Source organism: Salvia splendens, chromosome 8 (genome assembly GCF_004379255.2).
Source record: "Salvia splendens isolate huo1 chromosome 8, SspV2, whole genome shotgun sequence".
Taxonomy (NCBI): Eukaryota; Viridiplantae; Streptophyta; class Magnoliopsida; order Lamiales; family Lamiaceae; genus Salvia; species Salvia splendens.
This window is the reverse complement of record NC_056039.1, coordinates 16,777,252-16,838,199: the sequence shown is the minus strand read 5'-3', so window position 1 is coordinate 16,838,199 and position 60,948 is coordinate 16,777,252. Positions and strand designations below refer to the sequence as shown.

The following is a 60,948-nucleotide window of genomic DNA, read 5'->3' as shown; positions in this document are numbered from 1 at the left end:
TTGGTCTCCAGTTCCAATATATTTAAGCTCTATTTACTTGTTAGTAGTTGCCTCCCGTAGAAAATGATATTTGATGGCAATGAGTTTAGTTGTGTTATGATGTACAGGATTCTTTGCCATAGCTATTGCAGACTTATTGTCGCAATATATCTCAGTAGGATTTTCTTGATGTTCACCCATGTATCCGAGAATACGTCTTAGCTAAATAGCTTGGCTTGTTGTTAATGCTGCTGCGACATATTCAGCTTCTGCCGAGGATTGTGCTACACAATCTTGCTTTTTTGATGACCATGAGAATATGCCCGATCCAAGTGAGAATGTATAACCAGATGTACTTTTCATATCATCTGTTGATCCTCCCCAATCACTATCTGTGTAGCCGATCAGTTTTGAAAAAGACTCTGGTGTGTACCAGATTCCATAATCTTGTGTGCCCTGTAAATATCTCAATATTTTTGCAGCTCCATAGTGAACTTGGCTTGGATCTTGAATAAATCTTGATAGTAGACTTGTCGGATACATAATATCTAGTCTTGAAGCTGTTAGATATAGTAGACTCCCAATGATACTTCTATAGATAGCTGCATTGGCTTTCGGAGTGCCATCTTCTTTGCTGAATTTCTCATTTGTGACAAGGGGAGTAGCCACGGGTTTACAACCGTCCATCTTGAAGCGTTTAAGAAAATTTTCTGTATATTTCTCCTGTGTGATAAATATTCCCTTCTCATCTTGATTTACCTCAATGCCGAGGAAGTAGTGCATTTGCCCAAGGTCGGTCATTTCGAAACTTTTCATCATAGCCTCTTTGAACTCTTTGGTCATTTCTTCATTGTTTCCTGTACAGATAAGATCGTCTACATATAGAGAAACAATGAGTCTGTTGTTGATACCTCGGGTCTTGATGTAGAGTGTAGGCTCATTTTCACTTCTTTCGAATCCTTGACTTATGAAATAGTCATCAATTCGGCTATACCAGGCTCTAGGAGCTTGCTTCAATCCATATAGTGCTTTCTTTAGTCGTAGGACTTTGTTTTCTTGACCTTCAATCTGAAATCCTTGAGGTTGCTCGACGTATATTTCTTCTTGAAGGTAGCTATTGAGGAATGCTTACTTGACGTCTAGTTGATATATTCTCCATTCCTTTTGAGCTGCTAGTGCTATAAGCGCCCTTATAGTATCCATGCGAGCAACTGGAGCAAAAGTCTCGTTATAGTCGATTCGCGGCAATTGTGAATAACCCTTTGCAACCAGTCTTGCCTTGTGTTTCTGAACTGAGCAATCAAGGTTAAGTTTTGTCTTATAGACCCACTTAACACCAATGACTTCTTTGTTACGAGGTAGATCTGCTGATTCCCATGTTTCATTTTTCTCGATCATCTTGATTTCTTCCTCCATGGCTTTAACCCATTCTTTTTGCTGGACGACAGCTTCAAAACTTTCTGGTTCTGTGGTTATGAGGTTGCATGTCTCATAGATTTGTCTGAGCGACCTTACTTTTCTTGGAGTCGAATCTGGAGAGGATTCTTCCCTGTTTATCGGCGGTGATGTCGTTGGCATACTAGGACTTAGAGACTGTGGAGGAATCTGGATATCTTCTTCTTCTTCTTGAGCTTCGTTAGAGTAGCGCGGCCGTGGAACCATTATATTCTGTCTTTCAACTTTCTCTTCTTTCCAATTCCACGTTGCGCTTTCATCAAATTCTACGTCTCGGCTGACAATTATCTTTCCTGTTTCAAGGTGATAGATCTTGTATCCCTTTGATCGAGTGCTATAGCCGAGAAATATACCTTTCTGTGTTTTTTCCTCCAGTTTGTGCCTTTTCTCTTTTGGGATGTGAGCATAGCAGATACTCCCGAAAACTCTTAGATGTTGTGCCGATGGCTTTCGTCCGCTTCATACTTCAATTGGAGTACTTCAATTGGAGTTTTATTTAGCACAACTTTTGTTGGGCATCTATTGAGTAGATAAACTGCAGTATAAACAGCTTCCACCCAGAATTCTTTCGGCATATCTTTTTCTGCTAGCATTGTCCTTGCCATCTCCATAATTGTTCTATTTTTTCCTGTAACACCCCGACTTTTTCTACCTTTTTGTTCTCAAAATGACGTCGTTTACTCCTCTGAAAATTTTTTCGCCTTTATTTATTTGTAGAGAAGCATTTTATTTTTTTGAGCCATACAATTATTCTTTTCTAGCTCAATTTGAAACCCAATTGTTATAAGCCCAAAATACATTTTATTTCTTTCTTTTGAGCCCAATTTTGGAAAAGCCCAACATAAGACCATACACGATATGCTTCAGATCAAATCTCCCCAAATCTTTTGTTCAAATCTGTTTCCTGAGATATAGGATGCGATCAGCAACAATGTCAACCATGTTTATATATAACCACCCCACATGTCTCCCACTTTTCATAAATCCAAGAGAGAGATCCGAGAAGCTTTCAAGTCTCAATTGAGAAAGCGACGGTGAATAGCGGCGGCGCCGATTGCCACTGAGGTAGGAGGGAGAAGGCGAACGACGACGAGCCGACGGAGAAAGAGAACAACAACAGCAGCAGTCGCGGCTGCTCATGACGGACAGCAGCTATGATGGCGGAGAATTGCATGAGGCAGCGGTGGCGCAAATTGTGTGAGAGAGGTAGGAAGGAATTTGAGTTATCTGATTTTAGTTTTGAAATTTTTGGGTGTGTTCATTGTTTGAGATTTATAGTAGAGAGAGAGTTGAGGGAGAGAGAGTTGAGGGAGAGAGAGTCGACGGTTTTAGAGAAGGGGAGTTTTGGATTCTTATTTGTTTCATTTAATTTTTGGAATGGGAGTATACGTGTAGGTGTGTAATTTTGGAAAAGGGAGTATGCAACTTTAATTATTATAATTTTTAGAGTGTCCACAATGGGGGAGCCGCGGCACGCGGCTCGGTGCGCGGCCCCCCATTGCAGAGGCCGAGAGCCGGGGCCCTTGGGCGAGAGACGTGGCTGAGCCGCGGCCGCGGCCTTCACGCGGCTGAGCCGTGTGAGCCGCGGCCCTCCATTGCATCGAGCCGCGTTTCGCGGCTGGGCCGCGACAAATAAATTTTTTTTTTTTTAATTTCGAAAATTTGTTATAAATATACACTCTCATTTCCATTTTTTCACTTCATTCTACACTTCCAATCCCTTCATTTTACACTCTCAAACACTACAAAAATACGCTAGTCAAAAAATACGACGAAAATTTATCTATAATTCGTAACTTTATTAAATTATGTTAGATCTCAAATTATTAGTTTACAAAAATTTAATATAGTTAAATTAAAAAATAACATTAAAAAAGAAAATAAATTAAATTTTTTTTAAAGGGCCACATTTGGTGGCCCTTGTTATTTTTGTTATAATTTTGACTTTTACCATTGTGAAGGCCACAAGAGAGCTACGAATGGTGGCCGGGCCACATTTGGTGGCCTTTGAAGGCCACCATTGTGGACACTCTTATATCCACTTGCTGTTGTTCTAAAATGGAGGGTGTGCTGTACGGTACGTGTAAACAAATGAGAGTTTGAATTCTTATTAAATTGTTGTCCCTTTTACTAGTCAAAGAAAAGGTGGAAAGGGACAGTATTACTTTGGAAAGGGAGTATGGGTACGTGTGTTTCTTTTAATTAAAAAAATAAAAAAAATAAATATAAATGGAAGTGTACTCTTTTCGTGAAGTCAGGAGCTTCACTTTTTTACTATTGGGCTTATGTTTAAATTAAAAGTGGCCGAATAAATTTTGTTGGTTGGGCTAAGAGGCCTCTATTCCTTATTTCGTGTAGGTTGGATTGGAATTGATTAAATCATCGTGAGTCTAGTACTTTCTGGGAAAGTTCATAATATTGAACGAGGAAAATAATTGGAGATATAGGATGCTTGCATCTTATTTATTTACTTGATTCATTGTGTTGATTTATGTGTTATTTAAATGCTAAAGGTGATTCCTTGCGAGCGAGACGTGATATCAAGGGAAAGGAAATAATTTCGGATTAAGAACTTGAGGTAGGCTTTCTTTTTAAATAAGGGCTATGCCCTAAGTATATTTTTATGTGAAAATGATATGAATATTTGTCATGCCGTGTTTTGTTTTATTCTATGGAACCTATCTGATGTGGCTTTTGCCATCTATGGATAATCGAATTCGGGTCTGACTAGGGAGTGAGTCCCTACTTAGGCTAGTGTACACCAATGGGGGTCGTGAGCCGTCTTTTGGGTCGGCCGGTCTAGTGACTTGGAATGTGGCCACATTCCTTGTCATCAATGGATCAGATATAGTAGACATCTATGGGAAAATGACTGCAGTCACGAGTTTTACGATGGAAATGATTTTAGTGTCTTGGGCGATTTCTAAAGTTAAAACCCCAATGTCACTCAATGGTGGCATGATAAATACTTTTTATAAAATGTTTTCGGCATGAGTCCACTGAGTGCATCAAGTACTCAGCCCTGCTTTTCTTTTTAAAAATTGCAGGTTGAGCGTGACGGGCGCGGTGGGTGTTGAGCAAGACCGTTGAAGAAATTTAAGTGTTTAGAATGTGTCATGTCTTCACACGTGGCATATTCCTTCTCTCAAATGCTTCCACTAAGTAGTTGTTTTTCTTTTGAGTTCTTGTATCGCTGAGATATTATTCATTTTTGGAGTTGTTGATTGTTGAGATACTCTGATTTTATTCGAGCCATTCCCATTTGTTTCGAGCTTTGGTCGAGTTGTGTTGTTTTCCCCTTTCTTCCCCGCTTCTTTAATCCCCCCTAGTCGCGATCAACCGTGTTTTCTATCCTTAGAAAATGCGGGCGTGACATTTCCTCTCTGAGACACCATTTTGCTCAGGTGCATATCCGACGGTGAGTTGATGATGAATTCCTTCATTGTCGCAAAACTTGTTAAACTCATTGGAGGTATATTCTGTTCCTCTATCACTTCGTAGAACTTTAATTCTTCGTCCGCTTTGATTCTCCACTAGACTCTTGAATCTCTTAAAGATAGTCAAGACTTCTGATTTCTCTTTCATAAAATAGACCCAAGTTATTCTTGTAAAGTCATCGATGAAGAGGATGAAATGCCTGTTATTTTCAAATGTCGGAGTCCTCATCAGACCACACACGTCAGTGTGTATCAGCTCCAGAACTTTCTTAGCTCTCCATGTTTTGCCTGAAGGAAATGGCTTCCTGTGTTGTTTGCCTTCCATGCACTTTCCACAAACTGCATCATTTGTTTGGATAGGTGGAAGATCTCTCATCATACTTTTCTGGTGAAGTATCTTCAACCCGTGTAGATTGAAATGCCCGAACCTTCGGTGCCATAGCCATGATGGATCTTCCTGAGCTTTTAGTGCGGCTCTATGTATTGCCAGCAGAGTGGAAAGTTCCTCTATTTCTGCATCTTTACCTCTGCTACCACTAGATCTTTATTTTTGTTATCATATATTTTGCATGAATCATCTTTAAAGATCAGTGAATATCCTTTGTCCATCATTTGACCCACACTTTATAGATTAGCATCAAGTTTAGGAACTAACAGTACATCTTTGATGAGACGTGTACCTTTGTTTGTGTTGACTGCTATAGTTCCTTTACCTTCAACATCTACAAGTTCTCCATTCCCAAGCTTAACTTGAGATTTGATTGTTCTGTCAATATCTCTGAATTACTTCTCATCTCCAGTCATATGATTGCTGCAGCCGCTATCTATAAACCAAGCATCATTCTTCACTTCTGATGCAGCGTGGCAGGCGTAAAATATATTCTCTTCGCACTCATTTTCTTCTGAAAATTAGCTTGATATTTTTTGCGAAGGCGACAACTTTTTCTTCATGGCCGAACTTCTCGCAGTTTTTGCATTGTGGTTTGTTTTTAAACCAACAATCTTTTTCTAGATGGCTCGTCTTTTTGCAGACCCCGCAGGGTGAATATTTTTTCTTTCCACCATCACTTGATTCATTTTTCTTTTTCTTTTCTTCAAAAATTTTCCTCCGGATATGAGAATTCTGAGACCGTACGTTTAGCTTAGACTGAAATGCATTTTCAGCAGGTTCATCTTGGCGCATACTCAATCTTTTCTCATAAGCTTCAAGTGAGCCTATTAATTCAGTTACCCACAACTTACTTAGGTCTTTAGTTTCTTCTGTTGTCGTAACAATTGGATCAAATTTGCCTGGGAGAGTGATTAGAATTTTTCAACAACTCTTGTGTCAGTAATAGGTTCTCCATAGGCTTTTAATTGATTTACTATCTCTCTTAGCCGAGTATAGTAATCCTTTACGGTCTCAAATTCTTTCATTCTCATATTGTCTAAATCTCTTCTAAGAGTTTGTAATTTGAGATGACGTACCTTCTCAGTCCCATGATATTCTTCCTTAAGAGTATCCCAAGCCTCCTTTGATGTTTGAGCTCCACTGATTCTTGAAAATATGGACTCTGCCATAGCCATCTGTAGTGAGTAGAGGGCCAAGTTATCTTTCTCCATCTCTTTGTTGAACTTTGCTCTATCAGCTGTAGACAAAGCCGATAAGTCTTCGGGAATAGTATATCCCTTGATGACAATATCCCATAGGCTTTGGGACATAAAATACGTCCTCATTTTAATAGCCCAATAGTTATAGTTTTCTCCTGAAAAGGTAGGGATTGGTGTTTGATGGTTACTTGAAGATGTGGCCATAGTGGGAAATTAGATATGGGATTGGAAGGAGTAGAGTAAAACTAGCTACGCCCAGTTTAATGATCCAACCGAGCTCTGATGCCACTGTTAATTTGTAGAAGTATATGAGAGAATGGAGACTTTCTTGTTTGATAGGAATATATGGCTTCTCTTATTTCACACACTGAAACTACATGATACATACATATATATATATATATATATATATATATATAGGGTAGTGTTAATCTCCTTTTCCTCTCTTGGATTTAAGTTTCTTCTTAATTGGAACCGTTAGATTTGAGGAATGGACGATCCGGATGAGAAGCTTACTAATGATCCCGTCGTTGCATTATTAAGGCCTTTTTGTGCATTATATGGGTAAATTGGTAAATGGACAGTACCAAAACCGCCCAAAAACGGAATGTGCGAATTATAAGAGGGATTTTGCTATCAGCTTCATCTACTCCCTCAATTCATCACTGCAAATTGTCTCCCTACATTCCCACCACTTTCTAAACCCTAGCTGCCACCTGAAGCAACCGGAAATCTACAGAGAGAGCGCGATTTTTGTACGTTTCGTCGTCCAAACATTATTCCCGTAGTGCGCGACCATCTCTGTTTTCAAACTCAGCTTGGTCTCGATTTGCTGAAATCATAAATTCGTTTTACTTTTTTGTTAGGGTTCTGCCTATTATTGGGTGTGAAATTATTTTCTAGTTTGCCATGCTTTAGTTGCAGATTTTGTCGACGAAATCTTAGCGGTTTTTTATATTTGTTTCGTCTCGCAGATACATTATGATGAAGAGAGGCCGACCTTCAAGATCTCAACCAACGCTGCTGAAGGTGAGGGATCTATTTCATTTGCGTGTAGAATTTCTGGTATTGATGTACATCATTTAGTATTCCATGGTCCATTCGTCGGCGGTTTTTTGGTAAAAGGGTGGTAGGTGAATGTAATTTCTTGTGCATTAATTGATTGATTGGGTACATTATTAGTCACTGTTTACACATTATTCGTCAAGTATTATCCATTATTTGACTGCTTCTGTATACGTGTGATTGGGTGAATGAATATTCCTATGTGCATTATTTGATTGAATCTATACATTATTTAACTATTATTATTCATTATTTATCAATTTATAGGTATTATTTGACTGCTTATGCACATGGGTGAATGGGTGAATGCAATATTCCTGTGTGCTTTATTTTATTGAATCTGTACATTATTTAGCTAATAGTTTACATTATTTATCAAGTATTGGGTATTACGTGACCGCTTGTTTATATGGGTGAATAGGTGAATGTCATATTCCTTTGTGCATTATTTGATTGCATGTGTACATTATTTATCTATTTTTATACATTATTTATAAAGTATTATGCATTATTTGATTGCTTGTGTATATGAACCTAGTTGATGCAATGTAATATTCTGTTGTGCATTATCTGATTGCTTCTGTACATTATTTAGCAAGTATTATACATTATTTATCAAGTACTATACATTCAATTACTGCTTGTGTACATGAGTGAATGGTGCATTAGCTAATGTACATGGAATATTGATAGTTTCCGTTATAATCATGTTCTGATGTTGTATGTTGGATAGCAGTGAAGCAGCTTAGATTGGACATCGACGAAGTGGTCGATGATGTAATTCCAGATGGAATTGTCCAGAAATTATGGAAGAGATTAGCAGAGACCGGGACAAGTACAGCTCAGGAAGAGCCTGAGCATAGGAAACCAGGGTGGTGGAAGGTCGACCATCTATACAGCCTCAGATATGGCCCTTGATAGAGAAGTGCTGAGCAAACTAAAATGTTGTATACAATCATAACAAAAACATATCAGAAAAAATTACATTACAGTACATATATTGTACATCACTGATTAAATAGATTACATTTTACAATATTATTTGTACATTACATTTATCGATTGATACTACCCCCTAACCGATATGATAAATAAACCCCAGAGTAAGGACTGATACTCGTGGACTTAGTTACGGTTGCGTTGCTTAAACCATACTACACCCTATCCCCAGGGATTGCTAAACCCTTGGGGAATAATTGAAACGTGCCCCAAACAAGCAACCAGTGCCAATCGTAAACTATTCGTAAAATTTTATAACATAAACAAACAAAATGGTTCAGAAAACATATACATTGCAGTTCACAAGTCGTCCATTATATAGTCAATAACATGCATTACCTAGTACAATTTGGTGCATTATGTGTATCGGCTTAAACTACCACCCTAGCGACGTTGATAACAAAACCATAGAAGAATGACTGATACTCGTGGACTGTAGTTACGGTTGCGTTGCTTAAACCATACTACACCCTAGCCCCAAGTTTTGCTAAACCCTTGGGGAATGATTGAAACGTGCACCAAACAAGCAACGAATGCCAATCTTAAACTATTCATGAAATTTATAACATAAACAAACAAAACGGTTCAGAAAACATATACATTGCAGTTCACAAATCGTCCATTATATAGTCAATAACATGCATTACCTAGTACAATTTGGTGCATTATGTGTTTCGGCTTAAACTACTACCCTAGCGACGCTGATAACTAAACCATACAGGACGGACTGATACTCGTGGACTTTAGTTACGGTTGTGTTGCTTAAACCATACTATACCCTAGCCCCAAGGATTGCTAAACCCTTGGGAATGAGTGAAACGTGCACCAAACAAGCAACGAATGCCAATCTTAAACTATTCATGAAATTGTATAACAGAAACAAACAAAACGGATCAGAAAACATATACATTGCAGTTCATAAATCGTCCATTTTGTAGTCAATAACATGCATTACCTAGTACAATTTGATGCATTATGTGTATCGGTTTAAACTACCACCTTAGCGACGCTGATAACTAAACCATAGAGGAAGGGCTAATACTCGTGGACTTTAGTTACTGTTGTGTAGCTTAAACCATACTACACCCTAGCCCCAATAATTGTTAAACCCTTGGGGAATGATTGAAACGTGCCTCAAACAAGCAAACAGTGCCAATCTTAAACTACTCATGAAATTGAATAACATAAACAAACAAAACGGCTCAGAAAACTTATACATTACGGTTCAAACATCGTGCATTATATAGTCAATAACATGCATTATCTAGTACAATTTGGTGCATTATGTGTATCTGCTTACTCTATGGTGCACTAAATAATTTAACTCAACAATATGGTTTCATTGCAACGTGGAATAGGGAGAGAGAAAGAGTTCGGCGATGGATTAGGGGGAGAAACACGTTTGGTGGGTGTGATTTTAGAAGATAACTGCCAAGATCTTCAAAGGAGAAAATCATGGAAGTTACCATAACAAACAATTTAGTAATTCCCTCTTTTATCCTTTTCGGTTTTTTATTGTATTTAATTTAATTGTAAAAGCCAATAATTTAGGCCCTAGGATCTTGGAAATAAATGGTGGAGATTAAGAAGGAGATTGGATTAAATAGGTGAAAAGGATTTGAATACAATCCTATATATATATATATATATATATATATATAGGGTAGTGATCTATGGTAAACACCCCTTAACCAAATAACTAGAGAACAAATCACAGCCACAAGATCAAGAAAATCAAGGGCTATTATTAATTTTCGAATTTAAGGAGAAATTAGTTCCTTCAATCAAAAATTTACTCCACAATAACAAGACGGGGGTATAATTGTCATTGCAGCCAAATTATGTCATTGAAGAAGAAGAAGAAGAGCTCACGGTGTTCAACCATGGCGAACAAAAGTCCTCAGCCCTACCAACCTAGAATCAACAATTCTTCTTCCCCTTCTTCCTATTCGTCGCACTCCGATTCCACCCAATCCAAAATTCGTCACTTTTCTACTGCTTTCACTGCACGATGATCTGTAGCTCCAGCTCCTCCCCTTTCTCCCGCACCTGAATATTTACCCACCATTTACTTACTACTTCTATCTGCTTTTTACCAAAAATTATCATCACTTTTGTGTAATGACTGTTTCCATTTTCGAATATAATGGCGTGTAACTACCGCTTGGAAAGAAATTTCATTCACCAAATTAGATACTGTGCTTAATAAATCAATTCCTTCATTTCTTTCAAAATTTAATAAAAGTCCATATGTAAGTTAAAATTCAGAATTCAATACTTTTGTTAACAACAGTGAAGTAAAATAATGGTAAGAGTGATGTGTTTTGTAAATAAGAGTGAAGTAAAATCATGCTAAGAGTGATGTGTTTTGTAAACAAGAGTGATGTGTTTTGTAAACAATAGTGAAGTAAAATCATAATAAGAGTGATGTGTTTTGTAAATAAGAGTGAAGTAAAATCAGAATAAGAGTGATGTGTTTTGTAAACAAGAGTGAAGTAAAATTATGCCAAGAGTGATGTATTTTGTAAACAAGAGTGAAGTGAAAGAGTGATGTGTTTTGTAAACAAGAGTGAAGTAAAATCAGAATAAGAGTGATGTGTTTTGTAAACAATAGCGAAGTAAAATCACAATAAGAGTGATGTGTTTTGTAAACAAGAGTGAAGTAAAAGAGTGATGTGTTTTGTAAACAAGAGTGAAGTAAAATCACAATAAGAGTTATGTGTTTTGTAAACAAGAGTGAAGTAAAATCAGAATAAGGGTGATGTGTTTTGTAAACAAGAGTGAAGTGAAATCAGAATAAGAGTGATGTGTTTTGTAAACAACAGTGAAGTGAAGTAAGATCATGCTAAGAGTGATGTATTTTGTTAACAATAGTGAAGTAAAATCATGCTAAGAGTGATATGTTTTGTAAACAACAGTGAATTAAGATCATGCTAAGAGTGATGTGTTTTGTAGATGCATTCAACATCGTTAATATAATTTTGTTATATCTTGTAGTAGTATGTTATTAGAACTGAGATGTTACTCAGTTAGTACATCACATGCACGATAGTATAAGTTGTGGGTATAATTATAATTTGTTAGTGAATGACAAGGATTCGAAGAGAATTATCGGTGGCACCCATCTAAATCTCATTCCCGACGTCGGACGCTGCCGACGTGTCCGCTCTACACATATTCCTCTGCCACATTTTCATCCTAATCCCTATTTGTAGCACCACCTCCTCCACCGCTCCATCCCATCCCCCTCTACAAATTGAAGGGGAGATTATGTTTTTACCGGAATTGAACGCAACTTTATTCCGAAATTCTCGCCCAATTTTTCCGTTTTGATTCTACAATTCAATTTAGAAGGAGATATCGATGGAGATTTGGAAGGAGAAGGAAACCGCGTAATTTCTTCTTTAAATTTCATAATGTAATTTCCAGAAATACCCTTGGTCTATTTTATATTATTAAAATAAATAATATTTGTTCCATTAAGATGTGTGGCTGAGATTTGTTCTCTAGTTATACACTTAAAATTAGTTATATATATATATATATATATATATATATATATATATATATATATATATATATATATATATAGGGTTTTGATCTATGCAAAATTGGATTTAAATACAGAAACGCAGAACAATATCATAATTATGGCACTTTTAGGTCATAATTAGGTAATTTGTAGGTCATGCTAACAAAGCATGACCTAAAACGATCTTAGTATGACATTAAATCCAAATATTATAATATGACCTAAAATTGTTTAATTATGACCTTCCGTGTTTTTGGTTAATTATTGACCATTAGATCATCTAATCCTAGGGCTGAGATTTGGTCTGCATTTCTGGATTTAAACACATACTTATTTTGATCATCTCCCTATATATATATATATATATATATATATATATATAGGGTTGTATTATATACCAAACTAGTTTTAAACACTAAACGCCAAACACATCATTATATAATAACGCAGAGTTCATTACAACTTTATTTGTAGTTCATTATAGGGAATTATGAGATTTAAAAACAATGACATCATCATGCATAATTTAAAAATCTGAAGTTCATTATATGTTTGTTATTAGTTCATTATAATGAACTCCATGTTATCATATAATGATGTTGTTCGGCGTTTAAGGTTTAAGAGTGGTTCGGTATTGATCACAATCCTATATATATATATATATATATGGAGATGATCAAAATAAGTATGTGTTTAAATCCAGAAATGCAGCCCAAATCTCAGCCCTAGGATTAGATGATCTAATGGTCAATAATTAACTAAAAACACGGAAGGTCATGATTAAGCAGTTTTAGGTCATATTATAAGATTTGAGTTTAATGTCATGTTAAGATCATTTTAGGTCATACTTGGTTAATATGACCTAAAAATACACTAACCATGACCTAAAAATGTCATACGCATGATATTGTTCTGCGTTTCTGTATTTAAATCTAGTTTTCATAGATCAAAACCCTATATATATATATATAGAGTTGATAATGGATAAGGTAATCCTTATCTCATCATCACTAATACCATGCTTATCTATAATTCTATTCTTATCCTTATCTATAATTCATCCTTATCTCTAATCTAGTCAACATAATTCTAGATTTATACATATGACAAAAAAAAATAAGAAATATCTATTTCTAGAATTATGTAGGATGAGGACCAATTTTCAATATTTAATGTCTCATTTTCACTTGGTGCATGTTTTTAGAAATGTGAAGGAAATAGGGTTGAAAGAGTTATTGGAACGTGAGTTCCATTTTATATATTAGAATGTGAGTGTAATGAGTTGGTGAAAAGTGTGGTCCATTACCAAAAATGGAAAAAGTAAATATAGACAGTAGCTTGTGGACGGACCAAAATAGCAAATGTGGACATTATTAATAGTATTTTTAATATTTAAAACTTTCCATGTTTAGAAACAAATCTAATTTTGGTGTACAACCCAAAAATGATAAAACTTGCGTATTTTTTTCGATGGAGTAGTACTCCCTTTGTCCGCGATTTAAAGTTTCATTTTGCCATTTCGGGATATGCGTGATTTAAAGTCCCATTTATTTTTTTCCATTCTAGGTAAATGAACCAACCATTCAACTAACTCATTACACTCATATTCTATTATAAAACAATTATATAAAAGTGAGGTCTATATTCCACTAACTTATTTTCTCATTTTTCTTTACAAAATCAAATTATTTCTTTAAACTGGTGCCAAATCAAAATAATATTATAGGTGGCGGAGGGAGTATCATTTATTATGGAGTAACATTATTTTCAAACCCAAAATCAAAACTTCCTTGATTTGTCGTCCATATTGTTACATTAATACACATTTACGCAAAAACAGTGGATATGTAAACTAAATTGCTTTTGAACACAGGGGCTCGATCCAAGATCAACGGCTAATCTTTTCTCCAACTCCATCTGCATCGGGGAGAAGAGCATCAACGGCGTGAATTGCTTCGTGCTAAAGCTGGAGGCAGAGGCTCGAACGCAGAGAGCGAGAAGCAGCAGCAACGCGGAGATCATGAGGTACACTGTGTGGGGGAGTTTCAGCCAGAGAAGTGGGCTATTGATCCAACTGGAAGACACTCACTTGCTGCAGATAAAGGCGCCTGGAGACGGACACGATGTGTTCTGGGAGACCACGATGGAGTCGGTGATCCAAGACTACAGAACCGTGGAAGGCGTCAACATAGCACACTCGGGCAGGACTTGTGTCTCCCTGTTTAGATTTGGTGAGGACTCGCGAGGCCACATGAGGACGAGAATGGAGGAGATTTGGAGCTTGGAGGAGGTGGATTTCAACATCAAAGGACTATCCATAGACTGTTTCTTGCCACCTGCTGATTTGGAGAGGGAAGATGAAGATGAAGATGAAGATGCCAAGAACAATAATGGAGGGTTGTTGCCTTCGAGGAATAGGATTCTTGGTAGTAAAGGTGGGAGGAAAATTGTGGCTATTCATGAAGAGGATAGTTTGGAAATGTTTGCAGTAGATGATGAGATGTATTGTGATTAATTTTGGTGTTGGATCGAATTTTTGTAGATATATATATATAGAGGAATGTATTAATGATTGTGCTTGTGCGAAGATGATTGTATCATCCGCATATGACAGATCGGAGACTTCCATGCCATACCTTAGCTATGAAACACACTCTATAAAAGGCTCAGGCAAATGAAACCAAATTTTCCACATTTTTAGTTATTTACATGGACTGGAGTCTAGATATGGTCTCTTATACTCCATTCGTCCCAATATATAAAACATTTGGTTTCCGGAACGGAATTTTATGCAGTGTTGTTTTGTGAGTTAGTGAAAATAGCGTAAAGTAAGAGAGAGGAAAAGTAGAGATGTGTAATTTTCATTTTAGAAAACGTTTCATTTTGAATGGGACAACCCCAAAAGGAAAATGTTTCATTTTTAATGGGACAGAGAGAGTATTTGTCTGAAGAGAGTGTTAGTCCTACACATTAAGTGTGTTAGCTTTTAGTCGTGGATAATATATTTTGGTCCATAATATATAATCAAAATACGAATTTGGTCCAAAACATTCACTTTTTGAAAAACAGATCTATATCAAATGAAAATGTCGATGAAGTAGTCCTTTTTTTTACGGTACCGTAAAAAATCTAACGGTCAACGCTAATTGCACAGTGGCATGACCGTTAGTTTTTTTACGAAACCGTCGAAAAAAACTACTCCGAGAAGAATTTCATTTGTTATGGACTTGTTCTATGAAAAGTGAATGCTTTGGAACAAATTCGTATTTTAGTCATATGTTTAGGACTAAAATTACCTTTTACTGTAAAATTAACGATCAACTACGTTTTAGTCAATTAGAGAGAAAAACTTACTAAAATAGAATACACCAATTTTGGTGGATGCTCCAAAATGAAAAAAAACAAGACTATTTTTTTTTGCGGACGGAAATTGCATAAAATTTAGAATTTATTTAATAATAAATTAAATTTTAATAATTATCTTGAAACAATTGGTATTCATTTGTACCCTATTATATGTTCTAGTTTTCTATTTTGGGATCTCCCTGCATTTAACTCAGGTTATATAATTCATCTGTCCCAATTCAAGTAGTGAAGTGTTTCATATTCAACACGTGATTTTATACAATATTCCCTCCATCCGCGAATAGGAGTCATGTTTTTTCATTTTGGTTCGTCCGTCAATAAGAGTCTCGGTTCATTTTACTATGAAGCCGCTAATAAGTCCCACATGGCACTCACATCTCATTTAAAACTAATACTCCCTCCGTCCGCAAATAGGAGCCCCATTTTAATATTTTAGTCCGTCCACAATTAGGAATCACGGATCAACTTTATGACGTGTTCGGTGTTCTTGTTATTCTAAGATATGGATGGAAATCTGTGTGTTTAATGGCGTTCGGTGTCTTTGATTTGTTTCTGGAGTGCCCGAGGAATAGGGCAAAGGCCGCACTGTTGAGGCTTGAATTGGTGGAATTCAATTCTTGGGAGGTAGGTGGTATTCAATTCCGCCTCGAATAAGTTGTCAAGAATTGGGTGCAAAGATTACTTTTTTTACCCTTTCCAATCGCATTACCCCCAAATCCAACTGCCATTTTTCACTTCCACCCTTTGATTTTTGTCGTAGAGCGGTGCCCTAACATGGTACGGTGGCTGGATCGAGCTCACTATATTTTTATCATCAACACGCCGAGGAGATCAATACAACATGTATGTCTATGTGGTTACGCGTTTGTCAAATCAAAATCGGAGTCTCAAATTTGTGCATCTACTTATTCAACCAACAATTCGCTAACAACTTGTAATTGTCTCTCTACACTGATTGAAGTAAGGTTTGTACACGGGCTGGAGAAGTAGGACGATCTCGTTGAACCAATGAGTCAATTCTCCATTCTCAGTCGTAATATGATATGTATTTTTTGTATTACACTGTTGTGGGTTTGTCCAATTTGTGATGTTTGAAAATTGTTTGCGCCCCGACGATGACCCATAAATCGACAATGATATTTGTCTTCTTATTTTGCTTGCACGCGTCAATTGACAGTCACAATTAGTCAAATTTGATATTTTTCTTTCCTATTATGGTGTGGTTTCTGTAAGCGCTTGGTTGTGTGTGGTGTTGATAAGGCTCGTTTCATGCATGTGTTATGTGATAAACTACATCCATTTCTGTAATCTAACGTACAATTGTGAGCCAGGTGTATATAAAGTCCGCCATTTTCAGAAGTTGTATTGATCAATTGGGCGGACAGACGGAGCAAGGATAATGGAGTCAAATCGGTGGATTAACGGATCAAGTCAGAACAAATGAAGGCAGCGCGAGCACCCGTATAGGAGATTGAACGCAAACTTAAAATGATCCCCAAAGGCGAAGGGCAAGGAGGACTTTTCAAAGGGACGGTTGCCCTAGGGATCAAGACCTCACGCCTTCCTATAAATGGAAATAGGAAGGAGGCAGCACTCATCAGATATTCAGCTCTCTCCTAGGGTTGAAATGGGTGCTCACAACACTCTACATTCCCGATCTTCCGTCAACACACTTGGTTCTTGGTTTTTAGTCTAGTGGTGGTTGGGTGTTGGTTTGTTTTTACATTTCAGCTTGTGTAACACCGTCCCAAGAAGGGACGAAGATACAATCTCTAATTTTCATGCTTGCTACGTTTTGTTTTAAGTTTCAACTTGTCGTTTATCAATCTGGATGTTTTTGATGCAGTACACTTGGAATTATGATTTTAGCTTTTCTCGGAATGTTCTGTTTTACATGCATGATTTCTCTGGTCTGTTTTGGTTTTTGAATTGTGAGCTTATTTTGGTCAAGTAATTTTGCGGTGGTACGATGTGCTAAATCTGAGTTGCTGATCTATGAATTCTGCTTGATTGTGGAAAAATCATGAATGGAATGTGTTAGGATGGTTAGATCTAATCATTTCGAGTGTGGTGAAGTAGATCTGAGTATATTTGCATTGATTGAGAGTATGTTCATGTTTGATTATGTTTCTGAGTTGTAGATTTGGTGGCCGATTTTGTATCTCTGCATGATTATGGCTTAGTCAGTTTGTTTACGTGCTCGCACTCGTTCTTCCTAGCATAGATCCGGAGTTACACGTTCAATTTTACAAGTTTTTTCCGTTATGCATAGTTTGTTAGTATGAAAATCTCTGCAGATCTGGTTATACTCTTTTTTTCGTGTTGATTGTACGAGGAAGATTAAGTTGTTAGTAAAGTTTTGCTTGAACGTACGTTTTTGCAGGATTTTGACACTAGTTCACTTTTACTTTGTTTGGCCATTTCAGGAAATTACCTTACAGGTTCCTCAGTTCAGGCACATTGATCAGTTCGAGTTTACTAATTCAGTCATAGTTTAGCGAGTAGATCAGTTTAGTAGTTAGTCCTTCAGTTTATTCAGTCAAGTAGCTTTAACTTAACCCACTTTGAATGCGTGGCAGCAGCCATCCCCAACTTGTCCCCAACAAATGTGGAACACATCGTCTCTGTGGGATTCGACCCTTACTTCCGTTTACTAATTCATAGTATTGTGGGTTAAGGTTTTGAAAGCTCTGAGCTCCTCCGTTTGCACACCCCACAGAACAAGAATAGGTTGAAATGAGTCAAGTTGATCAGTTAGATTTACCACTGAATCAGTTCATGGGGCACTTGCAGGCAACAGAAGACATCATTCAGCTGGATCAGTTCGGTACTTCAGCTTGATCAATCCTCAACGACCAATTTACGATTCAGTTCACGTGAAAGAATAACGACAGGAGGACAACAAAACAACAACTAGAGCATTTCAAATGGCGCCGTTGCCGGGGACGATGGCATTTTTCATACATTTGTTGCGAGACACCTTGGTGTAAATATTGTTAATAAGTTTTCTTTTCTTTCTTTTGATTTTAGTTGGAGCAAGTCGACTCAGGCCACCCAGAGTGCAGACCAACGATCCTATCTATGATGAACAATTACCAATTGGTCCAGAAGAAGTCTGAGAGTGCTCAACACTACCCGTTCCAGAGCATCAACTGCCTGACCCGCTGGTGAAAACCAAAGGGGCAACAGAGGCAGAAGAGCACCTAGATGGGCAGAGCATCTTAGGTTTTGTTTAAGAAGTTAGTATAAATCTTGTAAATAAACTTTTCTTTGTCTTTTGTTTTCCATAGTTGGAAGGCACGGAACCAGTCACCGTTCAAATCAAACCACCTCCCATTTCTCCAACTGACCTGGATGCCTGCAAAGCGGAAGGTCAAACCATCACTCTCATGGGTCATTCCGGATCGACAGCTGCCCCAAATGAAGAAAAGGCCGGTATGGTTTACAGTCAGGAGGTTGATCCGGAAATAGGTTCACTCTATGCCCATTCGGGAAGCGAATCGTCATCCGCTGTTGCCACCACCTCGAGGCAAGAAGCAGTATATGTTAAACCGGATCTGCTAGCCATTATGCCTGTATTTTTGGGAGCAAATAGTGAAAGCCCGATTAAGTTCTTGCATGAGTTTCGTAAAATCTGCAGGGTGCAGAAAAGGCCGACTGGATCAAGTGAGGATGATTTCAAGCTAAAGGCCATCACTCTCTCCTTAAAAGGGGAATCAAATGCCTGGTTTAGGAGGCTACCACCTAATAGATAATACCATCAAGACATGGTTAGATTTCAGAAGAATGTTTTTGTAACAATTTTTCCCAGCAGCAAAGACGAATGCACTTCGAAGGGAAATCAAAGAAGTTACCCAGGGGTGTGATAAGAACTTGAGTAGATATTGGTACAGATACATAGGTCTATTAAACGCATGCCCGAACCACAATATGATGGAAGTGGAGATCTACTCGAGATTCTATGAGGGGATGGATGCAAAAAAATAAAGACCTGGTCAACTCGTCAAGGGGGAAGTTTTTCCAAAGTACGAGTGACTGAAGCCAAGATCGTCATGGGAAAACTTCTCTACGCGAAAAGAACATACGATGATATACCAGTTGCTCTACTCCAAGGGAGTATGGTGAAGATTACCGCATGAGAAGATGACGATCACCTGAAGAGTCGGGTTGACAAGCTTGAGAGAGCGTTCCAATCAGTGATCGAGACAAGTCATCCGCAAATTTCCTCAATCAGAGCCCACACCCAAACTGATCAAGTGAGACATCGCCAAAATGCGGGTGAGATTTGGAATTCGAATAGAAGTTGGAATCCTGGGTGGCAAGCAGAAGCATGCCATGATGAATACCTAAACTCTGGAAGAAGAGAGAACGACATAGTCCCACCTCAATGGAGCTGGACTGGAGGATACCCACATTTCCCATGCCAGCCAGAGCCATGCGTAAATGCTACCCAGATGCCTATATGGCAAATGGGATATCAAGATTACCAGCTTTGTACCGATTCTCAAAACTATGAACCTAGTCAGCCCAGGTATCAACTTAACTTCCCCAACCATTATCCTTCTTTCCAAAATCATCTCCATCAACCATGGCCCTCCAATGCTGAAGATCACCTCCCGACATGGCCAAGTGAAGACAGGCAGACTCAGAATCCACAGTCTTACCAGAGCCAAGTTTATCCCAGTCAAGATCAATATCATTCTTATCCTCAGCAGGGCTTTGAGCTATCCTTGAACATAAATCGGCATACAAATTCTATAGAGGAAAAGATCGAAGGATTGATCATCTCTCAGCTGGGTATGAGGAGTTGCTTGAAATCCAATGATGAACTAACATTGGAAATGCAGAATGCTCATGATGAGCATAAGGCCAGCATGGACGAAATGATCAAGCAAGCTTCCTTACTAGCTAACATCATGAGAGAGATACAAGAGGACAGGGCAAGATCTCAGACGAATGAACAAAGATTAGGTGAAGATAGTACAAATGAACCCGAGGAGGAGGAACCATCGAGCACTGAACTTGAGTCGGAGATGCCACCGGAAAAGCAGGGAGAGGCAAGAGGTGTTGAAGGGACGCTGGCAGAGGAGAAGTCCCGAGCCAAAGAGGAGTTTCTCGCCATACATTCTAATGACCAAACATCACGGGGAATTCCAGAGGAGGCGAATGATGAACCTCAAGAAATGGGAGAAGAAGTCATCAAGCATTGTGGGGAACTCGACGCCACATTATTCTACCTCCAAATGAGAGAAATGAGAGAAGGAGTCATCAAGCATTGTGGTTAGAAAGAAGAGAAGAAGTACATTTACTCGATGAGAAGGTGGAGAGATTTGTGTCTGAAGTGGATGGAAAGAATGCACCAGTAGAGAGACCACCTCCAGTGATAGACAAACCGGATGAGTGCTGCGAAGAAGAAGGGCCAAGGCTGGAAAATGAAAAGCCTAGAAGAGTAGCTGCAAGACTAATCTACTTCAAGCAGCTGGAGCCGTGGCCTGAACCACTTACGGCCGGAAATCCTTCAGCCCCTGGATTACGCCCCAAGGAAAAGAAGAAAGTCCTAGGAACTTACAAGAATCATAAGAAAAAGCGGGCAATCACGATGGTGATCTACCCTCAGAAAAGTCGGTGGACAAGAGCAACTGATAGATGAAAATTTATTTCGGGCTCTCCAGTTGAGAATCTCTTTTATAACAGGTTACCGACCTCTGAATTGATCAAGTTGGAAGGAAACTCTGAATCAATTGATCCAATTAACTGTAAAGATGGTACCGGAAACCAAAAGATGGAGGTCTGTGAGGAGGGAAGGAAGCTACCGGCTGATGAGCACAAAAGTGTGACAAACGGGGCAGAAAGTACTACTCCTCCAATCTGGCAGGGATCAATATTAGTCGAACTCAAACAAGCGAGGATCAACCTGCAAGTCAATCGATCCGCCACCTCACGAGAATCGTGAAATCTTAGGGAAGTGTTCTGGTCTATCATTTTTTCTTAATGATCCATCTGAAAAGGGGTAATGGGCATCAACTCTGAGGTGTGCGCAGTGGGAGAAATTCCATTACGCACACTCAACTTTATCAAGTAGAGGGACAGTGTTGAGCGTCCTTAAAATTAACTTGCTCAACCCAATACGAATGTATGGGCTAAACACTGGATCAAGTGAATCTCAAAGGTTGCTTACGTTTGTAAAAAGTGATGAAGTAAATGATGTTTTTTGTTTCTTGTTCCTCTTTAAGTAAAATATTCCTAACAAAACAATTTTCAGAAAAGACAAAAGAATATTATTCAAGATTTTTGGATGCATCTGGGAAGAGTTTTAAATTTAACATGGGATTTTCAGATTTTTGAGTATTCCCGACCCGAACTCCAAAAAATCTTTTTATTAGTTTCCTTCATTTTATTCTAAGTGTGGATTTAGCAGAATAAGTGAGAGAGAGAAAATTACTAGAAGCAAATTTGTTTTTAACCGGAAGAGGTAAAAAGGGGGAGAATTTAGAAAATTTTGAAATTCAAAATTTGGAGCAGGGAGGCGAACGGTTGCTGACATCACTGCGACTGTTCCCTCTTCCTCCTCCATCTCTATTTAACACACTTCTCTCTCTTACTCACCTTTTCACATTTTACAAATCCTTAGCACTCTCAAACTCTCAAAGTTTCCGGCGAAGTCACTCTCCACCATCGACCATGGACAAGTCATCTGCCTCCAGCTAGTCCCAGAAATCCTCCGCCAAGCTCTGAGTGCGGAAGATACCCTCAATTCCCCGACCGGATGCCTTGACACCCCCATCAGCGCAATCGATGGGGCTGCCAACCGCCGGTGCGACTCCATCGCCGGAGATGTCCATGGGTGTGTCGTACTTGAAGATTATCAAGGACATGATGGGGAAGTTCAGCCCCACAGGAAAGATGAGTGACCTTCTCAATCATATGGCCGAATAAATCAGGAAGGAGGAAGCCAACCCTAGCCCGTTTCCACTTGAAGTCCCAACCGACCCCCCAACTCCCGTCGGCATACTTACCACGCAACCTCTCGAAGAACCAGTACCCACAACCCCATAGGAGACTCTACCAAACAAAACAAGAATCAAGAAGATGAGGTGGAGGTAGAGCAGGACGAAGAGGGGAACAACCAGGAGGAGGGGAGAGACGGTGAGGCAATCGAGGAGACCGAGGACCTGGAGGTGGATACGATGCAATAATCGGCTGAGGAGAAGTCGACTGGAAAAGATCGTGACGTAGTTAACGTGGAGGAAGTAAGATCTGACGAAGATGAGGAGACCCTCAATGAGAGGGCAGCTAGGAAGAGGCTCCGAACACAGAGGAGGCTAGAGACAGAGGAACACAAGAGCTTGCGGGAGGAGGCCGCGATCCTGGTAGCTGCTAAGAAAGAAGCCGCTCATCGGAAGAGAAAGGGGAAGCATGTGGCTACCCCTAACAGGAACATGAAGCCGATGCAGGCGTCACTGAGTGTAGTAATTCTGGAACCCGTTACCGATCTTACCAAAGAACCTTACTACCAAGAGGAGGAGAGCAAAGATGAGGGACAGAGAGAGCAAAGGATGGAGACCGGTGAAAGCGAGGAGAACGAAGGAGTCTATGAGAAGTTGGAGGTTGAACTAGACCAAAAGTTGCTGGAGCCTATGGTCTATTTCAAGGACCCGGAGTTGAGAAAGAACTGTGCAGGAAGGGTATCGGAGACAAGAAAAGCGAAGTCAGGGAGGAAACGACATTATCCTTCCCTAAGGGGGATAGAATCTGAGCAGAAATACCTCAAATATATCAGAGCTATCGGGTTCGAATGGTTGTTGGAGCACGCGCCAGTAGAAGTGCCAGTTAACTTGGTGAATGAGTTTTTCACTTCCTTCCACTTACCGACTTTGACACTGAGTCGATCTACTTTAGGGTGTTTAATCAAGAGGTGGTCATGACCCTTCAGAGAGTGGTCGTTGAGTCTGGGGCTGCTGAGTCCAGAGAAGGATACGATGTGACTGTGGGCAATACGGGAAATTGGCCAGCCCGAAGACATTGATGGTTTTGACGCTGAGGAAGCGTGGGACCTCGTAGCAGCTGGAGGTGCAGATCTATTTATGACCAGTGTGTCTAAAGGGCAGGAGATTGCTGATCCCGTCCTGAGGTTGGCACACATCTTCTTAGCCCACAACCTCCTTGGCCAAGCAAACACTGTTGGGACTACCGCAGCAGAAGACACGGAAAACAAACAGGTCCTTACGGATCTATTTAGGTTATTATGCATTCGATTCCAATTTCATGCAATTAAACTAGATATATAGATTAACGCATTAAATAAACACGTTAACATGCAATTTGATGTAGATTCGATTGTTACCTCTTGATCCATCATAGGATTGACGTTGCTAGCTGCACCACCCGGAGATCCTTGATTTATTGACCATGAATCTTCCATACTATTCTCATGTCCTAGATTATTCATCCGTGTGGGCGGATCTCGAACAATCAAATAAACGTGATATGAGATCTAGAGAAAACCAACACAAACACGAGATTGTCTTGATCTAATCCTATGAATTAGGATAGAATAAGAACAAAAACTAAAACCCTAATTCTCCCACGTGTTAGGGCATGAAAACCGAGGCAAGAGGGAGAGGGGAGCGCCGGCGACGGCGGCTAGGGTTAGGAAGGAGGGAGTTGTGTAGTGTTGTGCATGCTAGGGTTTCCCATCTCTTCACTATCTATAAGCTTGGACTTATCAGGTTAGGATGGAGATCCATGGAATGAAATAGATGTTGGGCTCACCCATTAGATAAATATCTAATTAAATCAAATGACCCATGATTTAATATATTATCAATGGAATATTATTTTGTTCCACTAAAGAATAATATTGCACTCCCATCTAAATCACCAAATTACAAATAACTTGAGTCCATTTTATTTTATAATATTTCCTGCGTTTAAGATTATCTTAATCCATCAATTTAATTCTTTTGTCTGCTACGTGACTTTGAATTAAATTAATTCTCCAAATAGTTTTTCTAGTTTGAAACTTTATTTATTATTCTTGGAAATAAATTCCAACTGCGCACATTTCTGAATAATAAATTCCTCTTTTAAATACCTCTTGGGGATTTAATCATACCACATTGGACACGCGAATTCTATGAAATAATATTCCAGTACCTTCATGTTATTCAATTACTACCACCCAAGATATCATGTTTGAGTTACGTACAAACTCTCCCATATTGATAAGTCAAAGTGGCGTTTGATTAAATAAACAATATTGATAGTAATTTCATAGACTAGAAAATGCTAAAATTTCTAAAATATATTCTTTCAGTAGATAGCAATAAAGAATAAATTTCGTATTAGATCCTTTCAATGCTTTACCACGCCGGTGTTACTAATCTCTTCTTAGCTAAGAGAGAATTATCACAAACACCGCAACCATACCAATAGGTAGCCAAAGCCTATCTAGGTTGTGAATACGTTTTTCATCTTATTAGATCTGGCCAAGTCCCCTACTGGAAATCTCATGAGGAGTCATCGAATTTCCCTATTTGACCTTCTTAGCAAGAAGCATTAGACTTGTTTATTATATTTCAATAAATAAACCATTATATTATATTATTTATTCTCATAATTAGGTACACAAGTGGACGTGACGTTTCTCGTATAAATGCACAAGCTGACTGTACAAAGGCATATACGCTCGAAGCATCTTTTAGTATACAAACCCCAACAAACACTATAATCACCACAATTGAATTGTATTTCATGTAGTGTATGATTAATGAAGTTAAGGTCCATTTGGGTTACTGGCTAGCTCATGACTGCCACAAAATAGCCCGCCACCCTATCCGTCACTTGTATGCCTGCCATATGCTGGGAGCCTATTTTCTAAGGAATGTCTCTCTGAGATTAGCCATTCCCAGATCCTCCATCCTAATGTGTGAGGAGCCCGAATGATTTGACACATCTTACTTCATCAACGCCGGGATTGTTGAGAGAGTGGGGTCTGCCTTGGTTTTCTGTGAGGCTGGACGAGCAGAGGAGGCATCTGTGGAAGTGGAAAGTGAAGGCGAGGAAGAGCCAGCGAAGACTGAGGTGAGAGCTACTCCGGAAAGGGTGAGATCGACTGCCACTGAGGAGAGGTGGAAGCAGATGATGGAGACAATGCTGCAGAAGTTCGGGGAAGCTACGGAGGTTTACAAGGGGCTACTGGAGCGAAGATACAATCTCTAATTTTCATGCTTGCTACGTTTTGTTTTAAGTTTCAACTTGTCGTTTATCAATCTGGATGTTTTTGATGTTGTACACTTGGAATTATGATTTTAGCTTTTCTAGGAATGTTCTCTTTTACATGCATGATTTTGGTTTCTGAATTGTGAGCTTATTTTGGTCAAGTAATTTTGCGGTGGTACGATGTGTTAAATCTGAGTTGCTGATCTATGAATTCTGTTTGATTGTGGAAAAATCCTGAATGGAATGTGTTAGGATGGTTAGATCTAATCGTTCCGAGTATGGTGAAGTAATTCTGAGTATATTTGCGTTGATTGAGAGTATGTTCATGTTTGATTACGTTTCTGAGTTGTAGATCTGGTGGCCGATTTTGTATCTCTGCATGATTATGGCTTAGTCAGTTTGTTTACGTGCTCGCACTCGTTCTTCCTAGCATAGATCTGGAGTTGCAAGTTCAATTTTGCAAGTTTGTTCCGTTATACATAGTTCGTTAGTATGAAAATCTCTACAGATCTGGTTAAACTCTGTTTTTCGTGTTGATTGTATGAGGAAGATGAAGTTGTTAGTAAAGTTTTGCTTTAACGTACGTTTTGCAGGATTCTGACACTGGTTCACTTTTATGCGTTGTAGGACAACAAAAATAACGACAAGAGGACAACAAAAAAACAACTCAATCATTTCAGGTGTGCTTGAAGATGAATGCACATCCTACTTGTATGCGTTGTAGGTGTTAGGGGTGGAGCATACTATTCAATTAACGTAAATTATTCTGTGAATATTTGTTTGTGATGCTCTACAAAGAACATGATAGATTATTGTAGCTTACACTTGATATGATTATGATGTGTGAATATTTTAAACATAGATATAGGCAAGAGGATCAGACCTCCTACTACTAATTATACCCAAATGTCAATGATGCTCGAGGACATAATGTTTTAGTACCGCGTCGATATAGTTGTGCTTATCCATTGTTACACTAGAGCGCGAACCCGGTGAGCAAAACATAGAGTAGTAGACCACGCTATAAAGTATAGCGTGTTGAATAAAATCCCTACTCTGCTCGAACACATAGACAGACTTGTTCATTTGACAGACGTTGATTGCATAGCTAACCTACGAATAGACCGCAACATATTTGGGCAGTTATGTCGTGTTCTTAGTGAATGGGCCGCTTTGCAGACCGGCAAGTACGTAGAGATGATTGATTTTGGTACATCACAACAAAAATAGAGTTACCAAATTTAGTTATCGGTGGTCAGGTTCAACTACGTCATACAATGTGAACAAAATTTTAGGAGTTGTCCTAAGTCTACATGATGTGGTGCTTGCCAAGCCGACTCATGTCCTCGACGAGTGCATCGAACACCAACGAAAATGGTTCAAGGTGTGTTTATATTATGATGTAATCCAATTTTGTGTTAGTCTCACTCATGTATAGTGTATAACCTATTTTTTGGTGCAGGGGCTGCCTCGGGGCACTTGACAGTAACAGTGACAAATCTCGGTATCATACCCGTAAGGGTCATATAGCAACCAACACGTTGGGCGTGTGCGACCGTAATATGCAGTTTGTGTACTTCTTACCAGGGTAGGAGGGATCGACAGGGGATTCACGCATCCTAAGAGATGCAGTAGCTCGGGAAAACGGCTTTAAGGTTCCTCAAGGTACAATTATATTTCCTTACTTCCCTAGAAGGGACTGTTTTTTTTTACTTGAAACTCATATGCAAGGCCCAACTAGCGAGTTCAATCATTATTTCAGCTTGCTATTACTTGTGTAATAAAGGGTATGCTAATAGCAATGGCTTCTTGACTCCATACAAAGGAGTACGATATTATCTTAAGGATGGGGTGTTGGTAATGCTCAACCACAAAACCCAAAAGAGTTGTCCAATTTGCGGCATAACAAAGTTAGTAATATCATTGAACGCGTATTTGCGGTCCTTAAGATGCGTTGGGGATCCTCCAGAGTGCTTCGTATTACCCTATCCAAATACAAATCCAGCTTATCATGGCTTGCTTCCTTCTTCACAATTTCATTCGACAAGGAATAGAAGTTGACCCTATTGAAGCTGAGCTCGACGGAGAGATATTGAGAGTTGCGCATGATATAGCATTTGTGGCACATGAGTTTGTTGACTGTGTCCAATCGACACCGGAGTGGACAGGACAAAGGGATGCTTTAGCTATGCACATGTGGAAAACCAGATAGATTTCAAACGAGATGTCTCTGTATTGCTTATCATTTTGAAACTATGCACTGATGTGAATTGGCTTATCTTTTTGAAACTATACACTGATGTGAATTGCATTCTATTTGGTTGAAGAAATACCATATATTGCAGTACATTGTTGGTTTATTTGTTGTTCATTGTGCTTTTATTTCGACCGATGTGAATTGCATTCCATTTGGTTTAATACACTACATTATCATGTGATCTTCACTGTGCTTTTGTTTCCGATGGTGGATGAAATCCCCGTCTGTGAGTCCGGTGCGGGCAAGATGGAATTACGCCGTGTAGGAAAGAGCGCCATGCACATTGGAAGGTATTACCTGAAGTGTCCCGCTAATGTCAAGCATCTTAGATCATTTCAGTGGTTTGACGAGTACGAACGAGATGTCAAACATTACTGCACTGGGGGTGAGCGTGGCAAAGCGTAACAAGATTTGCCCGGTGGTTCAGCAGCATTGGCTACACCTTCAGCCCCGCCACCACATGCGCGGTCTTTACCAAAGATGACCTTCCAAGTTTCCCAAAATGGCCAAGACTTATTCCTCGTAAACTTGGCGTCCTTGTCAGCCTTACAAGGAGAAGTGTAATTCAAATGAGAACGTGCAGAGGTACAAAATTGGTCAGAGAATGCCTAAAAAGTGACTACCTGAACAATAGCCTCCCATTGATCGTCGTCGCAATCGATCTTGTAGTCCCCGTCTGGGTTAAAGCCAACTCCGCTTCTTCATAGGATTGCTTTTAGGCCGGCGTAATTCTTCTTCCAAGCAAAAATCTTGGAGTTTATATGAGGAGTTCCCCTAAGGTCGGGTCGGTATTGGGGAATTCATTATGAAGACTGTCCTCTATCATCCCCAAATAGCCCGCACAAAAGTCATTATCCAACTTCCAACCCCTTGCGACAAGGTGGACCATGGTTGCGGCCAAGATTTCTTCCTCTCGAACCGTTCACATTCGATGCGACCTATCTCCCTTACGGGATATCCGACAGGGTGAACCTGATGAAATCACAAAACGCTCAATACCGACCATAGCCGCAGTCAAACATTCGACGAGGAAAATTGAAATATATGTTGGTTTATAGACGAAGACAACACATTCATCGGAAAAACAACAAATGAGCATAACCAAGTTTATGAATTCAATGTAATTGGTATACCTGAGAAGAAGGAGATCCTCAATCTTCACTGATCCCAGTTCTTTCCTCTGCGCGGAAAATTTGGGAGCTGGAACTTTTGGACGTAATTCGTCTGAACACAATGACATTCATTTTTCCCTAGTTTTTAATTGGATCAAATCTTATCCCAAATGTGACAAACCAAACAATGGAATTCAATCAAACTACGGTGAAAAAAAAAAAGAAAAAAAAAAGAAAAAAAAAAAAAATTAGAAAATTAAAACAACCCACATTTAATTATGGGTAAAACCCAACAAGAGTACCGAACTAAGTTACTATAAATGGTAACATGGTCTGACATTCAACTAATTTATTCAAATTACATTTTATTTAAAATTAATATATACAAATGAGACTCATATTCCACTAACTTTTCTTAACATTTCTTAAAATCCGTGCGAATAAGAAATGAGACTCATAATGGCGGACGGAGGGAGTATTGCAAGTGAGACCCATATTCTACTTACTTTTTTTACACTCACTTTTCTTAAATTTCTTAAAACTTGTGCAACCAAGAAATGAGACTCCTAATGGCGGACATATGAAGTATTGTTTTGTGAATTGAGTGGAGAAAGAATAAGGGATGACGAATCAAGTAGAGATAATAATGTTTTCATTTTAAGAAATGTTTCAATTAGATTAAGAGATAAAAAAGAATGGTACTCCCTCCGCCCCATAAAAATATGTGCACTTTTCATTTCCGTCTGTTCCATAAAAAATATAGGCATTTCAATTTATGGAAAGTTATCTCCAATATATTACCCAAATACATCAATTTAATTACAACTAATACCACTATAAGTCTGGTTTACAACTCAATAAACACTAATAAAAATGTGGGTTTCACTATCCACTAACACTACTTTAACTACCCTTCTCATACTCTCTTTTACTTTACCAATTGTGAATTAATTCTCATTGTATTTCAATTGCTCATATTTTTATAGAACAGAGGAAATATGTCACTTCGAGGAAGGGTAAGATCTGCATTTCACTAACTTTTTCGACAAATTTTTTTGTCACGAGTTTTAATGCACAATTGGTAAAGTAAGAGAGAAGTAGAAAGAAAAAATAATTAAAATATTATTAGTGGGGAATGAGTCCTACCTCATTAGAGGGAAAACAATTTCTAAATTTAGATAATGCATATTCTTGTGGAACGAACTAGAAAAAAATGTACTCCCTCCCTCCGTCTCTCTGTAGTAGAGTCATTTCATTTTGAGCACTCATTTTGGAAAAATTATAATAAATAGTTAAAATGAAAAGAAAGTAAAGTAATAAAGAAAATAATATAGTTAAAAGTCTTCTCTATATTATTCATTCTCTTATTTTTACATTTTCTCTATTTTAATTATTTATTATCATTTTTTTAAAAATGAGTGTTTAAAATTAAATGCATCTCCTACATAGAGACGTAAAGAGTATATTTTTGTGGGAGGGAATATATTTTTAAAATTCGCGGCCTGTCAAAATGGACCATATACATAATGTCAAAACTTAATTACCGTGCCAACGGCTATAATTTTTGAATAAAAGCCAACGGCTATAATTTTTGAATACATTCTTGTTTTCTGCGAAAAAATTAGTGGTATTAGGGTTTCTTATAAAAGTTGAATAATGGCATCGTCTCTTTTTTTTCAAATTTCTGAGGTGAAGCTGCAGACTTCTGTTTGAAGAAATGCCCGAGAGAAAATCCACGATAATCGAACAGGAAATCCCCAGCAATTCCCTTCGAAGATCCACCAGACTCCATAGAAATCAAACCGGAGTTCAGAGCCCAAAAACCCCAAATCTTGCTGAAACGAGACACAATCGTCCCGATTCATTTCCCACACCTTTTTCCAAAATCAAGAACAGAAGGGGGAGAGAGTCTGATTTAGATTCGGAGAATTCGATAAACCGGATTAGAAAGTCTGAAAGACTGCAACGCGGGGCCAATTTAGGTGTCCCGGATTTGGAGAATCCGTCTGTGAAAGGTCCGGCGAAATCGGGCGGGAGATCTAGAAGGTCTGAAAATCGGTATGAGGGAAGCATTTCGGGTAAAAGAAAAGAAGTTGTGTATCCGCGTGAGGAAGAGGTTGTGGTGAGGATGGTGACAAGGAGTTCGGTTCGGAGAAATAAAGTTGTATTCGTTGGTGGCATCAATTCGGGTGAGGATCATGTCGATAGCGTTTCTATTGTGTTGAAAGAGCGGAAGAATAATAGAGAAGAAAAGGCTGTGAAAAAGGAGAAGAGGGTTATTCGCAGGCGAAAAGCAGTTGTGAGGGATGAGGTGGAATCCGAAGAGGACGACGAGTTATCTAAACGAGATAGGAGTGGGAAAGATGTCGAAGATTATGGGGTTGTGAAGATAATTGGAGAACAAAATTTTGCAAGGAAGGCACAGGTTGGTGAGAAGAGGAAGAGAGATGGAGTCGAGGGAGAGTGCGGAAATGCTCGAGGATGGACTAAGGAACAGGAAGTTTCTCTGCAAAGAGCTTATTTCACAGCTAAGCCCACACCTCAGTTTTGGAAGAAAGTTGCAAGGATGGTAATTTTCAATTCATCTTCTCTCGTTTCCCGTTTTAGTGCATTTTGCGTTCTGTGGTCTGTGAGATGATATAATAGGCTGTGTTAAGGATTTTTGGCTTCAATTTGTCATTTTAGTCTATTTTGCAATTTTGTTTATAGATTAGGCTGTGTTAAGGATTTTTGGCTTCAATTTGTCATTTTAGTGCATTTTGAATTTCTGTATACTTGTTTGTGAGGATATATGTTAGGCTGTGTTAAGGATTCTTGGCTTCAATTTGTCATTTTAGTCTATTTTGCATTTTTGTTTATATCTTAGGCTGTGTTAATGATTTTTAGCTTCAATTTGTCATATCTTCTATTTAGAGAGTGCATAGCTTTGTAATGAGATTATTGTTGTTGCTGTTGGGAAAACACTGCATATTTAGAGTCGTGGAGTAGAATCAGGAGAAATTCAAATGGATGAAATATTAGTATAACCTTCGGACTCATATAGTTTAGGACCAGGAGATAGGAAGTTTCAACCTAATACTGATCTGTCCGCGTTTGGAGTGGAGAGAGTAAGCAAAATGTTGATGAAAAGTTCATTTCGATGATGAGCATGTGCTTGAATGTAGGCATTGAATCTTATCTGGCTTATACTATTATGGAGCTTTAGATCTTGATATAAGAGGATTTGGCTTCTTTAAGATCGATGATTGTGAATGATGAATTCCTTGATCATTTAAAACAATGTGTCTTTGTCAACGATGCTGTAACGTTCAGTGGATCATAACCTACAACTATGTGAGTTATTCAATCTGTATACAGAATAAAAATGAAATCTTGTTTAGGTTTCCGGAAATAATCTCTGCCTAGATATGCTTTCCTGACTTCCTATTTACATTGTCTAACACGGAAAACAATTAAATCTTCTGTTAAGCCAGAGCCTCTTATGAGGTGAGGAAGCTCACAATTACTTACTATAATTCTTTGTCAGGAGAAATAAAAGCTTTGGTTGTAGTTTCTCACAATTACTCCCTCCATCCCGCCATAAGCGAGCCACTTCTTTCAATGTCATAATGGTTTCATAAAGAGATGATCGGACCATTCTGACATCATGAGTTCTGCTGCAGGTTCCTGGCAAATCGGCGGAGGAATGCTTTGACAGAATTCACTCCGACCACCAAACTCCACCCCAACCACGAACACGTTCAAGGGCAAAACTAAAGGAACCATCACCCCTCTCGTTTTCTGCAAGTAGGCTACTTAGTCCCGTGGAGAGAAAAACGAAAAGGCTTGGACCCAAAAGGAGGACACTTCTAGCACAGAAGACAGCAAGAAAGATATTGCAAAACCAACAGAAGGAAGATCAAGATTACTGTGCGGATCTGTTTTCGGTTCTTGAGCCAACAACGGATCCATCCCCGTCCAATCCTCAAGCGGATACAACCTTCGCCTCACCAGAACCGAGCAAAGCAACTAGCTTCCTCACAGCTTGCAGGCCGGTGTCTTCACCATCACAGAAAAAGCATCTCTCGAGATTGAAGGGATTTCAGAAAGCAGGTTTTGTTAGTCCCCCGGTGCTGAAGCAGATTAAGAACAAGGCTTTGCACGAGAAATACATAGATCAGCTGCATTGCAGGGATGCCAAAAGGAAGGCTGAAGCATTGAGGAACTCTAGAAACATCAAGGGCCAAATTGACGAAAAGGCGAATTGTTTAAATCAGCATTTTGTCAAAGCTGCAAAAGATGCTTTGGTTTCTGATGCACAGGATGCTATCAGTAAGTTTTGCGATCTGCATAATACCACTGATGATGACGGTGATGATGATGATGATGATCGTGGTTATGATGAAGACGAATATGGGATTCGATGATCACCAGTTTTGTTTGTATGTACAATACATTGTTTAGATTGTTACATTACATGCCATAATCAAACTTGCAATGTTTTTTCAGTGAGACTGTAATGGTGTACCTGTTCTCATGTACGAGATTTGTAGGGATTTGTAGGAAAAAAGGAAGTATCAAGTGTTTGTAAATAGTTAGACCCAATTGACAATTTGTTTGTGGTGCTTATTATAACAAATCAGGAGTACTTACTTTATACTCCCTACGTCACATCGAAGATGACTCACTTTCCTTTTTGGCTTGTCCCAATCAAGATGATACATTACTAAAAATGAAAACACCTTTATTCCCTCTTTTACTTTATTCTCTCCACTTAACACACAAAATAAAGTTATATAAAATCCCGTGTCGTCCAAGGAAGGGGTCATCCTCCTGGGACGGAGGGAGTAGTTAAACACTCTAAAATCTAGTTGCGGGATTGTTCCTCAACAAATTGGTGTGGTGTGTGAGAGAGAGATGGAGCTTTGTTGAAAAAGTTCTCATCTCTAATTGCATATCGCATCGCATGCACAGGTGAGAGAAACAGATACTCACTTTGTTCTACTTTAAGTTACACGTTTTCCTTTTCCTTTTCCTTTCTGGGACGGCTCACCCTAAATGATAAATTTCTTAAAAATAAAAATAGTAGTCTCTCTGCTTTTATTTTTAAGAAATAAAAATATTATTCTTAAAAATACATAGATCAATTAACAATGTTTTGGAGCTTCAACTAGAACTCGAACTGTCTGCAATTGGACATCAAGTTTGTAATTGAAGGTTCGATGCTGTTGTTCCTACACTTGACAATATCATCTACTAAGAGACACGCAATAATAGACTTATTATTTGTGTTCTTAATTTAAACACACTTATCACACTTATTAACAGTGAACCCATTTGGCAATATCGCATGCTTTATACTTCATAGTGCACGACCATTACATTTAGAAAATCAAGATTTACATGTTTCAATCTACAATATCATAAAGTGGCATACCACTCAAACAAATAAGAGGATGAATATCTCTCTAATGAGAAAAAATTCTCTAGTCTAGACATACTACAATTTGGCATAATGAGTTAGTATGGCCAACAAATAATTATTTGATAAGTTGAACTTTAAAAAAGTTATATCCAACTATACATAACTATTGTAACTTAATGGATGTAAATCTAAATTCAATTATTACTTTAAATTATGGAAAAATTTTAAAATAATTTAAACCTAGGTTAACAGAGGTCCAGGGAAGTGTTTTTTCCAACTATGCAATGTTTTTAACCTGGGTTAAGACAATGGTAAGGTTTGTTGTCGATCCCTCGACGATTAGCCTTTTCTTGGTTTACCTCTCTCTTTGTGTTCAGTTGTTTTGGTGATGCCACCACACCTGAGTTTGTTTTTTTCGAGCGTACTAGCTCCCACTACTAAGTATGGCATGCAATTAAGTTGCTATAGTCTTGAAATAGGAAATTTAAATTAAATTAAGGGATATTAATTCCTAAAATAATAAACTTTGGCTAAATTTTGGTATTTCACGCGAATTTTAAAATTGGTTTAAAATATCACAAACTTTATATTTTGTTTGTTTATTTCCTAACCCATCCCAAATAAGATATCTTCGGCAAAAATCTTATCATGTGTGGACAACCTTGATATGTTTATGATATTTTATATTACTTTTTTAAGTTTGTGACAAGTAGGATAAAAATCTACATAGAAAACTACGTTTATTTAGTAGTGCGACGTAGGATCAACAAAATGCACGGAAGTTGGTCGAGATGGTGATTGATCTACCATGAGAAATAACAAACAATGTAAAGTTTCTGTTATTTTAGACCAATTTTAATGTTAGTGGAAAATACCAAATTTTGACCAAAGTTGATAATTTTAAAGACCAATATCCTAAAAATGAAATGAATAAGTAGTAGGTGGTTGACTATTTAGGCATGTGTTTGGGGAAAATGGTAATAAATAGTTAAAGTGGAAATAAAGTAAAGTAAGAGAGAACAATGTATAAGAAGCTTTCTTCCATCAATCACTTGAGATGAGACAGAAGGAGTACAGTGTTCCTTTGTTTAGAGTTGACCGTGTTACCTTAAAGTGAACGACGCCCACAACTGGTCTAGTAAAACAAAGAATTCGACTAATTTTGTTTCTTATACCTTTAAATATGCAAAACAACCATTAAATGTAAAAACGTAGTACCACTATGACAAAATATATGTTATTCATTGAAAAATAAAATAAGTGTTTTTACAATATCCAATAACTCGAAAGATGATTTAAAGTATACAAAACTCTAACAATAAGGCATTTCTTCAATAGGAAAAAGATTGGGCTTCAAAAGCAGTAAAATTGCGAAAACGCGCAGTCTTCGTAAATCGGTCATAACTTCATTTACAGAATTCCGATTAAGACGTACAAGATATCCACGCGAAACTCTTTCAAAGACGACGAGAATGGTATACATTATGAACTAATTGGAATTCAACTTTTTCCGGATAATAGACTCGAACTGAGGCTGCTGCATCCAGTTTCTAATTTTACTTATGCAAGACACCAACCAAGAGATATTTAGTGATGACCTAACAACCATATAACATATAATTCAAAAGACTTAGCCGCGTTTATTTATACTCTTCCCGTTCCATTAGTAACTGTATTCCTTTACAGGCTGTCATAGTTGAATCATTTTTCTTTTAGCAAAATCCAACTCACTTAATTTCCTTACTTCGTTTTCTCTTTATTATTTTCTTACCATATATCTATCTTATATTTTTTCTACTTTATTCACATTTTTTCTTCTACTTTATTCATATTTCAGTCAACTCATTATATATTTGTTCCTTAATTCTCATTCAAAAATATTTGCCTCAATATTAATGAGATGTTGATGAAGTGCCACATAAATGCTTGAAAAGTTCAATACGCTCAAACGCATGCTTTACAGTGTACCATATAGTTGTGTTCCAGATTCATTATGCTCTTAGACCATCCACTATAGGGGCGGCGCGCCGGCCGCCCCCAATCCGCCTCCGCCCTGCCGATCTATAGTGCATGGTGCGTCCGTCCTGAGGCGGACGCCATTTTTTGGGCGGAAGGCCCTCCGGCGAGAAAGGTGCGAGGACGCGCCGGTCACACCTCGCCGCGCCTATAGGTGCGCCGGCCTATAGTGCGTCGGTCATCGGCGCCGGCCGCCCCCGGAAATAATATAATATATTTTTTAATGATTTTCGAAAATTTCTTTATAAATACCACTCCTCCCCCACTCATTTTACACCCTTTTCAAACACTCTCCATTAATTCACACTCTACACTTTCACTCTAAAAAAATACACGGTGGAGACGACGAATCACCCGTCACTGACGAATTAGGATATGGCGGCTATCCTTCCCAGCCGTGAGGTTGGAGTCAAACTCCCCCTCCGTGGGGATCGAGTCCAACTCCTCCTCCATCTCAGTCGTGGAGGTCGAGTACCACGCCCCATTCTTTTCAGAGGAATTTGAGCCGCTCGGCGTTTGGAGATTACAGACCCAATCTAGACGCGCTTAACCATTCCAGCCAATCTCTTTTCAGCGATGCAGATCGAGACGCACTGGAGATGATGATGGGTCTGCTCAGTCTGGGCGTCCCGGATACGCCGCAGCACGCGTGGATACGCCCGTTCCGAAGAGAGTCGGCGGGTCCGGTGGGGCTGGTGGAAGCAATTGCGGCGGGGGCGGCGGAAGAGGCGGCAGCCGCGGTGGCAGCGGCGGCTCGGGCAGCGGTACGGGTAGCGGCGGTGGCGGTGATGGCAGCGGCGCCGGCAACCAGCGGTGGACGGGCCACACACTACACCAAAGCGGAGTCCATTGCAGTGGCGCGGGCGTGGGATGCCATCACATCGGACCCCATACTGGGCACCGATCAGACCGAGGGGAGCTTTTGGAAGCGTGTCCTGTTGGCATACAATGAGTTCAAACCTCGAGGCGCCAAATAGCGTGACGGGGAACAGCTCTGCAAAAAGTGGTCTACGATTCTGCATGCCACCAAGCGGTTCGCGGGCACATACGAGAACAACCTGCACAGTGCTGAGAGTGGCCGAAGCGAAGCCGACGTGAAGTCGCTGTCTATGACTGATGCACTATTTATTAACACTAAAAATACCTGCAAGCATACAAGGTAGATCTAGTATAGCTAAAGGTCAGTACCAGATATCGAACACAGAGAATAAGATTGCAACTGACTACCAAATACTAAGCGTCATATACTATCTAGAGACACATGATTTTTGGGTTGATTAATTAAACTAGACTGAAAGAAATAAACAAAAAAATGGAAAACATAAAAAGAAATAATACAAAGCAGGCTTAAGAATGTAGAATTTTAGGATCCAAAAACACAATCGACTTCCATGAATTACGGTCTCCAGAGCTATTAAGTCACAATTATAGATTAAACCCCCTCCCGAGGTGAGAAACTTGTAGAAGGTGATAGGATTGAAGTCCCCTTCTAACCCTTAAACCCCTAACTCTTAAAAGCATATAAGATCAAAGACATCACTCAAAACCTCAACTCTCCCAAGTTCTATTGAATTAAGGTGTGAATTATCCCTTTTTCCAAGTCAATTATTTCATCTCCCGAGTACTCTAATCAACTCTAACATGTATTCAAGAGGTAGCTAATCAATTGAACATATGAAGCACCAGATAAATCAAATAACTGCAAGAGCTAACAAGGAATATCAATCGAATATCTATACAAAAAATTCTACAAAAGATGTTCTGCTCATAGACAAGTAAAAACTACAATTAAAGTACGAGACATGAAAGAAATTGATAAAACCCAAGGTTGAATCTTCAATCTTCAGTCTTCTCTTGCCTGGATCTGCAGAACTCCGCTCCAATGGAAGATGGATGAATTTAAGGGTGGAATATGGAATGGAAGAAGTGTAGAGAGAGAAGGATTGGAGGCCATGAGATAAAGATTATGAATTAAGTTCAGATTTATTTATAGGCTGGAAAAAGGTTTATTTTTGATAAATTTCGTGCCATACAAGAAATAGGAGAGATTTGGCTTCACAATATAATAATTTCTTTTCTTCCGTGAATTTCCGCCAGATTTTGACTGCACTGCGCGATGTTTGTAAAATGGCCATAACTTTCTCCACAGAACTCCGATTTAGATGTTTAAGTATCCACGCGAAGGTCTTTCGAAGACGAAGAGACTGGTATCTAGTAGGCACTGATTGGACTTCAAAATCGCTTCCAGAATGGGCTCGAACAGAGGCTGCTGCACTTTGGCCTTTTTCACCTTTTTCTATCTTTTTCTATCATTTATCAACAAATACGTCAAAAATACCAAATGTATAACATATGCAATTTAAGAACATAATTTGCATGATTGACATTTAAAACAAGTCAAATCTAGTCCTTAAAAACATGCAAAATATGTGTTTGTCAATGACCCCAAACTTAATTATTTGTTTGTCCTCAAACAAAACAAGAGAAAAACTACTAAAGAAACACGGATGCTAAGAACTAAACTTCATAGTTGCCTCAAAAATTGTAACAAGAAATGAAGAGTTTGACAAGAATACAAATCAAATCAAGTAAAGCTTATTAGTGCAATTTCATTACTAGCTCGTTGATCACCTTGAAGTACATGCGTTCACAAGTGTTTAGAATGTATTTATCACTCACTCTCAAAGTGTATAAGGTAAAGAATATATGCTCTCAGATCATGCAACATGCAAAGTTTACCATAGGCTTGCTCGATGTCTAATCCCTCCTCTACTTTATGCGATTAAAATAAAAAATCCGAAAGGTCTTTATTTTCGGTTATAATGTAGGCTCTTTGGTAAGGTGAGGAAATATGGCTAAAAAGTGACTAATCCCAAACATAGCAAAAGTGATCAATTTCTACTACATCAAGCATAGCACTGCACCAACAATTCGAATCTCAGTAAATTCTAGACTTTGTCTAAATTTTTCTCACTTCCCAAATTCCTTTGATTTTTTTTTCTTTTGTACATTTTTTTTATATGCACAACCAATTATCTCATTCAAACCACAAATGTCTATGCACTTTTCACAAGTAAGCACACTACTTTTCTTTCTACCTTATCTCTCCAACTCTTTTCATAAGATATGAACTAACTTTCTCCAATAGTATATGAATATTCCCCCTTTATTTAGCTTCCAAAGAAAAAGGCTTTAAAGGCTCAAAATGGCTAGCTAGGGAAAAATATTTTGAGTAAGGTCAATAATTTGGATATATAAAGTAGCTAAGAAGGATGACCTAACGTCCTCTTTTATCATTTAAACACTTTGCAGACTTAAGCAGACTAGGAGCAAGTTCTAGAAACAAATACATAAATACAGATAAATCACACAAGAAAGAAATTTATGGATCAAGTCTCACAAGGTATAAGCAAGATTCAAGGCAAACAAGCAATTCATTATTTACGCACATTTTCACTAAACCTTCAAATCAATGCATCAAGTCAACTCAATCAACACATAAACGAACTTTTAATCATAGGCAACTCAGTCTGATGTTCCTAAACATGAATATTTCTAAATTTTCTATGTTATGGTCATGACAAGATTCACCTCGGGATTATTAAAAAAAACTAACAAAAATAAGCAAAAACAACTAAACTCACGGTCCACCACTTCATCCCCCCAAACTTATTCAAAACTACGTTAAGAATAAGTTTGCAAAGTCTGTGGAGATGTGAGTAAACTAAGAAAACAAATCAAACTTAATAAAAAAAATACCAATGTTGGGTTGCCTCCCAACAAGCGCTTGGTTAAGGTCTTTAGCTTGACGTTCTTTGAGGCTCATAAAATATCCCCCATTCTCGGGATTTTCTTTGGGATGCCTTATGTACCTACAATTTCGCAATGTGAGCATAGAATGAATAAAATTATAGTAGAGTACAATGCGTAACATGTGGCAATCCCCTAAACTTTAATCATATCAAGGCATAAAATATGCAAATCAAATTGTCTACCTTAACATGATCATTTTTCATCCTCCGTAATCTTCTCTATCCCCTAATTAATTGCAAAAATTTTCAACAATAGACTAAGATCAAGCAAAAAAAAAATTTAAGCTCTAGAAATATACACAATTCATGCAAGATAAAATAGCATCGCAATGCTATGAACATGAACTATGTGTATCAACAATCAACCAAAGTGATATTTATTTTTCATCCAACAAGATCTACATACTCAAGCACACCCAACAATAATTAATTCCAAAAATCCAAGACTCACAAATTCATCTTCCTCCATCAAATTCCAATCCAAACTTCAATATATAAATCAACAACAAGGACATTCAAGGAAAAAATTCAAAATCAAAGCTCAGAAATTAAAAGAAGAACATACCTTGGTTGGTTGACAGTTGAACATAAGAATGAGTGGAATCCAAAAAAATGTGATTAAGTGGTGTGAATTTGGAGTATGGGTGTGTGAATTGTGTGGAGAAAATAAAATATAAAGAGGGGAAGGAGGTTTTTTTTAAAGTTTTTTTTTAGGAAAAAATTAGAAGTAAAAGAATAAAAAGCAAAAAAAAAAAAAAAACCGCGAGAAAGAAAAGTTAAAAGAAAGGATTTTTTTATAAATTTTCTTTTAAACTTCAACTATACGGAGAGACATCAGCTCTACGAAGGAGAAAACTAAAGAAGAAAACTAAAGAAGAAAACTAATAAAAACAAGGGAGCAATCAAATGTATATATCTCACCCACGCTCTACGGAGCATATCAAGTGTTGTAGCAGATAATTCTATCTTGTACTGGAGTAATCCATTGTTATGCTTCGTGCTCCTTGCAAAACAAATAAAATAAAAATAATTAAAACAAAACTATACAAAATCTTACACTCCAAATTAGTATTATCAACCATTTTACAATATCAGCTTAAAGCAATAATATTCCCCGGCAACGGCGCCAAAAACTTGATGCACTATTTATTAGCACTAAAAATACCTGCAAGCATACAAGGTAGATCTAGTATAGCTAAAGGTAAGTACCGGATATCGAACACAGGGAATAAGATTGCAACTGACTACCATATACTAAGAGTCATATACTATCTAGAGACACGTGATTTTTGGGTTGATTAATTAAACTAGGCTGAAAGAAATAAAAAAAAAATGGAAAACATAAAAAGAAATAATACAAAGCAGGCTTAAGAATGTAGAATTTTAGGATCCAAAAACACAATCGACTTCCTTGAATTACGGGCTCCAGAGCTATTAAGTCGATCACAATTATAGATTAAACCCCCTCCCGAGGTGAAAAACCTGTAGATTAGGTGATAGGATTGAAGTCCCCTTCTAACCCTTAAACCCCTAACTCCTAAAAGCATATAAGATCAAAGACCTCACTCAAAACCTCAACTCTCCCAAGTTCTATTGAATTAAGGTGTGAATTATCCCTTTTTCCAAGTCAATTATTTCGTCTCCCGAGTACTCTAATCAACTCTAACATGTATTCAAGAGGTAGCTAATCAATTGAACATAGGAAGCACCAGATAAATCAAATAACTGCAAGAGCTAACAAGGAATATCAATCGAATATCTATACCAAAAATTCTACAAAAGATGTTCTACTCATAGACAAGTAAAAACTACAATTAAAGTACGAGACATGAAAGAAATTGATAAAACCCAAGGTTGAATCTTCAATCTTCAGTCTTCTCTTGCCTGGATCTGCAGAACTCCGCTCCAATGGAAGATGGATGAATTTAAGGGTGGAATATGGAATGGAAGAAGTGTAGAAGGGAGAAGGATTGGAGGCCCTGAGATAAAGATTATGAATTAAGTTCAGAGGTATTTATAGGCTGGAAAAAGGTTTATTTTTGATAAATTTCGTGCCCTACAAGAAATAGGAGAGATTTGGCTTCACAATATAATAATTTCTTTTCTTCCGTGAATTTCCGCCTAATTTCCGCCAGATTTTGACTGCACTGGGCGATGTTTGTAAAATGGCCATAACTTTCTCCACAGAACTCCGATTTAGATGTTTAAGATATCCACGCGAATGTCTTTCGAAGACGAAGAGAGTGGTATTTAGTAGGCACTGATTGGACTTCAAAATCGCTTCCAGAATGGTCTCGAACAGAGGCTGCTACACTTTGGCCTTTTTTCACCTTTTTCTATCTTTTTCTATCATTTATCAACAAACACGTCAAAAATACCAAATGTATAACATATGCAATTTAAGAACATAATTTGCATGATTGTCATTTAAAACAAGTCAAATCTAGTCCTTAAAAACATGCAAAATCTGTGTTTGTCAATGACCCAATTCAACACGGAAGGCTGGCCGAAGTTCACCATGTGGGAGGAGTATCTTGTTCTCGAGCATTGTTCGAAATTCAAGGCCATCTGTGCGCAAGAGCGGGCAGGAGCTCCTGGGGCGAAGCGTACTAGACACTACATAGCCGGGGACTACAGCAGCGGCAGCGGCTCGCAATCATTCGACCTCAACGACGAGCACACCGAAGAGCCCTCTGCTACACACTCTAGGCGCCCACGCCCTCCGGGACAACATGCCTCTATCCGAAGCGCTAGAGTGGCTGGAAGTTCCTCCCGCATATCGTCGGCCGCGTCTGGATCGCGCATCTCGCTGCCCGCCCCTATACCGCTACCCATGGCCCCAGGTCCCCACGAGGTCTTGAGGGAGAACCTAAATGTGCAGTTGATGAAACAACTGCAGGAAAACTGCTGCGAGAGAAGAGGAGGAGGAATCCGACTCCACACGAGACCGCAACCGACCCAGTCATCAAGGGTATATACTGGAAACTTATAAGTCGGATCCAGCGCCGACTAGGCTTGTCTGATGAGGATTTGGCAGGGCCGGCCGCCGGCAGCAGGGGGCGGCGGAGAAGAGGAGGAGGGATCCGACTCCGCCACCGAGTAGACGGTGGCGGCGTTTTTATTTGTAATGTTTTTAAATGTTCGTTGTATAATTTTACCATTTCCAATACAACGAATATTCGGTTCCAATTACCTATTTTTCTAATTATTTACATTCCGATAATTTTAATTTTAATTAATTTAAAATAAACAAAAAAAATAAAATGAAAAGTGGCTAAAAATTTTGGGGCTATTGGAAGTTTCCACCTTATAGCTGTGGACACTTTTTTTGTAGGCGCAGACAAATAAACTGGGGCTGTGGATAACAAAGGGGGCGGGGCTATTGGAAGTGTCCGTCTTATAGTGGAGGCTCTTAAGAGTAAAATTCATCTCGATAATAACAAAAATTAATACTTTAAATATCTTTATCCAAATTATAATTTAATAATCCTACGTGTATGGATATTTCGAAAATGAAATTTAGATTATAATTATCATATTTCGTCCGTTCAAATTTAAGAAATATGTAGTGTATATATTTCTTTTGAGAATATTTAAACTTGAAGAAGGTGTGATCTGTTGCTAACTTTTTTAATTTGTTAACTCTGCTAACTCATCAACGCAGTGTATTAAAAATGTCAATAAAATTACATTAAAATGTCAATAAAAATTTATGTTGACGTTTTAATATATAATGTCAATGTCAATGTCAACACATTGTATTAAAATATCAACTAAGTTTATGTTGACATTTCAACGTCATGGTCTTCACAATTTTTAATACACTGTGTTAATTTCATTTACTTTGTTCTATTTTATTCAGTCATCAACTCATCATTTTAAAATAAGTTGCTTGAGTTTGTTTAACAAATATCCATGGATTACTTGGGACGATAATACTTCTCCCTCCGTCTTTGAAAATTTTCACTTGATGATAATACTTCTCTTTCCGTCCTTGAAATTTTTCACTTATTTTCATTTTCGTCTATCCCTAAAATTGTCATTTTTTACTTTTATTACTTTTTTATTGGATCTCATATTTCACTAATCATTTCGACTTAAATTTATTACTCCCTCCGAGAATATGCACTTTGGGGACGACACGAGTTTTAATGTAAAATTGATAAAGTAAGAGAGATGTAGAGAGAAAAGGTAATTAAAGTATTGGTATTAGGGAATGGGTCTCACTAGAGAGAAAAGACTTTCCAAAATTAGAAAGTTCATAATCCTGTGGGACGGACTAAAAAGGAAAGAGTGCATATTCTTGTGGGACGCATGGAGTATAAAACTAACACTCCCTCCGTCCCATAAAAATATGGGCATTGGGTGTGACACATATTTTTGTAGGACGGATGAAAATGATATAACTTTCCAAAAATGGAATGCACATATTTTTGTGGACAGATGAAAATGGAAAGTGCATATATTTTTATGGGACGAAGGAAGTATATAAAAGTATAATCCGAGTATTAATTTTACTAAAATCCGTTTTAGATTAAATAATGACAAATTATTAAGAATAAGAGAGTTATATTTAGAGTAAAGGCCAAAATTGGTCCTGAACATATAGCCATTTTACGATTTTGGTCCTAAACATTATCTTTTGGATTTTTTGGTCCTGCACATATGGACATTTGATCATTTTGGTCCTGCACATATGGAAATTTGATCATTTTGGTCCCCCGTCAACATTTTCGTTAAAAACTAACGGTCAACATTATCTTTTGGATTTTTTGGTCCTGCACATATGGATATTTGATCATTTTGGTCCTGCACATATGGAATTTTGATCATTTTGGTCCTCCGTCAACATTTTCGTTAAAAACTAACGGTCAACGGCCGATTTTTGACTAAAACAATGGGTTGGGTCGGGTCGTGTTTGGGTCGGGTTTGGGTTACACGTTAAGAAAAAAAATAATTATTTTTTATTAATTAAAAAATTATAAAACTTTAATTTTTAGTTATTTTTGTTGATTAAAAATATTATAACGACTAAAACATGATGTTATTATACGATTTAAACATGATATTACACAATAAAATAAAAAATTACCAAATTAAAATAATCATTTTTTAATCAAAATAATAAAATTAAAGTATATTAATATTAAATCTATATAATAAAATTAAATAATTTAAAAATTATTTTTAATAAAATCTAAGCATAATATTTTCTTCAAATTCATGAAAAAGTTAATTAAAAAATACTATACTTTAATTTTATTAATTAAAAAATATTAATTAATTTTTTAAGAATATTATGCTTAGATTTTAACGAAAATATTATGCTTAGATTTTAAGAAAATATTATTTTTTTCTTAACGTATAACCCAAACCCGACCCAAACACGACCCGACCCAACCCAACCCATTGTTTTAGTCAAAAATCGGCCGTTGACCGTTATTTTTTAACGAAAATGTTGACGGAGGACCAAAATGATCAAAATTCCATATGTGCAGGACCAAAATGATCAAATGTCCATATGTGCAGGACCAAAAAATCCAAAAGATAATGTTGACCGTTAGTTTTTAACGGAAATATTGACGGAGGACCAAAATGATCAAATGTCCATATGTGCAGGACCAAAAAATCCAAAAGATAATGTTTAGGACCAAAATCGTAAAATGACTATATGTTCAGGACCAATTTTGGCCTTTACTCTTATATTTATCCGATAATAACACTGGACAGAGTTGGGCGACAACATTCGTTTTGCATCAACCTCATAAAAAGCAAGCCAAGAATCGGAAAACGGCAAATGTGGGGTCAACCACGTGGCACCTCTTAAAATACAACAAATCCCATGAATCCGACGTGGCGCCGTTGATGGAATCAAATCGACGGCCCAACAGCATCACGCATAGATTGCCAAAATATGTATATATCTCAGACGCACCGTTATATATGGAATCCCGCAGCCATTTGTCCTCTCCAAAATCGTGAGCTCATTTCTGTTTATTCTGTGTAGTTGCCTTTATTTTTTCTCTTTTTTAATTGTTGACGAATACACTACATAGTTGTGTAGTGTGACAACAGTGTTGAAGGAGGAGGCAACGCAGTGTTGATACGAGATATCTCCATATCTCTATTAATTTGTCTATCAATTATTTTCTATATCTTTCCATATATGCTTATGATTATTTTCTTAATCCCTAAGTTAGGGTATTAGAGAATTAGTATTATAAATAGGACTCTTTGTTCTCTTTTTATTCAATCAATGAAATAACATATTTTTCCTATCTTTTTCGTCTTCTTTGTTTCGCAACCCTAGTTCGGAGCTGATCCCGGGGAAAGCCCGAGACGTCCACTTTTATCCCTCCGTTGTCGACCTCTCGTCACCGGCGGAATCTTGTTAAGGGAGTGCACCCTTAACAATTGGTGCTTTCATTTCGTGCTCATCCTCCACAATCGACGCATCTTGACGAGGGAGATCTCCACGACGGAAGTCACCATTTTCACTCTCCATCTATGTATCCAACGGGGACCTTTGGACAACCGCGATATACAACAGCCGGGTACCCGTACAACCCATGGCAGCCCGTATATCAATCCCCAAGTCCGTTTCCCTTGTCCGATGAGCAGCCGCTGTTAGATCATCAATCATCCGATTGGCGATGCCACCTACAGCCGCTACCATACCAGCCGGACGGGCACCAACAACGTCACCCCTACCACGCCCGACAGCCCACTAGCTGGGACCTACCATGGATGCGCCAGACCGCCACATATCAACAACCGCCATCCTATGAGCCAGATACGTACTCGCCACCACCGCCGGACGCCGTCCTACTTGCTGGGACCCACCTGCCTACTGGGAGACACTGAGACAACGCCCCTTCCATGAGGTCTCGGCATACGATCAGTCGCTTCCCCCCAACCATAACTCAGGATGGAATCAGCCCGCGCCGCAACCACCTCGTTCAGCCACCACAACGCCAAACCCAATTGAAGCGATGCTTGAACAATTATTGGAGGCGTGCAAAAGGATGGAGTCTCGCTTTGATGAAATCGACCGCCGCATCGACAACGATGCAGTTTATGGCAGTTTGGAATCCATGAATGAGTTCATTCCTGATGAAGTTGTTGTCACTTGCCCTATGAATTTCGATATGGTAATGCTTGAGGACAATAAAACCAATGATGGTGGTGACCAGCCCATGGATTCTGGTGATCATCCAATTGAATCTGGAGGAGACGCTCCTCAAGTACCAGTGGAGGAGAAAATGGCCGATGCATTGCTTGATGTTGATATTACAATGCTTGAGGTCATGGAAAGGGTAGATGAAGACTCTCTTGTGTTTCATGCGAATGGTTCTCATTTGGGGACCACGTTGCCACTGTCACGGTGGCTTTCTATGGAGCCAAATGAAGAATATTATTGGACTAAGCAGTCTGGTATATTTGATCCAGGAGGAAATATCTCCCAAAGTTCTGATTGGAAGAAGTCTGAATCATTTATTGGAACGAAAATAATAATTCAGATACGTTGTCACGTGATAGTCGATTATGGGCGTAGAAAACAACAATCTTTTGCAGTTGATCCAGGAGGGGAGGTCTCGCCAAAGCTTGTGTTCACGATGCTCTTCATTGTGTCGTGGTTTCCACGATGCTCCGCCATTAATGAGTTTCTGTTGATTTCGATTATGGGTGTTCATTATTTTGCATTTGTTGTAGTTGCTGAGTTGGATGTTTGAGTTTTGTGTTGGTTGATGAATTTGGTGAAATTGCTGGAATATGGTGTTGATCGAAGTAGATCTGGGTGAATCGGGAACTAAGAAGTTGATTTTGGTTGCTGTTGGGTTCGGACTGCTTGGATCCGGAGTGAATTGAGTTTCCGACGCTGGATCTGAAGAGTGATTGAGATTTATGCCTAGCTTTCGTGTTTTCATTTCATTCCGCCTAGTATACATAGATCTGTTTTATTTCCGGTTGTTTGCAAGTTTCCGACGTCCGAATTTTTAAATTTTGTTTGAATCTTGGTATATGCTCTGTTTTCTCCATCTTCGTGTTTGATTTAGTTGATGTGATGCATGTCGTTGTCAGTTAGATGCTTTGTTAGTTAGTTGCACCTTTAATTCCATATTTGATATTTCTGGAAGCTGGTCCCCAATTTTTAGTTGTGTTCTGTTTAGCTATAGTTGGTAATCGTTTGCTCTATCCAGGAAGTAAGTTTAAAATTCCGTAGTTCTAATGATGTTAAAGCACTGCATGTTGTTTATAGTTTACTAGGTCTAGTGTCTAATTTTGTTCCTAGGTCTAGAAGTAGAATACCTCAACCAAAGTTTGCGTGGCAGCAGCCGTTTTCTAACCAAAAATCTCTAGATGCTTTCTTGCGCGTCCATCTTCGTGGGATCGACCCCTTGCTTCTCTATACTAGTCTATAGTATAACGGGTTGAGGGATCTTTGAAACGCAAGAGTTTGTGTGTCCATAGCCAGTGTCTTCCGTGTCGCCTTGAGTTCCTAGACCTCGTGTTTAGTGGATTCAATGGACTTGGTAGCTCGATCTAGGAATTTATTATACACACACTCACACGACAGACCACGTTTCAAATGGCGCCGTTGCCGGGGATGGAAGGCGTAACTTGTAATTGTGTTTAGAGAATTTTGGCGTACATAGTTCTTAATATTTCTTTCTTTATTTTCAGTTTATGAGCAGAGGCTCACGGTTTGGATACTGTGGAGTCTCATCTGAGTGGAGGAACGATCAGTTTACTTGGCAAGTCAAGGACTCGGCATCTACGGTCACCACCAGATCGGGATTATCTACGGGAAATCCATTTCCGTTTGGTTCAGAAAGTGAAGAGGATTGGAACTCGTCAGGAAGGGAGGATCCTAAATCGTCTTCGGAAACAAGTATAGGGGAGGAAGAAACAAGGGTCATGGCGAACATAATCGATCCAGATCCGGAAATGGGCTCGCTAACTGCTCATCTAGACGGAGAGCCAGCTCAAGCTATAGTTATGAATCCGCGACAGAGGTCCATTGAGATCAAGACGAACGTGCTCGGCATCCTACCAACGTTCTCTGGGCGTAGGAATGAGTACTCGTACGAGTTCTTAAATGAATTCAGCAAATTGTGTAGCATTCAGAAGAGGCTAAATGACGCAACAGAGGAGGACTATCGCTTGCGCGCAGTTCCTTTTGCCTTGAAGGGGGAAGCCAACTCATGGTTATTAAGGTTACCCCCGGATTCTATCCGTACATGGAGGGACTTTAAATTGGAAATCCTAGATTACTTCTTTCCGTCGAACAAGACGAACGCTCTCAAGAAGGAGATCATGGAGTGCAAGCAGGAGTATGATGAGTCTCTGAGTCAATATTGGTCACGATTTAAGGGGTTGCTAGATGCCTGCCCGAACCATAGGATGATTGAGGCAGAGATTTACTATCCGTTTTATGAAGGAGCAAACCCTGAGTCAAAGGATTTGATGAACTCCTCGAGTGGGGGAAATTTTACAAAGAAGAAAGGAAGTGAAGCAAGAGAAATTCTGGGAAAGCTGATTGAGGCGAAGAAGGCATACAATAGCGCAAGGAATTTTGTGAAGAAAGGCTCAGCGAATGCGCTGAGGGAGCAGGATGAAGAGAGGGTAGAGGCAAGAATCGACAGGCTTGAGAAAGCACTGTTGAACGCCATCGAGAAGACCAAACCACCAACCTCACAAGAGAAGGAGAAACCTCCGGGTCTAGGAGAAAGTCAGTTTCAACGATATTATGGACCCCAGGAAGGAGAGTACCCGACTCAAGTTGCAATGGGGATTTGGAATCCCGATGGAAGTTGGAATCCAGGGAGACAAAGAGATGCACCCTGAAGGAACCATCTCAATTTTAGATGGTCGGACAACGACCAGAGCCAGCCAGCACCACAACAGAACATTCAGTTTGTACCTCAACCGGAGAGGCAGAGTAACTGGTCTGGGAGAAATCAAGAGGGGTAGGGCAACTGGAATAGTCGGAACCAGGGAGATCATCCGAATTGGGGGAACATGAACCAAAACCATCAAGGGAATTCTTATGTACCGTCACACCAGAGGAACTTCCAAACCACCTATCAAGGGCCAGGAAACCAGTTCAACAATAGTTCGAGAGGTCAAGGGAACATTCGCCAGAATCAAGCAAGTGGTTCGAATGCAGGCCCAGGGTACAGTCAGTCCAATTCTAAAACACCGAGGAATCTGGATGAGATGGCGCATGATCTAGTAAGTTCTCAGCAGCATATGCAGAACAACTTGCAGTCGAACAATGACTTTGTCCACAAGCTTCAGGACGCTCAGCAGGAGCAAAAGGCGGCAATGGATATGCTGGCAAAACAGATGTCACAGATAGCTACTTCCTTGAGCGAGATGCGAGGGAATGAAGGTAAGATTCCTGCCTCAGTAAGGATGCCTGATAGAGCTAACATCAGTCTGATCACGTTAAGATCCGGAAAGGGGTATGAAGGTCCAGAGATAAGGACGAACGAGAAGACAAACCCCACAGGAAGCAAGGGAAAAAGGGGTATAACCTCTAGACCCGAGAACTTAAAGAGAAGCAGTACCGAGAGAACAGATGACCTTAGGGAAGGAGATTTGGAGAAACCATTGCCTAACGAAGCTAAACCATTTTTCATAGATCCAGAGCCGGAGTTTGAAAGGGAGAAGGTAAGAAAATGAACTAATGATCCCTCAGCTGGATGTTCTACTGGAGTAGGGAAGTTACTGAAGCCATTCCCAAGTCGAGGGGAAGCTAAGAAAAAAAAGGAAGAACCGGTAGACTTCATGGACATTTTTGGGAAGCTGGAGATTAATTTGCCGTTCTTACAAGCCTTGAAGTTGCCAGTGTTCAGCAAGTTCATTAAGGAATTTATAGCTGGAAAGGCTAGACCCTGTGGGAAGATTCTAATTGGAGAGAATGTGTCAGGAGTGATTCAGAAGCGGAGAATGCCCTCCAAATGCACTGACCCAGGTATGTTTACCTTACCTATTTCAATCGGTGATGTAAAAATTGAGCATGCCATGTGTGATTTAGGGGCTTCGATAAATGTTTTACCGTTTTCCATTTACAAGAAACTGGTAGGAGTAAGTATGGTAGATACGAAAGTGGTGATTCAGCTAGCGGATAGGTCGTGCATTTGCCCTGAAGGAGTGCTTGTGAATGTGATAGTCAGAGTGCATGATTTCTTGTACCCAGCTGATTTTCATGTGATAAAGATGGGTGACAATGAATCTGCTGAGTCTAGTGGCGTACTTCTAGGAAGACCTTTTCTTCGTACAGCCAAGACCATAATTAATGTTTTTGATGGGACTATATGCCTTGACTACAGTGGGGAAAAATACACCTTTAGCATCGATGAAGCAATGAAGAAACCTCTTGATGTAGAAAATTTGCATGCTATTGATGTTATTAACCCCTTAATCCAGGAATATCTTGAGACAGAATTAATGCAGGAATAGATTGAAAATTCATAGATGAGTTATTCTATCGACAGAGAAGTGGCTGGATGGTGTGAAACAATGAACACAAATAAATTATCAGATGAAGAGCTAGCTGAGGCAATCTTGGAATTCTGTAAAAATTCAGGAGTAGCTATGTCAAGGAAGATACCCCATGTGGCGAGCATGGAGGCTTGTTCTAGGTCGAGGAAAGACATAATATCTGATCGAACAGAGAAAAATCCCTTGCCCCAGGAGGCAAGTGCTTTGAAGAAAGAACTGAAAGTGCTCCCACCAGGCCTCAAGTATGCTTATCTAGAGGAGAATGAGACTTTTCCCGTCATCATCAACATCAACTTGACCAAGGAACATGAGAAGGAGTTGTTGAACATGATCAGAAAGAACAAGAAAGCCATAGGATGGACTCTCTCCGATCTGGTAGGAATAAGTCCGGATCTTTGCATGCACCATATTCGGTTGGAAGAGGGAGCGAAGGCTTGCAGGGACCCACAGCGTAAGCTTAATCCGAACATGAGAGAGGAAGTTTTGAAAGAATTCTTGAAGTTACTCTCCCTGGGAATTATCTACCCTATTCCGGACAGTGAGTGGGTCAGCCCAGTTCACATGGTACCCAAAAAATCAGGGATTCGGGTAGTCAAGAATGATAAGAATGAATTGGTTCCCACTCGACTTGTTACTGGGTGGAAGACGTGTATTGATTATAGGAAGCTGAACGAAGCGACCAGGAAAGATCATTTCCCGCTCCCGTTCATTGATCAAATGCTGGAGAGGTTGGCAGGAAAACAATATTTCTGTTTCCTAGATGGATACAGTGGATACTTCCAGATCTATGTAGATCCAGAAGATCAGGAGAAGACTACATTTACGTGTCCTTTTGGCACGTATGCTTACAGAAGGATGGCGTTTGGTTTATGCAATGCGCCAGACACTTTCCAGCGGTGCATGATGAGTTTCTTCTCGGATTTATTGGAGGATTGCATCGAGATTTTCATGGATGATTTCACTGTGTATGGGAATTCTTTTGACTCCTGTCTAGCAGGTTTGGACATTGTGTTGAGGAGGTGCCAGGAAAAGCATTTGGTTTTAAACTTCGAAAAATGCCACTTTATGGTCCCTGACGGAATTGTCTTAGGGCATGTAGTTTCAGAGAGGGGTATACAGGTAGACCAAGCGAAGGTTGATGTGATCTCAAAATTGCCTTACCCTACGAATCAGAAAGAAGTTAGAGGATTCCTAGGGCATGCGGGGTTCTATAGAAAATTCATTAAGGATTTTGCGAGGATCGCTCAACCACTCACCCATCTGTTGCATAATGAAGTTGATTTCGTTTTCGATGAGGGGTGCAAGGAAGCTTTTCAGTTACTGAAGGATAAACTAGTCTCTGCCCCTATTATCAGAGCGTCTGACTGGAGTTTACCGTTTGAGATAATGTGCGATGCGAGTGACTACGCAATAGGGGCGGTGCTAGGTCAAAGAATTGATGGGAAAAGCTATGTGATTTTTTATGCATCGAAAACGCTCAATCAAGCCCAGAAGAACTATGACACCACTGAAAAAGAAATGCTGGCGGTGGTATACTCGTTTGAGAAGTTTCGCCCGTATTTGCTGGGGTCAAGGGTGATAGTTTTCACCGATCACGCAGCTATTAAGTACCTGCTGGCGAAGAAGGAGTCCAAACCCAGATTAATCCGTTGGGTGTTACTTTTGCAGGAATTTGATTGGGAGGTTCGAGACAAAAAGGGGACAGAAAACAAAGTGGCTGATCACTTGAGCAGGATTTTCCAAGGAGAAGCGGATGAAGCTATACCTGATGCATTCCCAGAGGAGCATCTGTACTATTTAGGGGAATTTCCAAGACCTAATAGTTGGGAAGAGATAATGGCGTTAACAGGTCAAGGAGATTATGAGAAAGAGAAATGTCAGCTGAACGTTGAGCCATGGTTCGCAGACCTGGCAAATTATTTGGTCACTGGAGAGGTACCAAGTTCTCAATCAATCACCAGGGTCCAGAAAATGAAACTGAAAAGTGAAGCCAAGTATTATTTTTGGGACTACCCGTATTTATGGAAAATGGGAGCTGACCAGGTGATTAGGAGGTGTATTCCAGAATGGGAACAGAGGGATGTGCTGAATCATTGCCATGCCTTAGCTTGTGGAGGTCACTTTGGACTCAGGAAGATGGCGAGGAAGGTGTTAGATAGTGGGTTTTACTGGCCTACATTACATAAGGATGCTTTTGAGTTTTGTCAGAACTGTGAGAGATGCCAGCAGACAGGGGGAATTTCTAAGAGGGATGAAATGCCACAGGTCCAGTAATCGTTTGTGAAATCTTCGACGTTTGCGGAATGGACTTCATGGGTCCATTTCCATCTTCGTATGGGAACACATATATCCTTGTGGCAGTAGATTATGTTTCGAAATGGATAGAAGCCAAGGCTACCACATCCTGTGAAGCTAAAGAAGTGGCAAAATTTCTTAAGTCTAACATTTTTAGCAGGTATGGTGTGCCTAGGGCTGTTATTTCAGATCAGGGGACGCACTTCCGAAATCAGATGATAGAAGCTCTAATGAAAAAATATGGAGTGCATCACAGGCTGTCTACACCTTATCATCCTCAGTCAAATGTGCAGGCAGAAATATCAAATAGAGAGATCAAGGCAATACTAGAGAAGACGGTGAATCCGTCAAGGAAAGACTGGAGTAAGAGGCTTGACGACGTACTATGGGCCCACATGACTGTAACACCCGTACCTTAAGTTTGAAATTAATCTTATGTAACGGAATAATTGATAAAATTATTTCAAAATGCTATGCTTCTCGATAAATGTGATATGGGAAAAATTATGGTTTGTGTGTGGTGTGAAGAGGAATGTGTTTAGGTGTTTTCTTGTTGTGAGCTATGGGAGACACGTTTAAGGTATCGTTGAAAGGTCGATGATGAAATTGCTACTCTTTAGCAAGACGAATGAATTAAATGGAAAAAATATATGTTTTATGGATAACGACGTGCATAAAGCGAGGAACAGTTGAATGGATATTATATTTGGAACAACACCAAATATAAATTATGTACGATTTCTCGTACTTTAATTTTTGGTTATGAAGAACGAGATAACAAAATTTAATTAAGGCCCGTGAATTTTTATTAACGAAGGAAAATATGAAAAATATAAAAATGTATGAATTTATTTTGGTTTTTCCAAAATAAATTTGAAGACCAATTAAATACAAGATAATTTAAATCTAATCACTCTTTAAATCCATCAAGTGGTTTTTTTTACTTGGGCTTGTAATTTATTTGATGATTTTGGCCCAATTGAAATTAAATCATGGAAGACCAAGTATGGATTTTTAATTAGCTGAGCCCAAATTAATTCTTTCCCCCCCCACGTCGACGGTTTCCCCTCTTCACCCCCATTCTCGGCGGTTTCTTCCTCTTCAAGGGGGAGACTCCTCTCTATTCCACCTCTCCACTTCCCTCATCAATACCTACACCCTCCTCAAACCCCTCTAACCCACTCACCACTTTCACTTGGCAAAAAAAAAAGAAGAGAGAAGAGAGAAGAAGGAGAAGCGGCGAGAAGTGCCGAGAGAGAAGGAGGAAGCTTGAGCCACCACCTTGTGTTCTTCTACCATTTTCAACCATCTTGGAGGTATAATTCTTTTCCACCCTCAAAGCATGAGACGTTTACTAGCTTTGCATACATGATATATACCCTTGTTCCATAGCTTTTCTTCCATAATCAAATTAAGTAGAAACCGACGTAGAACCAACCGAACGATCGCCGTACGTAGCCGAAGCTTAGAAAGAACTTAGCTTTATGTTAATATCACGTGTTGCGAGTCTTTGCGGAGTGTTTCCGGGCGGGTTCGGAATGGTTTCAGGGGAGGAAAAACCGTCACCGGCGATGGGCAGCGGCGGACAGCCGTGCCCGACGCTCCGGGGCGGGCGACGGCTTCCGACGGCAGTAGCTTTTCCCCGTCCCCGCCGTGGCAGCGGCCCGGTGAAGCAGCAGCGGTAACGCGACGGCGAAGCTAGGTTGATGGCGAACCAGCGATGGCGACGACCGAGGACGTCAACTCCTCGACGACAGCGCAGAGGCGACGACCCGTCGACGGCGTCGAGCCGGAGAGAAGACGACGACAGTGTGCCTTCGTCGTGTGGTGGCGGACGACAGGAAGAAAAAAAAGAAGAAAACGGGGAGAGAGAAAGAAGATGTGAGGAGAGAGAGAAGTGGGGAAGGAGTTAGAGTTTTGGGCCTTGTTTTAAATCTTTTAGTTTGGGCTTTTAATTTCTTTTTGTTGGAAATTGTTGGGGCTTTCTAATTAATTTTGAGGATAAAGTGGCTAAGAAATTTAATCCCGGGTCGGTAATTGAGAGTTTAATCAGAGGAAATATTTAATTAAATCCCGAAAGACTTTTGGAAGAACGAATAATTTACCTAAGTATGAAATAATACTTTTTTTTTGTTCAACGGTAAATAATTACGGAAATTTAAGTATGCGCTTAAATAATTTTAGAAATTATTTTCGACGTTATGGAAAATACGAGGAGCCAACGGAGGAAAGAATGAGCGTAAGCAGCCGACCGGCGTCGCACGCGACGCCTTGGGCGGCCGCCGAATAATTGAAAATGCATGAAAACCGAGAAAAAGGGAATAAAAGACTTTAATTAGAGTGCATGCATTCTAAATGTTTTAGTTATTGAGATTGATGTGCACTTTAATTGTTTTCGAAAAGGTGGTTCGCACGCTCGTTAAAGTCGGATCGAGAAGTTATAAATGGAAATTTCTAAGCTGTTGAGGTGGGCTTTATTCTTCAACGTTTATTTTAAATCAATATGTTTCCGGTGTTATAAGGATGTTTCTTGAAAGGACCTTAGGTGCGTAGGTGTCGTTCAAGCAAGGATATATCCTACTGATCATGATAGAGATCCTAACTAACCTAGACCTTGGTTTCAAAGATTCCTCAACCCACTTCTACTGATCAGTATAGTGGTGGTAAGGGTCGAATCCCACAGAGATGGTGCGTTCTTAAACTACCGCGGTGACAATTGGAAGATTTGGTTAGCTACCACGCTTGGGTTGAGTTTCTACCTAGGCTGGAACTTAAAGGAGGTGTTCTACTGGTCAGACGGTAAGGAAAACATTTGGAATGTAACTGTGTACGTGGAATGGGGAGACAATTTTGTAACAGAAAATATTTGGAAGGTACGGGTTTCTATTTTGGGCTAAACAGAATATTCAGAGTGTAGTGGAAGTTTGATGACTAGGCTGACAAGGCTCAACTAAAAGTGAAGGACAAAAGCAAAAGCATCTCGAAAAGTAAGTGGTCCCCTCCAATTGAAATAGACATCATCTTCTTCAACAAACACTTCCAAAATTCAGATAACAATTCCAGATTCAACACGGAAAACTCAGATTAACAACTCACAAACACAGATCCAAAACTAAGAAATCAAATCTGAAATCAAACACTGAAACTGGACTTCTGCATACTGGTCAACATGAAAGAACGATTCAGAAATTAAAACTAAGCTTTGCATGCAACGATCTACTTTCCGATCAAACAGTACTTGTTTATCTATCCTAAAGAAATTTGTTACGTAAACGGAATTGAGAGATTCAGCACTTTAAACACCGAGAAACTTTAGATCTAAGCTAACTAGGCAAGGGAATAAAGAAACACCACAATAACCGAAACGGAAATCAACTTCATAGCATAAACACGTTCGGATCTTCAACAAAGTACTTCAAAAGCAGAAAATATCCAAAGGCAAACAAGATCCAACGTAAGGAAAGCGAGAAATTTAAAACTACGAAAGCAATGTAAAAGTGTTTTTCCACTCCGGGCGATGAGACTCTAAACTACGATCTTGCTGGCTGGAATGGACGATGACTGGAATTCTGGGAACATCTGAACGTCAAGTGATCATGGCTACGGCGAGGCAAGAAGCGGGACACGGCTGAAAGACTGAAACTACCGAAAGAACTTTCTACCTAAAGATGGTGGTGAATGAGTGAATGTGTCTATCTCTCTCTCCAATTTGGCTTCCTTTTATAGGGAGGCTACCCTTAATTTTAGGGTAAATCCTCGTTGCAATTTGACTTCTTTGCCCTTAATTGTGGGTAATCCGTCCCAGCTATCCGTCTTCTCCATCTCAAGCCGTTTTAGCACGAATACTGATCAGTATGAGATCATGCTAGCGCCTCCTTCACCTGAACATTCCGAAACTTCCCTACTGGCTAGAATGCTTAATCTGCACACTTTAAACAACTGTTTTTTTTTGCAAATATAATCAATTAAGCACATCATACTGACCCGTAACCAAGGCCTAGAATATTACTTATCAAACTGCTCACACTTACCACAGGCTTGTCCTCAAGCGTGAAGAACAAACAAAGAAAAGAATAAGTCGAATTCTAGCCTGGTTACTCCCCTGACCGACTCTACCTAACTTAGACTCTAAACTATGACGCAAAGAAAAACACAAACAAACACAGAGAAACATAAACACATAAAAGACTGAAAACACATAGATCGGGCTATATTTTCAACCATCCCTCCCCTCTGGATCAGGTGCAATCCGGCCTTAGACAGCCTTGAACTTCTGCCACCCCCCTTTTCTCTTCCAGTCAGTATATCTGTTTGTCAAGATCGCCCACACTCTCGGCCCAACACTAGGTTCGCTCAGTCACTCATACCTCACCAGGAATGTTAGGACTGCATTCTCTCATTATGCTCACCACAATTGCTTCGGACTTAGATTCCACGAGCGGCTACTGAAGGACTTATAGGCTTGTAACGGGGTTGTTGGCTTGTAATGTTTTCGGTGGATGTTCCTAAGGCTCTAAGGTTCAAAATTTCTATTTTTATTTATGCGGGGGGGAACTGTGTATATTAGGCTTCTGATCAGTTGCTTTCTTTAGTTGGCGCTTCTGGCTTTGGTCTCCACTGGTCAGTAGCATCTTGTGGCTTCGCCACCCTTATTCCTTCATTCATCTCTTTTTTGTGGTCAAATCTTTCTGACCATTTTCTTCATTTTCTCGGTTCCCTTTTTTTTTTTTTTTTTTTTTCGTTCCTTCGTGGCTTCGCCACCCTTATTCCTTCTTCTCTTTTTTGGACTGGGAATGACTCCCTGGTCGATTTTCTTCTAACTTTTTCGCCCAGCTGGTTTCTGCTTTTCCGCACTTCTTCTTGGCCAATAAGCTCCATTTGTTTCATGCCTTACACAATCCCAGTCGGCTGGGGTGTTTATCTGGGTATATAAAAGGTTAAGAAGAAAGGGTTCTAAAGGCGGTTTTTTTTTTTTTAAAACGGGGGGGGAGGGGGGTTCCTACTGCCTTCAGTATTTGCTACCCGTGATCACTTCACCCTAGGCGAATTGTGGCAGCCTCTCTTTTCTTTCCAATATATGTGGAAAGTGGTTCCACTTTAAGGCTTATAACTCACATTTTTAGAGGGCTTTCGTGTTTGGCTCTAAGTATGGGCTTTTCTCTCATACTCACCTCATCTATCCTGACTAGGAGGTACTAACGGGGATGGTTTAGGTTTTCCAGCATGTCCTATCTCCCTCAATTCCCCTTACCTTCAGCTCAAGACGGTTGAGTTTTAAGCCCAATCACACACAACATAAAACTAGACCTAACAAAACAAAACAAAAGCACAAACACAAAGACTACACATATATACATACATCCTACTGGCCATTGCGTCCCCCTCTCACTTCACAAGTGTCTGCCCTCAGATAAGGCTGTGAAGTGGAAAAGGTAATGGCCAGTACGATGGCACACAGACAACAAACAGCAAAACTAAAACAAAAACTTCTCACACTTAGACTATGGAATAGGCTAAGTGAGAGAGGTTTTATCACCTATACAGAGATCAACAAAACATAACCACAAACACATATATACAAACTCCTCACACTTAGACCATGCAATGGGCTAAGTGTGATCTAACATGCATGCGACATAGAAAACAAAACAAACAAAACAAAGAAAACATGCTCCAAAGAAACAAACCCTTAACTTCTCACACTTAGACTATGGAATAGGCTAAGTGTTATGAAGTGGGGTTTGCGCGCAAACACAAATTATACTACCTAAACAAAAACCAACTCATAACAACAATACGAAAAGTTAAAAGAAAAACTGAAACTTAAAAAGAAAAACTAACTTGGTCAGTAGGGGGGGGGGTCTATCGGAGTCTCCTGCTCCTTCGTGGGGCAGGTGGTGCAGGTCGTTCTATCGGTTGGTCCTCCGGTTGGTCTGTCTCCATTCCAGCTTGGTTCTCATCATCCTTTGCCGGCTCCTCGGCAGTTGCCGGCACCTCGGCTTTCTCTTCCTCTTGCTCCTTCACTACGGTCTCTGGGACTTGTGGTTCAACATCCTGGCCAGCATGGCCGCTTGGTCCGGTATCCTGGGCTACACTGCCCCTTACTCTCATAGCTTCAGCCGCCCTCTGGTGGCTCACCTCCTCTAGGATATTGTCGATCATGGACAACATCCTATTCATCTCCGTCTGTATCTTGTGGTTCTCCTCTCCTAATTTAGTCACGATCACTTCCATAGACGCTTGCCTCTGGGTCAGTATCCTCTGCTCCGCAGATTCCTTCAACACCCGTTCCACTACTGCCGCTAGCTTGACCATCTCTGCTTTCAATTGCTTATTCTCCTCTCTAACTTCATCCATTTCCTTCTCCATTCTGGCTTGACGCTGTTCTTGGTCCGATGCCAATCCGATCATTTCTGCCCTTATCTGGTTGTTCTCCTCCGCCAATTCAGTAACCGTCCTTTCCAATAACGCGACTCTTCCTCCTGCCGTGGCTTCCTCACCCATTGCATAAAATTGCGGTCGTCCCACCCTCATGTAGACCGCATTTGTCCTAACGAAGTAAGGTATGTCGAATAATCCCGGTGGCCGCACCATGGGCAGCGGAGACAAGTCTTCAGCCTCAGTGATAATGAGGTTGTTGCCTACGAAAGCTCCCAAAATGTGGCAAAGAGTGAGGTTTCTGGCAGGGTGCGTAGCGATCAAGTGGCACTGATATGCCGTCCAAAATCCAAGATGCAGCTTGCGTCCCTGTCTTGCGCACCAAAGGAGATACACCTCCGTCATTGAAGTGCGGACGGCTGAGTTAGATTGGCCCAGCAGGTTGGCATCAAGGTGGAGCTGTATTAGTCGCAGAACTGGATCATTGAAATGGATGGAACGGGAAACAGTGGACGCGAA

The 60,948-nt window shown here is 39.4% G+C and overlaps 3 protein-coding genes and 2 long non-coding RNA genes across 5 annotated transcripts; 3 read left to right on the top strand and 2 right to left on the bottom strand.

Moving 5' to 3' along the window:
* Positions 1-201: 201 nt before the first annotated feature.
* On the bottom strand, positions 202-822 carry LOC121745845 (secreted RxLR effector protein 161-like). The gene has a single exon (XM_042139793.1). It carries the CDS (start codon positions 820-822, stop codon positions 202-204), a length of 621 nt encoding a protein of 206 aa, XP_041995727.1.
* Positions 823-7,021: 6,199 nt separating this feature from the next.
* Positions 7,022-14,572, top strand: LOC121745844. The gene is made up of 4 exons (XM_042139792.1): positions 7,022-7,033; positions 7,436-7,490; positions 8,260-8,408; positions 13,931-14,572. Exons 1-4 carry the CDS (start codon positions 7,022-7,024, stop codon positions 14,570-14,572), a joined length of 858 nt encoding a protein of 285 aa, XP_041995726.1.
* Positions 14,573-15,962: 1,390 nt separating this feature from the next.
* LOC121744130 lies at positions 15,963-17,247 on the top strand. The gene is made up of 3 exons (XR_006038490.1): positions 15,963-16,047; positions 16,184-16,266; positions 16,755-17,247. It is a non-coding gene; the product is annotated as an uncharacterized LOC121744130 (long non-coding RNA).
* Positions 17,248-28,137: 10,890 nt separating this feature from the next.
* On the bottom strand, positions 28,138-29,114 carry LOC121744478. The gene is made up of 3 exons (XR_006038621.1): positions 29,035-29,114; positions 28,525-28,873; positions 28,138-28,446 (listed from the first exon to the last, which is right to left on the bottom strand). It is a non-coding gene; the product is annotated as an uncharacterized LOC121744478 (long non-coding RNA).
* Positions 29,115-30,637: 1,523 nt separating this feature from the next.
* Positions 30,638-33,663, top strand: LOC121743373. Its single transcript, XM_042136664.1, has 2 exons — positions 30,638-31,582; positions 32,676-33,663. The coding sequence occupies exons 1-2, from the start codon at positions 30,731-30,733 to the stop codon at positions 33,417-33,419; spliced, it is 1,596 nt and encodes a 531-aa protein (XP_041992598.1). The 5' UTR covers positions 30,638-30,730; the 3' UTR covers positions 33,420-33,663.
* Positions 33,664-60,948: the final 27,285 nt, after the last annotated feature.

Bases quoted from the DNA above. Each gene is read 5' to 3' on its own strand.
- LOC121745845 (XM_042139793.1), bottom strand. From the start codon at position 822: ATGACCAAAGAGTTCAAAGAGGCTATGATGAAAAGTTTCGAAATGACC.
- LOC121745844 (XM_042139792.1), top strand. The intron at 7,491-8,259 runs GTGAGGGATCTA...TATGTTGGATAG, and splicing joins CTCAACCAACGCTGCTGAAG to CAGTGAAGCAGCTTAGATTG. The intron at 8,409-13,930 runs GTCGACCATCTA...TTTTGAACACAG, and splicing joins GGAAACCAGGGTGGTGGAAG to GGGCTCGATCCAAGATCAAC.
- LOC121743373 (XM_042136664.1), top strand. From the start codon at position 30,731: ATGCCCGAGAGAAAATCCACGATAATCGAACAGGAAATCCCCAGCAAT. The intron at 31,583-32,675 runs GTAATTTTCAAT...GTTCTGCTGCAG, and splicing joins GGAAGAAAGTTGCAAGGATG to GTTCCTGGCAAATCGGCGGA.